The sequence below is a fragment of the Arachis hypogaea genome, chromosome 8 (genome assembly GCF_003086295.3).
Source record: "Arachis hypogaea cultivar Tifrunner chromosome 8, arahy.Tifrunner.gnm2.J5K5, whole genome shotgun sequence".
NCBI classification, from domain to species: Eukaryota; Viridiplantae; Streptophyta; class Magnoliopsida; order Fabales; family Fabaceae; genus Arachis; species Arachis hypogaea.
In genome coordinates this window covers 33,409,272-33,468,779 of record NC_092043.1, presented here as the reverse complement: position 1 = coordinate 33,468,779, position 59,508 = coordinate 33,409,272, and the positions used below count along the sequence as shown (strand labels likewise).

Sequence of the window (59,508 nt, the reverse complement as noted above, 5' to 3'; positions counted from 1 at the left end):
ATATAAACAGTAAAATGACATTGTTTAATCGTGCTATGTCATCTTTTTGGTAACGGAAATTGATGGAGGTCAACTTGAGTCACGACTAAAAATTTTAAAATATAATTTGAGCTAATTGAAAATTAAAAGACTAAATTAAGTCAAAATCAAATTTCAAAAACTATTTTAAGTATTAACCTGTACTTATAGAAATCGATTTAAGAATTACGTACATAAAACATAATAATAATTACATTAATAAGTAAATTAAGGTAATATCTACTCACATAAAAATATTATATATATATGATGAAGATACTAATTAAAAATTATTAAATAATTTAATATGTTTAACAAATTTACAAATTTAATATAATATGTATTAACGTCTTAAATATTATATTTACATGAAGATATTGTTATGTTAGTAGCATTTATTTGGTTAATGATATTGCTAGTTGCATGAGGCGTGCTACTTCTACTTTGCTCTCTCCCCAGCTTATTATGCCCCTTATTAGTTACAACACAAAGGAAAATGTGTCTTTGTCTTGTTGTCTACTACTCTATCTTTATAATTTTATTATTATTGCCTTCGTTCTGAAAACGTGGGATATGCTACAAGTTAACACATCCATGCATATCTTTCCTACTTTTCTTGCTACGTTTGTATCATTATGTATTAGTTGCATTTTGCAAGGATCATAATGCTAGCTAGCTAGACAGGTGAACACACTTTGAATTTGTTGATTGGGTCGGATAAAGTTGGGTTCTTTACCTTTTTTTGGTCAGGCCAGAATATATTATTGTTAAAAAAAATTATTTTTAGTAATTATTTATTTTGTTTTTAGCGACAATAAAAATCACCGCTAATATATTTACTAATAATTATATATCAGTCATCTTATATTTTATCGTTAAAAAATTTTAACGACAATTATACATACAATTATCGACAAAAAAAATTTAATGACCGCAAAAAATATATAATTATCATTATAACATATAATACTAATGACAAATATATAATTACTGTAAAAATATAAGCTAAATAAAATATATAATAACCATTATATTATTGTCACTAAAAATAATTTTTGTTGTAGTATATATACATCATCATTATAAATATGCATGTCATACATTTATTTATAGCTACTTAACGTAAATATGATATATTACTAGTTATATCCCCACTCCCAAAATAATTTTGACCTTACTCCCAAATCTGAAATCCCTATTCCCTAACCTTATTCCTTCTCTCCCTATTCAATTTTTGTTTCTGCTCTCCAGTCCAGCGTCATTGTCGTCGGCTTGCCGCCCACCTCCCGAACCGCCCCGCGTCAATATCGCGGTGTCACCAACATAGCTGGCTTGTTGTCTCCTAACCTGCTCTACTCGCCTGTTCCTTGTTTCTGCATTCCACTTTGTCTCTCGTCAGTCGTCACTATGTCATCGTCTCTAAGTTGACTCTGATGCTGTCACCACTCCATCATCGTCTCTCGCAGTCTCGTAGTCTCGCCATTCGCCCACGGCCCACTCCATCATCCACAACAAGAAAAATGCTGAATACCATTGGATTTAGTGTCGGACATTATCAGCGGATTTACCGGCGGATTTGACAATAAATTTGTCGAATAAAAAGATTACCGTTGGATTCGATTTTTCAACGATAAATTTGCCGGTAATAATTGGAAAGAAAAAAAATGGTGCAATCATTACCGTCATATTTATCGATGGATTTGGTAATCCAATTAGTGCAACGCTGCGTTTGGTCATTCGCAAAGCATTACCGTAAGATTTATCAGCCAGTAAAATCGACGGTAATCTTGCCCTAAATTCGAACCGCGAACCCTCTTCCCCCCACTTTCAATCTACTCCTCCCCCCTCTCTCTCTCTCTCTCCCACAAAGCACCTCCAACAACATTCAAAAACTGCATGGACTCCTTGCGTCAAGTTGGTTGCTCTATCACCACCGATTTCGTGGCTCCCACCACTGTTGCTACCGCCACTGCTACACCGCTATCGCCGCTGCTCCTTGTGTCCCGGAGATGCCTCTTTCCTCCCTCCAGGTATGTTGTCATCGCCCTTCTTTCTATTAATTTTTAATTTATTTAAAAAAATCCTAATAATGCAGTCCTGCTGCTTGGTCACCGTCGCCACCATTTTGTTGTCTCTGCTGCCACCACTTTGTCGTCTCTGCTGCCACCACTTTGTCGGAGATGTCTCCTTCCTCCCTCCACGTTATGTTGTTCTCCTCCTTCTTCCTATTATATTTTTTTCATATTTAGTTTATGTATTAGTTTAGATTTAGAATTTTTTAATTATATTTTGATTTAGATTTTTTTTATTCTGTTTATTTTGATGATTCTGCATATGAAATTTTGTTTATAATTCTAATGTTGAATTTTGTTTTTATGATTTTGTGTTTATTATTATGATTTTATGTTTATTATTCTCATATCATGAAGAATAAAAGTGATTGTTTCTGTATTGTTAAGGGTTTATTACTTGAGTTTGCATTAAAAATGTTGCTGATGTATTGAATGTTTGAAAAGTACAAGTTATTTTTGGGGGTTTTTAGAATTTTGACTAGGGTCGAGGTTGGTGTGGTTGGTTTCTTTGTATAATTGAATTTTCAATTTGAAAATTATCAGGATCATATTAGGAAGAATTAGAAATGCCATTAGTTATTAGTATTCCTTTACTTTTTTAAAACCTAGGTGGTGCTTTTTGGTTATTGTTGTTTCTGTTTAGCTTCAGTTTAGGATTGATGATGTATATGCTATCATTTGAAGTAGTTCATGTTCAAGTGTTTTTCTAAATTGTTCAAATTTTCTTTGGCATTTCATGCTATCATTTTAAAGTGGTTCATGTCCAAATATTTTCTGAGATAAATTATATAAGACTGTACTATTCTATACACGATAACAACCAACGGTAATAAATCATGTAAATTCAAAGGGGCAGGGTGTTCTTCATAAGAAGACTGATTCCATTATATTGACCTCTTTCTCAACTTGAATTCTAAATTCAAAAACTTTGTATTGCTTTGCAAGTTTATATATAAGTTCTAAGTAGTTATCACTGGACTTTTTGAAGTAAGTTTTGAATGTGATTTATTTGAGATGATTTGATATGAGGCTGCAATTCAGAGGACTGATGAAGATGATATATATTATTCTCAAGTATAGCATACAATGCAAACATTGCTACCCAAAGTCATATTTGTTAGTTTTTTGAATCCAAATCTTAGTATGTGTTTCATGAATATATTTCATTACGAAGTCATGTCTAACATATATGAAATTGATAATTTCATTATTTTCTATTATACTGCTACTAAATAATGTTATGTGGTTAGAAGCTATAGATACTAGGAAGCTAGATTGAATTCATTTGTGACTGAGCACAAACCAAAAAGGTTCCTAAACTGAGGTTTTTGCAAAAAAGTGGTTTCTAAACCGATAAAATACAGAGCAATATCAATATCCTACTTACTACAGGTAATATGTATGAATTACGTTTGTATTTTATCATTAAACATTTACCCTTAAGTTTCGAAGTCAGCTTTTAATATGTATGAATTATATATTAATTTTTAAATAAGGTTTTTACAAAAATTAAAATTTAAGTGGACCGTCAGATTAACCATCAGTTAGATCCACCGATAGTTATTAATTTAATTATTAATTAATAATATATTACCATTTGATTTATCAGGAGAAAAATCTGTCAATAAATAATTACAAGCGAGGTTTATACCGTTAGAGTAACAGTAAACATATCACCGGCAGATTTTTTTGTAAATCTGACGTACTCAACGTTTTTCTTGTAGTGATCGTCTTTTGCCACTCTGTCTGTCCATCATTGACTCATCGCCGCACCATTTTGTCGTCATTTCTACGTCTCTAACACTCTCATCTCTCCAGTTTCCAGTCGCTTTAAGTACCATCGCACCGGCCGCACGCACCTGGTCAGTCTCCAACTTCTCCTTCTCGAGTAGTTGGTACATTCACAGATTCACGAATGATTAATTTGCTTGCTTCATTACTTTGATTTGGTATTTTGTTTAGTAAAATTTGATTTTATCTCATTTAGGAATAAGAATTTGATTTTGATAAAGATTGTGTGAAACTGTGAATTGTAATTTACGTTTGAATAATTGAATATGTCAAATTGTGAATTTGCTGCTATTTAAATAATTGGATGATTTATGTTTATGTATATTGACGTATAATTGAATTAGGATATTGCATTTTGTTACTATTGAAAATTAATTTAAATGATTTTGACAATGAATTTTTTTATTAGAAGATGCTATAAAATGAGGTACAACGTTGTGGGGTAGTTGTTTTTGAGATTCACTGCAATTAATTGGTGGCTCACGCCTTAGTGCCTCACTGTCACTACAGTTATGTTGTGCAACATCTACATTCTTGGATTTCTTTTGACTATAAACATTTTTCATTTGATATTATATTATTTTGTGTTTTTTTATTGAGTTATCTCAAATATTACAAAGGAACGATTAAGACATTATAAATGTTATGACGTTGGTTAAAGTGTCTAAGTAACGATTGCAAAATATAAGAGATGATAGTTGGTCTCTTTTACTTGATGAAGTCTTATTGTTTTGTGACAAATATAATATTACTGTTCCAAAAATAGATGATATATTTGTGTCACAAGGAAGACGAAGACGCAAAGGTAAAAAAAAAATTCAAATTTGCATCATTTTCAAGTTGAGATATTCTATCAAGTAGTTGATTGACAACTTCAAAAACTCAGTAATCGTTTTACAAGAGATGAATAATGAATTGTTTCTTTGTATAGCTTGTCTGAATCCAAGACACTCAATTTTTGCATTTGATAAGGAGAAGTTGATCCAGTTAGTTCAATTCTATCTATTAGAATTTTCTTGCACTTTACTTTTGCCACTTGATAGTCAACTTGAGAACTTCATATTAGATGTATGTTCTTATGATCAATTCTTAAACTTAACTAGGATTGGTACTATTTTTCAGAATTTGGTTGAGACTCGAAAAAATATTATTTATCCATTAGTATTTTTTCTTTTGAAGTTAGCTTTAATTTTATCCATAATAACTGTATCAGTTGAAAAAACTTTCTCTAATATGAATATTATAAAGAATCGGCTTCGTAATCGTATGGGAGATAAAGTTTTTAATAAAAAAAGAGATATTTAATTATATTAACAATAAAAAGATTATTCAATTTTTTTAAAATATGAAATCCAAAAAAATAATATTTTAAATTATTCGTTATTATTTTAAATTATTATTTTATTATTTTAATTTATTAATTAAATCATTTAAAAAATAATTATATTTTATAATATTATAGTATAATTATAAAAAATATTATTAAATTATATATATTTTGTCTTCACTAATAAATTTTTTTTTTTCGCTGGTTAAGACAGAAAAATTTAAAAACTTTTTTATATATAATTTGTGCACGCTTGTTAATTTTGAGTAGGGCTGTACACAAATTGGATCGGATCGGATATAGTCTAAAATTCTATTCGATCCGCACTGCACTAATCGGATCGGATACGATATCCGCATTTTTTAGGTCAGATCTGATCTGATCCGATATGCAAGTATGCGGATCGGATCGGATCGGATATCGGGTATATCTGCATAATTAAAAAACTATTTTAAGATTCTATTTGGCTGTTTTTACAAAAAAATATCCAGAGAATTCATTTTTTATCTGTTTAAGCCTATTTACTCCTAAAATATTATCAATAATAGTTCTCTTGAATAACAAAAATAAAATAATAACACAAGATTTAAGTTTAATTATTCTAAGTTGAAGTACAATATAAAAAATTAAAAACAAAATAGCATAAAATTTATAAAATAACACACTAAAATTCATATCACATTAGGATTTACTTTCTTAAATTATGCTGTTTATATGTGATGTGCCGATATGCGGATTTGCAGATTGGATCCGCGGATATTACTTCCGAATCCGCAATCCGATCCTACCATAGTGCGGATCGGATCCGACCCGATGGCTATGCGGATTGGATAATATCTACAAAATTCGGATCGGATGCGGATAAATACCGCGGATATGCGAATATTATTCGATTCATGTGCAACCCTAATTTTGAGGGTAATTTGATAATATTTTAAATTTCGATAACAAAATGACTCGTGTATAATTTAGGAGGCTAAGATGAAAATTTGCTCTCTACGATTGCTTCATATAGCATAGGTCGATAAGCTAAGAATCCCTGATTAAATTGGTCGATGTTCATGTGTGACTTATAACAAAATACTCACTACAACAATTCCGGTAGATAGCGGTGAAAATTTTGCGGCGGTTTTATAAAATTGCCGAAAAATGGCAACCTGCGGCACATATGGCGGCGGTTATTGATCAGGGCTGCAATCAGACCACATTTAGCGGCGGTTTTTCATGAACCGCCGCTATATTTCAATAAGGCTTGCATTTAACGGCGTCTTTTCGAAAACCGCCGCTATATGTACTGTCGGTGAGGATTGTTTTACATTTTGTAGCAGTTTTGTTTAAACCGTCGCAAAATGCGTATTACCACATATTGCAATATTTTCTTTAGTAATAATCATCTGAGTATAATCTAAGTTAAGTAAACACTACTATCTTAAGCTACATATGTTTAAATCATTGTTAGTTAAACTCGTAACACTTTTTCTACATTCGTTTTACGTAAATAAAAAAATCACAAGTTAAATAAGCTATATATGTTAACTCATGTGAACAAATTTACCAATAAATTTTTCTTGTTTACTTTATTGGCATTTAAATTTGCATTCAAATATGAATGTAAAAGAAGAAAATAAAATCATATTCTAAACTAATTAAAAATCAAACATTTTCTAAAAATAATAATTATAAATATTTTCTATAAAATATTAAAAATAATAATTATAAATATTTTCTACAAGTCATTAAAAATTCAAAATGTTATAATTTTACAAAAATTATAATTTTAAATTATCTTTTTTTATTTTAATGATTTGTTGGGCATTTATTAAAATAAAAAATTTAAATTTTTTTAATAACAATCTTAACATGTATTCTTAGATATAAGAATTCATAATAACTAAATTTAAAATAAATTAATATTTTATCAAAATTAAATACTAAATAGAATAAAAATATTTTTATATGAAAACCAATCAATTATCTACATATTATCGTGGTTAATAGATTCAATAATGTTAACTGACCAACAAAATACAATATTTTTGACAAATATTTTACTAATTTTAAATATTAAAGACTAAATTCTAAATCTTAATAAATATTTTTAGAAAATATTTTATTTTTAATAATTTATAAAAAATATTTATAGTTATTGTTTTTTTATTTATGATTGAATATACTCTTTATTGAATTCATTATGGATATTATTAGATGTACTCTTTATTGTACTCTTTATATACACTTGGATCATATATAAATAGACGTAAATTACTTACTATGGTCCAAAATTAATTCGAAGCAGACTCATTCGAATTACTAGAGACGACCTAGCGTGCATAATTCGAATCTCCCTGGTTCGAACTACCCTAAGACTACATGCAAGCATAATTCAAATTGGACAAATTCCAATTACAAGCATTACTACTAATTCAAATAGGACTAATTCAAAGTAGTATTGGTTTGAACGTGCTTTTGGGAGATCCTGATAATATTTTTCAATTTGGTAGAATTGTGTAATTTGGTCCTCCATTTGATTTAATTGTGTATTTTACCCAATATATAAGGTGCCTATAATAACAATGATCAGATATATAAAGTATACAACAAAAATCTGTGTGGCAATTAAATGTGTTCATATGATATATATAATTATTAGTGCTATATACATCGAAGAGACATTTGGCGGCGGTTCGCAAAACAAATGCTGTATTCGTTTATTTGTTATTTAGCGGCGGTTTGTAACCGCCGCAAATTTGATAGATGTTTAGCGGCGGTTATTCCAGCGGTTGACTAAAACCGCCGCTATCCGTTTTGCCGCGCCCTATCTTCCAGCGTTTCATGACATCGCCGCGAAATGTTTTGCGGTGGTTCAAAACCGCCGCTAAATGGCTCCAGGAACCGCCGCTAAATGGCGTTTTTGTGTAGTGACTCAAAGGCTTAATAAGTTTGTTCTAAGGTAGCACTTATCTTGAGGATAATGCTGAATTATTAGACAAAGGCTAGCATGTAGCTATGGTTCTTCTAGGTAAAAATATTATATGCATAAAAATAGAATAAATATGGGAATCAATTTTTGATTATTTACAGTAGAAAAGGTTTAATTAGTTGTTTTATTACAAAATTACCTTTTTATTAATCCTAATTTTTGTGAAAGATTTAGGTTCTAAGATTAAGATTTAGAGTTGTTGATACAAATTTAAATTCGACTAAAATTTTGATATGTCTATCTAAATACAGAATAAAAAAGAAAAGTCATTTTAACAAAAACATGCTATGTTGAGCGTCAAGCTTTGTTTTTCATTTTTCCTTTTATTTTAAGTATTTTAGCATTTTTCATTTCTTTCTTTCAATTTTATTTTGAGTTTGTTTTGTTCAATTTTCATCCACGTTCGTCCTAAACATTTGTTTGCACTATTTTATTTATTAATAATGCAAGAATTCATATTTTTGTTCAATTACTTGTGAAATTAATTTCGACACTTAAGTGTTTAATTATGCTATTCTTAACAGAATTGTATTTACTTCTCAAGCTTGTTTGACATTTTGTGTTAAAATTGAACCAAAATAAAAAATACAAAAATTAAAAGATTAGTTAGTTGATATTAAATTAGACTTTTTTTAATTAAACTCACAAGAATAATATAGCTAGATTTTATAGAAAATTACATTCTAGAATAGTCTAGACAAACAAGTTGAGTCATAAATCGTGAGGTTATTTCGCTTATTCTCCTTTCTAATTAGTAGTCTTGTTGGGCTTGAATCTTCCTCTTTACTTTTATCTTGTTTGTCCTTTTGGTCTTCTTTAATTTAGCTTATTATGTACCAAAAAATAGTTTTGAAGGGACTCATCCTCTTGTTATAAACCGTCTTTCTGCTTTATTCGATGGTGTTATAAACCGTCTTTGTTAGCATTATCTTTTAATTGTAAAAAGCATAGCTTTTCTGATCTCTATAAATTTTTCTCTGATTGCAAAGTGCAACAGCACCTAAAAGTGAAGTAATAAGGACTTTTTTTTTTCCACAAATAAATTAATCATGCCCCCAAATTATAAATTATATAAAAAAAATTGTACACTAAAATAAATTACTAAATTAATCAGTATATGATATTTGAATATATATTACATGTGTTGTTTTTATATTTTTAATACATATTTCATATTCAGTGCTGATATAGTGTCTATTTTTTGTTACGGAAACTTATATATTAAGATGTTCAATTATAAAAGGGAAAGTATGAGGAGCCAATGAAATATTTATACAATGTGTACAATGGAAATTTATAGAATATTAGAGATATAATTATTAGTGTTACATTTTTCCATCAGTCGAAGCTTTTGGGATGAGTGGTATCATGACATTTCATAACTCAATAGCCATTGTACACATTGTACAAATAGTCCATTATCTCCCTAGCGGGATCCATTATAAAAAGCGAGATTTTTCGCGTCCTAAAAGCAGAAAGAATATTTTAGATGTCGATGCACAATTATTAGGAGATATATCTTAAATTTCAAATCAAATTCAAGTACGTACGTTATTATCAATTTTATTTGTGGTATTAGTGTTATATACAAAAATATAAAATGTTAAAAATAATGTGTTAGATGGACTATTAATTGTATCAGAAAACTCTCCCAGTAATGGCAATAAGTATGCATGAACTTGGGTCAAAAAAGAAGTTCAACGAAAAAGTTAGGTGCTTTGAATTGGTCAATCGCAAAATGGCTGGCATTGGTTCCTCCAAGTATCCAATCACAAAAAATAAAACAAACTTTAATATAATAAGTTAAGAAGTAGCAATATATAGGATCAATTTCTTACAGTACATGCATGTGGGTAAAGAATTTATAAGAAGCAATGGAAGCAAATGCAAGTTTATGTGTGTGGCAAAGGTTCCACGTATTTCACTTTCGGTGCAACAATGGCGAAGAATTCAACTTTCAAGCATCAAAAAACCACTTGTCTTTGCAAAGTCAACACCATAACCTTGTATTTTTCACAATAAGTCGGTGAAAATCGGCACGTGTCGGTGCTCCACCATAAACCCTCATCATTTTGTTCTCCTAATATAGTAATATTAATTATTTATTTTATTGGTCAAAGTCCTATGACATATTGATATTTTAAAAGTTTGTCAACCATGCCTTCAGAAATATCTAAGAAATAGGACACATGCCTTATAGAGTGAATTTCATTTCATTTCTCAGCCCGAGCTTTTTTCCTTTGATTTAGATCTAGTTCATTGGATTAAGAATTTAATTTTGATATTTTAAATAATTTTATATTAATAAAAATAATTATTTTTTAAATTAATTACGTAAATAATTATTTAAAAAAATAATTATAATTATATAATTATATAAAATATTTATTATTCTCGGTACATTAAAATTAAACTCATCGTGTAAATGCTTCTATATATATCACACATGTATGTTTATTAATTACCGTGTATTTTGTTACATGTACTATCTATATATGTTACTGAATTTTCAGATTTTCGCAAACGTTTCATAGGAACAAATTATGGCAACAAATTAAAAGTTGCAATAAAACAAATGTTGGTGAGTGGAAAGAGCATTAAGTAGCGCTCACCAAAGGAGCAATTAACAAGAGGCATATGTATTATTTGATTGACACGTGGCTTCAGTTCCTACATCGTGGGTTCGAATATATCTTTCTATGGAAGAATTGATCGAAGAAGATATGTTATTTCATATATATAAATAACTTTGACCGAAGAAATTAAGCAACGAAAACCAGGTCACCTACTACATACCCTTCTTCTAAACCCTAATTTTTTGGAACAGAAACTTATATCCATCATCCATATGCATGAGGAACGTGTTGTGGTATAAATTTGGCCACTTATTCTGACATATGGCTACGTCTAAATGAGAGAACATGCGTTGCCTCCATGTCAAACCATTATCTTCTCTTCTTTTAATTTTATCTTTTTTAATTTTTTGGTAACCCTTGGATATAATTGATTGAATGATTAACAATGAAAATAAATGAACAAAAAATATAAGTTGCTGTTTTTCAAATAAAAAATAGAATGCTAGTGTAAAATAGTGTGCAAACATTTTTAATTTGATGGTATGGCAACACATTTTTCAATTTTTAATAAGAAGTTCGACTTACGGAGAGAAGCTCTAAAAGTGTATGGTCTGCGCATAAGTCATAGCAAAATAGAATATATGGAATGTAAGTTCGGTTTAAGAAGGGAAAATCCTAATATAAAGGTGAAGACTGGAGAAAACATTCTACGAAAAGTTAAAAATTTTAAGTATTTTGGGTACATCATACAGGACAATGGAGAGATTGAATAGGACGTAAATCATAGGATCCAAATAGGTTGGTCAAAATGGCGGAGTGCATTTGGTTTTATATGCGACAAAAAAGTGCCTTTAAAACTTAAAGGTAAATTTTATCGCACTATTATAAGACCGGCTATGCTTTATAGTACGGAGCGTTGGGCAGCCAAAGGAGAGTACGAACATAAGTTGAGTGTGGTAGAAATGAAAATGTTGTGATGAATGAGTGGTCATATGCGATTGAATAAAATAAGGAACGAATATATAAGGGAGAGAGTTGGTGTAGCACCTATTGTGGAAAAGATAGTAAAATCGTGTCTCAGGTGGTTTGGACATATGAGAAGAAGATCGATAGAACACCCAATCAGGAGGGTGGATGAGATGGAAAATGGATAAGGTGAAAGGCAGAAGATAACCTAAGAAGACCATCTATAGGGTGGTCAAACGAAATCTACATGTAAATTCTCTGTAGACATGATATATGACAGAATTCAATGATATCATTTAATTCATGTAGCCGATCACACCTAGTGAGACAATACTTTGTTGTTGTTGTTATTGTTTGTATGGCAACACATTGTTGAATATCGATCTAAATAATGTTTTTAGTACATTGACAATATATAAAAAATTATATATAACTTTTATTTTATTTTTTAAATTATTTAAATCATCATAACTACTGACTACTTCAAATGAATACGAAAAAATATTAAAAAATATTAATATTTATTACAAATATTTGCGATAAAAAATAATACTTTACCTTTGAAATTAAATAATGGAGAAAGAAATTGTTGAAAAAAATTCTGAATATAAAGTACTATTATCTTTATAATGTTAATTGGGATATTTTAATTTGATAATAAAATAATGTTTGACCTAGCTTTGTTAATTAAAAATACATATTTTTAAAAAGATAATAAATGGAAATTTCTCGGATTCTCATCAACTCTTCAGAAGTTAAAACTCAACAAAGCTTCCAACAATTTTGGTAATGAACTTAAAAATGAATCGGCAATACTAACTTCTTCTTCTTCTTCATTTATACATACACATGCATATATGCATTAACAAACAAGAACTTCAGAGAAAAGTGTAATAATAACTAATAAGTAGTTGCTCCTCTAAAATAGATAAAGGGCAATTCAATACACAAACATTTCACATAAATAATAATGGAGGGTCTGAGGAAAAATCGCAATAAATTAAATAATGTAATATATGCAACTTAACTTCATATTATATTATTGACTATTTCTATGTCTTGAATCTATAATATTAATATCACACGGAGACAATTCAATCATTGTTGCTTCAATTTTTTTTCCTTCTAAAATATATATTCTCTCAAATTTTATTTACCATCAAGATATATATCATAGCTTCGAAGCTCCATATGGCAAGTTTCAATGTGCAATATAAAAAACACCAAGCTAAAGGGTGGACTTTGATTCATATATTGGTGGTCACATCCTATTTGTTCTTGATTTTCAATCCACTCAAAAAGTCAAAGTCATCGTTATTTAGTGGCAAAATAATACCATGAAAAAAAATGTTCGGGTCAACTCCCTCGTTGATATAAAGATATTGGAAGTGCTCCCAATAACATGGCGCACATTGAAAATAATAATAAAAAAGTCAATAGTTTAATTTTCTGTGTCCAACCTTGTAAAATTACGTACATCTATTATATATTGAGTTATTTTGTTATATATATATTATATGTAATCAAAGTACAAGTCCTACATTAATTTTAATTAATATCACATTTTTTAAATTATCCATCTACTTCAAATGTCGGCTTCTTTATTTCATTCAGCTTTCTAATTTATATATTATGATAATTATATATATATATATATGATTAGTAATAAAAAAATCTTAGTGGCAGGCACTCGTAGACAAAGACCAATAATGCCATTTTGAACAATTGTTCTATGCAAACTCGGAACAATAACATAGTTTTTTTCCAAAAGGAAATTAAATATGATCACATTTGGACCAATGTGGCTTAAGCGCATGTGTTTTAATTTATTGTCATGTCAAGGTAGTTGCTATTACTAATCAACAACTCTGTTAGTGATTAACTTAATCTTGCATGACTAATCAACAACTCTTATTAATGATTAACCTAATCAATGCGCCCAATGAATTAAACAATGGGAATAAAGCATGAGAATCTGGTTATTTAGCATGTGTTGAGCTACCATTGGAACAAAGTAAACATAGCTATAATCGAAGAACAATCTTAGTGTAAAATAGTGCAATATCACTATGATTGGATGAAGCATATGTTATAAAATAATTGTCTCTCAACAATAATTGCTAACCCATTTACGTATAATGGTTATCAATACTGCTTTAGTTTCCACTCTAGCTTAATGTGTATATTAACAAAAATAATTAGATAATTCTTCATGGTGGTCCACTAATTACAAGGATTATGATTGAATATATGAATGAAAATATCTTGTCAAGCTAAGTCTTACCAAACCACTTTGCTTCTGTTAAAGTTTGGCGTGCATAAATATCTTCAATAATAATATTATCTTCGTAGTTTCTATATATGCAAAGTTTTTAATTAATTTGTTTAGTTAAATCAAGCTTCTTATTATTAAAAAAATCATTTATTACGATTAGCAAAGATACAATTTTATTTTTCTATAATTTTTAGAATATGTTAGACTTAATAATTTTTTTTTCTCCTAATTATTTTTCTAATATTTAAGAGAGTAAAAATTTAAATAAATATTTAAGAGAGTACTCTTTTAAAACATAAAAAAATAAAAACTTTTTTATTTAAAAGTTAGGAGGATATATAATTACGAGAATAATTCTCAATCATTTTTAATAAATTGATATGTATGTTAAAATAAAAGTATCGTATTTGAATATATAGCTGGTATCAATCAAATAAAACCAACAACAAAAATTATAACGATTAGTAAAGAACTAAAGATGCATTTTATTTTTTATAATTTTTAGAATAGATTAGACTTGTTAAAAAATTGAGATGTTAAAATAAAAGCATTATATTTGAATAGCTGATAAAACCAACAATCTTATGTTAAAATAACAATTAAAAAAATCCACAACAACAAATATGGCAGATGTGCCTGATAAGAACTAATATGATGGTGACCCTGTGTAATAAATAATAGTTCACAGATGGATTAAATAATTCTTAACTTGTTATAATCGAGTGTTAGCTGGAAATTACTATTACTAATGATGATAGACATATATATGCATGGGATAGGATGTGCTTCTAGATATTCTGACTTTTTCTGTTACCTAAATATGAAAAGAAACATTGACTTCGCTCCTTTCCATTTCGGAGGGAGACAAATTTTAGTGTATGCTACTGGGATATATAATATGCTTTCAATTAAAAAGTCAATTTTGTTAACGAAAAGAAAAAAAAAAACTATTTTTTAAGCTGATATTAGAAACAATTTTTTTATTTTTATAAATTTTAAATCCTAAAACTTTAAATTTTTATTCTTCTGCTTCCATCTCCCATTGTCCATGCTTTCTTTTTCTTCGAAATCATGCTGCACTACCAAGTAGCTAGTAGGAGCTGCATATTTGCAAATAGTATAGGATATTTTTGTAAGCCCAATAAGATACCTATTTGTTTTGTTTGCAATGTTATAAGTTGGGCCTACCCGTCTTTTTTTTCTTTTTAGATGAAGTCGCATGAGGAAAAATAAGCACCCTATCCGAAAAAGAAAGAACCCGTCCAAAAAAAAGAAAAAGAAAGAAAAAGCAAAAAGTAACCATTTATTGTTTTGTCACAAAAAAATATCGAATAAAGTATCGTTTTTGTCTCAACATTTGGGTAAGTTTTATTTGTGTTTCTAATGTTTAAATTGTCCTATTTGTATTCCTAACGTTTATAAAAGTGATTTAATGTTATCCTACTATCAATTATACTAACAAATCAGATTATATTTTTCAATTATTTTCACTTGGATGTATTCATTCTCAATTAGGTCTCACTTGAATATGTTCGATTTTAATATTATACCCACTATTTGTGTTTAGATTCAATTATGTCCCTAGAAAAGTGAATTATGTAAATATTGTAGAAATTAGTTTCAACTTTTGATGAGCTATTTTTCGGAATGGATTATCGATTCTAGATTTTTAAAACTTAAACTAAAGCGTTCATGATGTGTAATTGATGGTAGGATACAAATAGGACGATGTAAACATTAGGGACACCTTGCGACAAAAACAATACTTTACCCAAAAATATATATTGTTTATAAGCAAAAAAGAAAATATTATTTACTTAGACCCACTAGTCAAATTAGTTAGTTTCCTTTCTTTTTGTGTTGGGCTTAGGTCCCATTACTTTACCAAAAAAAAATCAAGAATAAATTATTGTTTTTATTGTAAAACTTCAGATGAATAAACAAAACTAATTTTGTCCTACCAAAAATAGTATTGTATGACAAAATATTCAAATATACTAAAATATTAATTTCAACTAATTTTATAAACGATTTCAATGTTACCTGCTACGCATAGATGAACATTAGAAGTTAAAAGCTAAAAAGGATATTTAGTCTTAAATCTAAAGAGAGTCACACAGAGTAGGAGCCTAAATTAATGGATCACTCAAAACTCAAACATGCTATTAATACTTTCAAATGCTCTCTAAGTCTCTATTATCTACTTTTGTAGCTGGACTTTTGCTTTCTTGGCGCTCTCTCTTTAGAGCAGTGAACTTTGCAGCTATGTCATCATACTCCGGCAACTTTGGATGAACATGATTTGGACATGAGTATGTTCTAACCATCTTGTCTTTGACACAACTGCGCCGCCGATCTTGAGGCATCGACACGGCCCTCGAGTAGTTAGCTTCTGTTTCTGTTCTTGTTAAGGAACAAGTAGTATTCCTTGCATTGGAACATTTGGAAGAAGCATAGTTTCCCTTTGAAACAGAGTAATCTGTTTCTATTTCATTGCTTCCAAGAAAATGATGCTTAGTTTCACCACTATAACTCTTTTGATTCGGCCTCGGCCTCTGAGTGATGTTAGTGGTAACTAAATCATCCATGAAGGGTTGGCAATCACAACATTCATCAACCGAAACTTGATGAAAATGTGTAGCTTTGATCCATTTCTTTGGTTTATCATCATCATAATCATAGAGGAGAAATTGACAAGGTTGGTCCAAGCTGCATCCACTCATTCTCATGTTGAAAGATCTTCTCCTTGTGCCATCTTCACTTTGACTCGACTCCGAAATCTTTTCCTTCAATCTCTTCTGAGCATAGCTTGATAGGGAAATTCCATCCGGCGAAGGCTTTTGATCCTTTCTGAGGCGATGAGTGCCGTGTTTATGCGCCGAGGGACTTCTCCATGGCTTATGATAGTATACCATGTATCCAATATCCATTATGCCTATGCTTTCAAAAGATGCTGATCTCCTTCTTGGCCTTTTAACCCTTTTGCTCTTTGTATAGGCCCTTATGCTTGACTTTTCGCTCCACGACTCGTGTCGATCTATGTTGCTTTCATAACAAGTAATTTGAGTTTCTTTTCGTTCTCTCTTGGATTGGCCAGAGGTTCTGAACTTAAATAGTGTTTGGTCCTGGAAAGTACCATCTTTTGATACAGAAAACTCACATTCCTCAATGTCACCACCATAATCCTCAAGCTCAGTAAAGTTCACTGTTTTCTTTTTCAAAGGAGAGTTCAGGATATATGGAGGATACTTCTGAACAGCAGGTACAATTGCAGAAACATCAATTAAGGTAGATTTTGGTGAAGAACAAGAGTCATTTGGTTTGGACATAGATGAATCAACACATGTAAGATCCCTTTCTATCTCTTCAGTCTCTGAAGGATGTACTTGATAACCTTTGTTTTCTTTGACCTGTACAAGAAATATACATAGGATAAATAGGATGCATGGTACTAGTTATCATGTCTAAATTACATGTTATAAAGAGTGACCTGTTCTTGTTGCCAACTGGGGTAGTATTGAATGGCTAAAACCTGTTCTTGTGTGCAGTTTTCCCTTACTATTTCATCAACCATTTTCAACTTGAGATCTTCTGACACTAGATTTCCTGATAGGTTCTCTTTTAACTGTCATTTAATTAGAACTTGCATGAATATTGATCAAAGTAAAAAAGTGCATCAAAATTCCAAGGTTGTGACCCTTTTTTTAATGAAAAGAAGTTCAGTACCTGATTGTTTACAAGATTTCCAAGAAGCAGCTCCATAGCTGTAGTGACAAACTTGTCACCATAACGCTCTCCAAATAGCTTCCTTATGACACAGAGCTCAGGAATCTCCCCACATCTTGCAGAAGCATATATAAGACTAGAAACTGCTTCATTGATATCATTAGGACAGTCCCTAATATTAATTAAATAGTTGAAATTATCAGATTGGAAATTGCATTTTGATTAATTTATATATCCGCTAGAGATTCAAAAATTTAAAAATTGAATCAAATATTAACCAAATATAATAAATATATGATTTAAAAAAAAATTTGTATGTAGGAGTATCAATATGGATTATGGAATTGAGGTTGTAATTAGATAAGAATTCATACCTGTGCCTTCGGATATAGGAGAGTTGAGAAAGAACAAATTCACAGTAATGATCAAGCAATTCATATACAGCAGCTAGCCTTTCATCTTCAATGAGCTGCTCAACCTGTTGTTGCTAAGATATAATTAACATTTAATCATAAATCATAATGATTAGAATAGCAACCACTACTAATAAAGCATAGTTCAACAAACCCGGTTAAGAGCAGTTTCATCATGGCCACAATGTATGAGTTCAGCCACATCTTTTCTCAATTGCCTTGCAATTGCTTCCCTCTTGTTCTTTATCAGCTTCAGCCTGCACCTCCCTCTTTTTATTGTTCTCTTACTATATATATTATTGCAACACAACAATCCCACAAGGAAACATGATCATTCAAATGAAAAGGAAAAAAACATGTTATAGTCAGCAGAAACAAAAGAAAACTTATTACCATTTTGAAGCTTTGGACCAACCAAACCAGATGTCAAACATGTTTAAGACTTGATATCAGTTTCTTGATTCATTTGCAGGTGTTTAATTTGTAGAGAGGAGAGTGGGTTGAAGAAGAAGGCATAAAAAAGAGATTATTGATGAGAAATTGATTAATTAGTGGGACTCATAAGAGAATGTGACAGTTTTGGTCTTACTTGGAAAACAGAGAAAACTGCCCCAATCCACACACATATAAATACACACATGACACGTCAGCACTTTGTGGGGCACTAGTCTCTTGCAATAACAACCACTCTCTGGAAAAAAAATGCCTTGCATTGGGTCCAAACTTATCCATCTTAATTTCATTTTATATGATAAAAAGTACCTAATTAATCATATGTATATATTAAAAGAATTATTTTTATATTTACCACATAAATAATCATTAAAAAATAAATATAATTGATGTTAGAATATAATTAAGACCAATTAATATTATTTAGTATATCTGAATATTTATTATAGGAAATTACTTTTTATTATTACGATTTTCTTAATACTTATAAATACTCTTTTATATTACATTATTTCGATCAATTTAAATAAACTCAATAATCCACAAATTTTTTTTCAATTTAGTCTATCGTTCCTAACACTTGAAAAAAAAAAAAACCAAAGTGAGGCATGCTAGGGCACTGAATCTGAATGCGAGTGTTAGAGATCATTGTACTGAAACTGAACAACCTTAACAAACACGCTAATGTTTTTTTATATTTTTATTCTTAATTTAGTTAGTCAGTTTGCACCACAAAGAGGGTGACTTTTTGTCCACATTCTATGTCTGATATGGCACTTAAATAAGAAACTATTCTAATGCAGTTTCATTTTTAAAAAAAGAAACTAAATTGGACGGGTAAGACTTTTTTTGACGTAATATCATTATTGCTAAAATTAAATACTTGTAGAAATACTTTCTCTAATTAATAATTGTAGAATAATGTGACATATATCTACTTTGTAAAGTGTCTAGTAGAAGTATTGCGTATTGGCCATACCCTTTTGGCGACATATTATTATTTATTAATCACATCATTTAAAGTGTTTGTCTCTTAGTTATTGTACAAGTGAATGCTTAAGAAAAAGTCTAAAAGAGTGAAAATCAAATAATTAGAAATACAAATTAAATATCCTATGAAAGATGCTTCAAGAAATTAAACTAGTAAATTAAAGCAGGTAACCAATTCAACCCACCTCCCTCTGCTTCATTTCGACTCACACGTAATTGTGGGACGCTCAACAACTCATGTTATGGGTCCTTCTTGCTTATTTGTGAGGGCCTCATCATTTACATGCTCAAGCTTATCATATACAAATAATAAAAATTGATTTCAATAATATTAATCTAGCAAGTAAACAAACATAAATAATCACCATTGGATGAATACAATTTTTTTGTGCGATATGGTTTTTATTACGATAAATGCTAAAAGACTAACAAATTTTTTTTTTTAGTTCATAGTTAGTTATTAATATTTAAAAATTTAGTATAAAATTAAATTATTAAACTAAAAAAATTAAATTAATAATTAAAATTAATAAATTTTGATGTCTTTCTAAATTTTTTTTATTACTCTAATTGTTGAATTATCAACATTCAAATTTTATTACCAACCTACTTGAAATTCCGGCTCACAAAACTAAGTGATGATCACTATTTGAAAATTTTCATTATTATCAGACCAAAAAAATATTTACTATTTTAACTGGTATTTGGAGGGAAGAAAAGAAAGAAAAGTAAAGTTCTTAAAGTATATTAATTATTTACAAGTAATTAAACAACTTATATCTTCATTTTATTGATAATATGCTTACTTTTGACAACATATATCTTAATTAAACAATTTATACTATTGAGTGCCATTCAGCGAAAACTAACAATTTCGGGTTCGGAATCGCTTTGACAATTTGTTTAATATTCCTTTAGCAACGAAGGGCGACATGTCCTTTTTATGAAAAAAAAATTATATATATATATATATATATATATATATATATATATATATATATTCTATTTTTTATTGTATTAGATTAAAAATATAAAAACGTACACAAAATAATATATGTAATATTTTCATTTTATAAACCTTAAAACGTAGGAGAGAAAAGAATCTCGCTCGTGGTGCACGAATGATGTTCCAAATATTCATCTTTATCTAATTGTCTTGGATTATTGTTCTGTCTTCTTAAATAATATGTCAATAATATATATTGGATAAGGTATAAGGTTAGATTAAATGGATTGGGTATATTAGTATTTCTTAAATGGATTTATTTTCAAACTGAAAATTAGCAAAAATTTTGATTTAAAAATTTTAAAGTTTTTTATATTATGATTAGCAATTGATTTTGAACATTTTTTAATAGATAAAATGATTTTAAAATTTAATCATATTACATTTTATATTTCACGCATGTATTTTAATTTTTTTTTATTTTACATAAATTTTTAATTTTCGATACCTTGGACAAAGTTAAATTATTTTTCTAATAAATAAATACAAAGTGTTATGATAATTAATTAAGATTGCATCTCTCGTAAATAATTGCTAAAAATTAATACACTTTCTATCGATTTTGTGGGTTGTTTTTTTTTTCTTTTGTTAACTTTGTTTATAAATTACCTTCAGCTAAGTACTAATATAATTGAACCAATTTTTCAAAAAAAATTTCTACATAACTGGAAAATAATAATAATAATAATAATAATTGATAGTTAAATACATCTTTAATAAAAGGTTTCAAAAATTATTTATTCCTTTTAAGTATACTAAATTATACTAATTAAAATTACGACAAAATCATCCGCGTCTGAAACGTATTTTAATGCCCGAAAATTATATCGCCCCCAATTTTTATGAAATACAAGATGCTTACTAAATGATAAAAATACAAAAACAAATTTGGCATTTCAACAACCAAAAAGAAAAATATTCAAGGAATATCCATTCATTCTTTTAGAAATCAAAAAAGTAATTGAAGTTCAATCAGATAGAATAAAAGAATAATAGAAGTCCCATTCTCATATACTCACATGCAATTATTTTTATATAAAATTAATAACTAAAAACGTAAAATAATTTATTATATTTAATTAAATTATCATCTAATAATTATCAACTGTACACAAAAATAATTATTCTACAGTTTTCACCCAATATGAAAGGCATTATAGTTGAGATATAAGTATATAACACATTTCTTTGTTTGATCACAATAACATGTTTCAATTTTAATTTGGTGTTTTGTACTATTAGTAGAAACGCATTTATCAATTCTCATGCATATTCTACTTCATATATACAAATTCTCATCATCTATTAGATATGATTAAACTATTATCTTACAAGAGTAATCATCATCCTATCATAATTCATAAGACAAGTTAAACAAGCTTATTGGTATGATTTAATTCCAGAAATGAGCAGCAAAGGTACATTCTTTGTGAGAGATATTAGGCGTTTTATCTTTCTGGATATTATCAACAACCATTAAACAATTAGCACGAACGCTAACATTCCATAGCTGATGAATATTCCCGCCAATCACAGGGGTTACAGGAATCTTCCAAATCAGCACCAAAGGAATCTTCCCTTCCTTCTGTTGCGCCATAAACTGCTCTTTCTCTTTCGAATCCACTTCCCTCTCCCCCTTCAGCGTCATATTAATCATCACCGTGCTCTTTGCCGCCTGCAAGAAAGATTCAAACTTTCCCGCGCAAAGCTCCCCATCCGAATAGATTATGCTCACCGAGTTATCTTCTCCATACTTGAATCCAATCTTCTTGTTCGGATTCTCGCACCTCACAACCACCGCCATTTCAGTGTAAAGCTTGCTGTCGTTTCGCATTTCGAAAGCCTTCACTTGGAGACTGTCAATGCCGTACACCGGAATCTGAGGGCGGAAAATGAAGTACATGATGGCAACCGCCGCCATAAATATCACACAGAGAAGTAGCATGAAGCAGAGGCACCAGCAAATGCAACTCATGAACCAGCAACAACATCCGCCGTGGTCGCGAGGCGGCGGCGGAGGCGGAGGACTCCTTTTCTTGTCTTTATTATTATCCTCTAAGGACACGTAACTTTTATGAGAGGAATTCATGATTCAATAATGGAATATTATTCAAGCATGCAACACAAGAGTAGGGAATAATAATTTAAAGAAAATAGTTTATACTTTATAGCTTGTTCTACTGCTTAATTTGTTAGGAGGAATAACAGAGAATTAAGTAAGTTGTTAGTAATATTCATGGACGCGATTGGTTTTCATGTTTGTCAAGATGGTTTTCTGGATATTTCGTTTTTGTAATAATTAAGTTCTAAATTTAGGCATTATTAGTTCAGACTTAATTAAGATTGCAATATGGTGCTGCTCGATCACCCAAAAATTGTTAAGATTCCAAACAGCTTCTTAGGTGGATCATATACTCTTTAACTTAACAAGAAACTACACTGCACACCAGAAAATCAGATGACAAATTATAATTGAGTATGCTTTGTTGCAATCTTTGTTTTGAAGTTGGATTTTGAGATAGGACACTAGCGGTGGAGACCTGTGATCGAATTATTCCGGTAGCCGCATTTTCTGTCTAGAGAAATGTTAGGTCACTAATATTTTTTTTAGTTTTTGTCTCATATTTAAACTAACTATGCTACATTTATATTAAAATTAATTATTAAAATTAGTTATTAATATAAAAAATAAATTAAATTATATATATTTAGTGTCAAATTTCATATTCTAGTCTAATTTGTTAATATATATATAGAAAATCAGTTCGGGTAATATTATTAATTATTGAGTAACTATTCTTTTGATTAATTGCATTAGCAATTAAGGATAATTAATTCACTTTTTATTTTTTGATGGATAGAAATAATAAGATACCAAATTTGGGTCTTTAATTTTTGTTGAGTTAAGATTGATTTTGATGATGACAAACATTCCTTGGGTTAAAGCCCAAGTTTGTTTAATGTGTATGCTAAGTGATGCATGCCCATTTACATGTTGCTTTAGCTCAAGTTAATGTTGCTTCAGTAATTTCAAGTGTTACAACTCCAAAGCTTCAGCCCATTACAAGTTAATGAAGAAACTAATCAGAACCTATGAGCCAAGAGAGAGATCCGCAAGTTCATGGTTTGAACAAAAGAAGAAAAAAGGTAATGGGATATTTGGCACTATTATAGGACAGTTGTGGCTCTAGGAAAAGAACAACACACAAGGACAATGCCACTACACAAAAGACATCATCAAATCAAAATGCAGAAGATCATTAGCAAGTTTAGAAGAGCAAAACAAAAACGTAGAGCTATGGACAGCAGTTGGAATGGCTCAAAAATGAAAGTGCTTTGCATGCCAAGGAAGACAGCAGCTCCAAGGACAACAGAGGTTGGTGGATCAGACCTCTAACAAGCAGCGTTAGTGGAGCAGATGAGCAAGGACTGCATGCCCTCAGAGAAAGTCCCAACGGGTAGCTGGGACAAGAAAAAGGAAGAGGCAAGAGCAATCTGATTCGATAAGAGTAGCATCACTTCAACATTTCAAGTCAAGAAAGAGAGATTACACACTCAAAGCACCATCTCTAACACAGAGTTGAAAAATCTCTTTCTTCTACTCAAGCTTAATTCTGATCTTAGTGTTATGACTGTCTTGCGTTATTTTCTGTTTTGAGAAGAGGCTTTTATGTGAGGTTCAAAAGCCAAGAGAGAAAAGGCAAGAGTGATGCAAAATAGCCACTGTTTTTCTGATGTAATTTTGGTGTATGAACTAGGATTAGTTTTCCTTACCAAGTTGGGTTAGCACTTGGTGAGAACTGAATTTGGTAGATTCCCCTTCCAAGTTGGGACAGTACTTTGGGGTTGCTAAACTTTAGTGAAGAAAGCTTAGGGGTAGATACTAGTTGAATTAGGGAGTAATTCATTAGTATTGATGTATGTAACCTGAGAATTATAGTGAAAATTTCACCATGGTTTGTGGTGGAGACTGGATGTAGGATTCATGGCACTGAGAATTCGAACCAGGATACATGCTGGCCTCCTTTCTCTTCTTCTCTGCTCTTTTAATGTTCTGCGTATAAGATAATTTCAAATAATCTCCTGCAACTTAAACTTCCACTGCAACAGAGTTTGAAACTCTAAATTTTAAACCAACTTGATTCAACCCCCCTTCTCAAGTTCATATAGAACCATCAATTTTGATTATCTAAAATAAATGAGTTTAATTTTAATAAATTGATAATATAAAACGTTATATGCAGTTCTACAATTTATATCTGTTTTTTTGAATGACCATTTATATAATTAATATAATGTAAAAAGTAATTATTTTTATTGATATAGCGTTACATAATTAAAAACACTTATAAAACTATTTTTATCAAAATTAAATTCATAATTAATACCCTGGTTTCATTTTTTAAATAATGGATCAAGAATTAAAAATTTTAAATTTAGATCAAGAAAAAATAAGGTGAAGATGGATATAATCGAAGATATTACTGGTATTTAATTAACAAAATTTATATAGTTCTATTCTATTCGTTTGTCACATCTTTATATAAAATGAAAGTTTTTGAATAATGTTATACATTTAAATTTTTTTGGAAATTAAGTTTAATTAAGTTGGTTTATATCTGATAAAAACCAACTCTATTAATTACTAGTATACGTGAACACGCTATTTTTTTATATTTGGCGTTTTTTTTGTGCTTTTTTTTTTGCGTTCTTCTTTATATATTTCTTTGTCATTATTGTTCTTTTATTATTTTACTATTGTTGTTTTGTTTTCTCTTTTTGGTAATTTTTACAGTATTATATATGTTTTTTTTTGTTTATTTTTTTTGTTTTGTTTTTATTCTTGTTATGAAGATAAAACAAAAAAATTATGAAAAGTTAAAAAAATATATGTTTATGATGAAGAAGAAGGGGATCAGAGGAGGAGTTTTGAGTTATACAAAATTTATCAGAAAATAATACCAATTTTTTTTTTACCGTGACAAAAATTTTTTGAGTTACACTTACTGGATTAATAAGCTTTTACCATAAACAAAAATAGGATCAAAATTTCATAATTTTAACATCAAAATTTTGTTATAAAACACATAAATATTTTTTTAATGTTACATTTTTTTTCTTTTTTTCTTTTCTTTTGCTCTTATAAATCTTCTTTTAGGAGTATTACTTCTCATATTAAATTTAAATGAACATGTATTAAAATCTTATTTAGTTAAATGAATACAGATTCACACTTATTGATTGAATTATGGATAAAAACAAAAATAATAACATTGAAATTTGTTTAAAGTGATACCGAAATTTCGATATCAAAACTAAGATAGATATCTATATATTATTGTTAAGAAATTTTGGTGTTATTTTTTTAATTAATTCTGTATAATTCAAAAGTCTTCTTCTTTCACTTTCTTATTTTTTGTTGCTGCTTCTTCTTTTTTTTATTTTTTTATCTTTTTTTATTTTATTTTTTTAGAGAAAAGGACAAAACAATTCTTAATTTTTTGGTTTGCGGACATTTAAGTCTCTGAAAATTTAAAATACATCTAAGTCCCCGACCTCTTCAAAATTTAGACATATCGATCTCTGCTGGGTCTAATTTGTCCAATTTAAAAATTCTCTCACGCGTGCATTGATATCAACCAGGTCAGTATAATGAGAGTCACATTTGATTTTTTCGTTGAGTCTGACAGATCGAAATTAACATGAGGGATCGATATGTCCAGATTTTGAAAAAGTTAGAAACTTAAATATATTTTCAAATTCTCAAAAACTTAAATGTTTGTAAATCAAAACGTCAAAGACCTATTTAATTTATTTGTCCTTTTCTCATTTTTTTATAATTCTTTTTGTTTCACTCTCTAACGATAATGATGACAATGATAATGGAAGAAAAAAAAGAGAAAAAATTTAAATAAAAAAAAGGAGGAAGAGGAGCCGGTGGCAATGGTGGTGACAACAACAATAATAAAAAAAAAGATAAAAAAAAAGAAACAGTGGCGTACAAAAGAGGAAGATAAAAAAAATGTACATGAATATAAAAAATAGTTATACAATTTGGTTGGTCTTAATTAGGTAAATAACTTTATTGTAGAGCATTTTACAAATTTTTATATAAACAAATAGTTTGATACACATGCAAGAGCAGACCTTATATTACATTAGCTTGGAGAATAGCTGTTCGAAAGAGTATAATATAATTATATCAATAGCAAATTTTAAGTCTTTGAATCTATATAATCTTGAAGTCATCTGAAGATAATTTAATAATTATTTTAATTTTTTTAAAAGTTTTATATAAAATGTAAATTAAATATTAATTTTTTTATTCTTTTATATATTTAATATATTAAAAAAATATTTTCCCCTTTCAATTTCTTAACCAATACTTTTATTCCTTATAATTAAATCCGTATATATTCATCAAATTTGATAGGATTTATTTAGAATTTTAGACAAAACCTGATGAATTAATAATTAATTGATAAAATCATATAAGTAGTTAATGAGCTAATTAATCAATGAGAAAACAATATCCCATGCATGGACTATATAATTAAGATCGCGCCTTAAATACATGGCAAGAAGAAGGAGAGTATTAATGGCAGTCACACTCACCATCAGACCCTCGGTACCGAATTTATTTGCCGAACTACATCCTACACACATCAAACATTAACTAACTACTAATTTTTATTTTCATTTTTACCTAAGAAAAATAATCTCATTTTAAAAGAACATTTTTGTCTACTTGTACAATCTTACTTACTATATTATTGCCAAATACCATTTTTTCACGTTTTCGTTAATCTTATACTAATAATATAGAAACGTTATTGTTATTTAATTAGTACCTTTCATCTAGATAAATTAATTTCAAGATCCTCATAGTAAATGAATTAAAAAAATGAATAGCAAGAAGAAGGAAAATTGCAAAGAAATGAATGGAGAGTAGTGTGCAATGAAGGAAGGAAGCGGAGGTTGCATTAATGGTATCTGGCGATAGATACGTGTGCTCGATCGCTCGTATTGAGTAGTAATCACGTAAAACAACCAACTTGCCTTTTAAGTCCTTATTACCCTTCTTCATTCCCATGCATGGAACAATTTATAAACTATGTATAAAAAGTTCGATTTATCTTGTGACTAAGTGTATACATGTATGTGAATAATGTGATCAATATAATCTTCTTCGTCTTATTAGCTTACGCACCCTCTTTCATGTGAACTGCTTCATTAACTATATATCAATATATATACTTGGCCTCTTGGCCCCATCTTCCTTCCATTCCTCTACTTTTAATTTTTGTACCTTAGTTACCTATATTCTCATCTCATATATATTAGGTCCATTTCAGTGCAGTAGTCAGTAGAGTAGTACATATACTCAGAAATGATCATGATCATGACCACCACCATGACAAGGACCTACTTTTGTGCTGCTATATTATTCACCCTTCTAATGCTCATGGCTTATAGTCCCGCTACAATCTTTGCCAGGCACATAACCACCTTTAGTTTGCGTAAGTAACTCCTTCTTCTTACTTTTAATATTTTAATCATTGACTAAATTTATACTAGTCTTACCAAGTAATTAAAGAGAAATAATGTTATATTTGTCTAGAATGTTAAGTTGACTCGTATTAGACGACGTATAATAAGATAGATTTATATAAAAGATAAAACTTAATGTGCTATTTATTTTTTGGTATAATAAGACTGTCCCACGTCTTTAAATGAGGATAAGAAGTAATACTTATAAAGAGTTCCGATATTTAAAATTTTAAGTTAACAAAAATTTAATGCAATTTTATGAGTTATGAATTCTGTAAAGTAGACTTTAGTCATTTTAAGTCTGACTTTGAGCCGTAGTGCACAATATAAGAAATTATCAACATATAAAATTCATCAAATATGAAAAATGAAAAGTGATACTTTAAAAGAAAAATATCTATATTTATTTAAAAAAATATTGTATTTTCAAGAAACTATATATATGATGATTAGGCGGATTAGTCCCGTTTTAATTATCTATACCCAGAAGCGGAGCCTCTTATATATTGAGAGGTAAGGGGCAATAAACCCCCATATTTTTTCTCTTATAAATTTTATATATATAATCTCCATTATAAAATTAAATTTTTAATTCCTTCGTAAGATTTAACCTAACTCAACCCGTTAAAATGGTGAGTTGTGGAAGGTAAAAAGAAGAACTTGATGAAACTTAGAGAAGGGAGAGCGTGTATATATGTTATTCACACCTCAATCACAGTTCATGAGGAAAATGAGAATGCAAAAACTGAACTGTCAAAGTGAGTCCATGTTGCTATAAATAGTTGCTAACTAACTTTCTCTCTTAGGCAAGCTAACTAATTCACTAATGAGTTCTCTAACTAACACTGTACACACAGCACACTTCACTAACTAGACTAACCAATTGGCTGAAGACTGAAGTGTTAAGTCATGTAACACAACCCCTATCTATATCTAGTTAGTTGTTTTAATAGTGATGCATGAACCTTAATGAAAAAATCTTGGCCATTTCTGAATTATTGTGAAATATTTAATTTGTATACTTTGTTTTGAGACATAGAATTATTGATTTTGTTGTAAATCAGGTGGGGATGAGCATCAAGTTGCTGTAGTGGGAAACACAAAAGATGGAAGCAATGTGGGGAAAGAGAGGTTGTTTAGGGGACCGGACACTCTACAAGTGGCCGGTTCAAGGTTACCGGATTGCTCGCGAGCCTGTGGATCTTGCTCTCCATGCCGGTTGGTGATGGTGAGCTTTGTTTGTTCATCCCTTCAAGAGGCAGAGACATGCCCTATAGCTTACAAGTGCATGTGCCATAACAAGTCCTACCCTGTCCCTTGATTAATATAATATAATAGAATAGAATTCAACTCATCAATTCCAATTTCAAAACCCGTGTAACATATAATAATAGATTTCTTTTTATGCTTCTCCATTTCTAAATTACTCTTTTCTCTTCATATTTTGTTGTTAAATATGTTTAACAGAGTGCTTGAGTGCAATATATGACATGGTTTTTTTGTAATGGTGGGGGAAATAATATTTTCCAGTACTACTTGTTGAGAGTTGATGTTTAATGTTTCTGATTGCATTTGTTTAAAATATTTATTATATATGTTAAGCCTTTAAGCTAATAACGTCAGCGTTTGTAGTCCAACGGTTAGGATAATTGCCTTCCAAGCAATAGACCCGGGTTCGACTCCCGGCAAACGCATTTGTTATTTTAACCCGCCATGCTCTCTCAGTCCTACCTTTCGGCTGGTTGGTGACGCACACATGGGTTAATGGTTCTGTTTAAGCATCGTATCTGGGCCCATCTTTTATAGTCATACAATAAGTTCATAGCCCATTCAGCAGAATTGTTCCAAAAATATAACATTTTGAGACTAGTAATTTTAGTTAATATTTGGCTAATAAATTCAAAACAATGTAGGTGTTCCTATCAATGTGAGGATATATATTTTTTTAAGGTATTTTCTAACTCTATTAGTCAATGACTAATTTGTTACGGATTAGAATTTTATTATAGATTAGTAATCTAATTACTAAACTAACTTAATTTGATTTAATATAAATTATTATTAATTAAATATTAATTTAAAATAATATTTATTAATTATATAACATTATTTATTTCAAAAAGAATTCTTTGACAAGAAGAGAGGAAAAAAAACAAAACAGAAAAGAAAATAGGCAGGTGGTGTTATCTCCCTCGTTGACTAATCAACTCAAGAATAGTCAAATGTTTATCATTGATTAATCTTATGTTGACAGTGATGCTTATAAATACTAACAAGTCATGAAAAACTGGGGTCACAAATTCCAGGGTAGGAGGGAGCCTAGCTACTAAACTAGGATCAGATATTGTGTACAGTGTACATGAGACGCTCACTAAAAATTAAAAATGAAGACGCTATATATTTGCGAACCACTTGATAATAAATATCGATTATTGGTAGAAGGGCATGAATTTACTTCACCGTCAAAAAGCGATTTTACTATGCCTTCCTCTTACTAATTGTATTAGCATTTACACGTACATCGTTTATACCGTACTTTGAGATTTTTTTTTTTTTTTCGTGTCTGAAGCTGCTATTGATTTGTACTTATGCTAGTATAATCATTCTAGCATCACTTCCAGCTTATTTTTAAGGTGAACTTTAATTTATTAATATAACGTTGCAATATGTATGTTTAATTTGGTAATACAAATTTATTTTCATATATAGGATCTTTAACTAAACTTGTGCTTATTTTGAGTATTGAAAAATAGATGATTAAAGACAGCCGAATTAAAGATAATAAAATTAAATCATTTTTGGATGTGGCTTAACAACTAGAAATGTAAGAAATGTCAAAAAAATTTTTATAAAACATAATTTATTTAATCTTTGTAATTGTTAGTAAATTGGCTTACAATTTGATTGATTAGTTCCTATTAAGCTTGATTATAATTATTTATAATTTAATTGGACAATAAGTGAAAAATGCTTAACTTTGAATTTGATTATGCGAAAGTTTAGATTAGAATCATTAGTTTTTGCTTCTCTATCTTACCAAGTTGTTTCTTGTTCGTGTTAGTTTTGAGGCTATTAATATATTTTATATTATAAAATTATTATATTTATCATTTGAGCTCACTTGATTGTTTTCTTGTGCTACATAGTTGTATCTTATAATCAAGCGCAGTTTGAATATATGCAGTGCTTTAATAAGTTTGAGAGCTACTGAATTGTAGTGGTCTAAGTTTGGGACTCACAAGTCTTAATCTCACAATGCAAGAATTATAATTTTTCATCGGAGTAAAGTATTGTTTTTATCTCCAACGTTTGGGGTAAGTCCTATTTGTATCCTTAACGTTTAAATCGTCCTATTTGTATCCCTAACGTTTATAAAAGTGATTCATTGTTATCCTACTATCAATTATAATAACAAATCAGATTATATTTTTCAATTATTCTAACTTGAATTTATTCATTTTCAATTGGGTCTCACTTGGATGTGTTCGATTTTAATATTATACCCACTATTTGTGTTTAGATTCAATTATATATATTCCTAAAAAAGTGAATTATGTAAATGTTACAGGAATTAGTTTCAACTTTTGATGAGCTATTTTTCGGAGTGGATCATCGATTCTATCCCAAACATTTGTATTCTAACTTCAAGAAGAGATTTTTAAAACGTAAACTAAAGCGTTCATGATGTGTAATTGACGGCAGGATAACATTGAATCACTTTTACAAACGTTAGGGATACAAATAGGACGATCTAAACGTTAGGAACACAAATAAGATTTACCCCAAACGTTGGAGATAAAATATTAATTGTGTATGAAGACCGGGCCATCGGGCCGAGTTCGGGTGACCCGAGCTATGGGCCGGACCCGACCCGAAATAATGACCGGGTCTATCTTTGAGACCCTTACCCAATCCTAGACCCGATAAAATCACACTAAATTAGCCCCTAAAGTGTTCGGGGCCGGGCCGGGTCTTCGGGTCGGGCCGGACCATGTACACCCCTACTAGAAGTGCACCTTTATATTTTCCATACAGGTGTGTGCCATCAACATGCACCAGTGGCTTGCAGTGTCTGAATGCTACAATACACGAATAGAAGCTCCAAAAAACGCGGTGCAAAACTCTTACACCTTGAACTTCCTCACTCTCACGGTAAACGGGTAGCATTTTAATTTGAACACGAGACCGTGGCATCTTCACTGTCATTACTTTCAACCATACTGGAAGAGTCTGGTAAAAAACTTTCCAATCACCAAAAACTTTTACGACAGCTTTCTGCTTTGCCAACCAAGCCTTGCGGTAACTCACAGTGTAGTTGAACCTGCCTTGAACTTCTGCAATAACAGACTTCACCTTTATCGAGGGGTCTGCTTCGACCAACGGTCTAATGGCATCTGCAATTGTGTCTGAGTCCAACTTGGCATGATCTTGTGAAATCGTGCCCATGGTGCATGTGTGCTTGCCATGTATCTCCTGATATCCCAACAAGCTTTTTTTCGAATCAAGCTAACTCGGATAAGCCAGTCGCACCCTGCACCATACCCCTTGCATTTCGCATAGAATGTCTGCGGCTCAGACTCATACACAAGTGTAATCAACTCCTCTAGAGATGGTGTAGCTTTTGATTGCAGATATCACCGACTCTCTCGAACCAAATTCCATTCCGACACTGAACTCGCCATCTTCCGCCGCAATGTTGCCTTCACCTACGACATGCGCACCACCATCAGTCAGACAAGGCAAATAAATTAAGCACTATAGAAAACTTGAGTTAATAATCATAACATACCTGTATTCGCATACTCAGGAAATTTCGGGGCATGCATGGCTTCGAGATCTAGAGTCCGCATAAAAGACGGAATACCAAACGGGTGTTGGCTTACAATGGCATTCGCCTCATTCTGCACCGCCAGATTGCCTGCCAAGTCTCCATAATCGTTTTCGTCATCGACTTCATAGTTAGCTTCGAATTCCTCTTCGCTGTCATTATTATCTTCTTCCTAATCTATATCCCCGAGCTCATCAACATTGACCTCGTCGCCGACCGTACCCATCCCCGGCTACTGTTCAAACTCAACGTACAGCTCTATCACCGGCACGTGAAATCGGGTTTATCGATAAATATAGAACATCTGCTGCATACTTGCTTCGTCAGTGATAGACATTATTTGAAACTGTATCAGCCCACCAAATACTTGGACAGGATTCCTGTACAAAATGTTGCTCATCCTTTTCGAAATGTGACTTTGTATGTTCACACAAAGACCATTTCGCAACTCTACAAAACTCGTGCCGTACGGAATAGCTAATGAAAATGGACATTCACAAACAAAAGTTACTCCTTCGTGTGTATTCGGTATAATCTCACCATTATAATACACTCGTATATTTGTAATATCCTCCATATTCTCACTTTTTTTACTCTTCTAAAAACCAAAAAATTTCACAAACATCATATACATGAAAGAAAAAGGAATGGGAGTACAAGTGAAGAAGAGAAGTAAGGTGCGAGTTGGAATTAGTTGTGTTAGATATTTATATCCAAGGCTCTTTATTAAAATATTATTTCGCATACAAAACGTAAGCTGCGTTTTGTACATTTCAAAAAAAATTAGACCCAACTAAAACGCAATCTACGTTTCTTCTTCTTCCAAAAAAATTGGAATAGTTACTTTTTAAAAAATAAATTAATAAATCTTTTTTGACAAACGTAATCTACGTTCTTGCTTTTCTCATAAATAAAAAAAAAATCAAATGCAAAACAAAAGTTATGTTTTGTTTAATTTGAAACAAAAAAAACGAAATGCTGATAAATGAAAAACGAAAGCTGCCTTTTTCCCCTGACACCCATAGCAGTGAACATTTTTGCTATGCCTCTATTTAATGGTGTTATACCGTGAGCTTCTCCATTTGCAAGAAAATAAACCGCATTCAACACTCGTCAACCAACCTCACAAACCACTACTGCATGCCAATTCCCACGTACCTATCTCATCACATCCAATGCATGCAGTTGTATCGAAACTAGTACTTATGCTCTTCCAATTTGTCACACAAAAATGAATGCGACCCATATTGTGATGATGCAATGCACAGAAAACTTTGGTTAATAATAAAAATTCTTTCATTATTTTTTTTTCCAACATGCTGATTTCGATATTCAAATCCATACGCATAGTATTGAGTATTGACACAATATAATGTTAGGGTTAGAAGTTGGAATCATTTCTGTTAATAATGATAGGAATAATGTAGAACAAATTTTCTAAAATTAATAAATTGACAAAAATTTAAAATAAAAAATAATTAATATTGAATTTACAACTTCTATATTTATAACTTCTATTATATGATATAATAGAAATTAGAGGACTAATAAAATTTATTTTTTTTATTAATAATTAGTTAATAATAGTAAAAATATGAGTTAAAAATATATTTAGAATATTATACTAGAATTAGATTAACTAAAAATACTGATTAATAACAATAAATACTCTTAAATATTTGGTACAAATCCAAATGATATATATCACACATTTTCAACCAATTGAATATTGGGGTAATATATTTGGATCGGATCATAGAAGTGTAATTGGGGCAGAAAAAATAACAAAAAAAAGGAATTTCAAAAAGCGAAAGGTGCTGATAGACGGTTACAGTTTCGGTTAGTTGGGTAGCGTTTATTTATTTTTGGAAGTAGGACACAAATACATGAATAACACATGTTTAAAAATTGTTTGAAAGCAGAGATATAGACACTGAACACATGGTTTTCGAGACAGTTTTTTATATTCTTGTGTCCACTCTTTTACGAAAAACAATGATAGACACGGAATTTGGACACGGACTTTTTGTACTTTCTTTTTCCTGTTTTTTCTCTATCTCTTTCTTTTTCAGGTACTCTCTCTCTTGAAGAATTTTTTATTGGAGTGAATAATTCTTTCCTTATTATCGTTTTTACTTCAATAACATTTTAATCTTATATTATATTATTTGATTTGTAATAAAAATAATGAATCTTAAAACTTTTAAAAGATAAATATTATTAAAAGTAAAATTGATTTTTTAAAATACTAAAAAATAATTTATAAGTTGTAATTGATTTTATATAATTTAAAAAAATCAATTTTTTGAAAAAAAATTAATTTTTAAATTAAAAAAATTAATTTTTTAAATAAAAATAGGTTTTTATGTGTAAAAAATAATTTTTTATATAAAAATGATTTTTTTAATTAATTTTTTATTTAAAATTAATTTAACTTATTAATCTAAATAAATTTTTTTTATAATATTTGTTGGTATTGTTCCATTAATTGATTTGGTTAGTGTTACTTTTTCTCACGTGATTTTTTCTGTATAAGTATTATTATCATGCTTGACATGCATGTAATGGAAATTTCTTGCCGCATTAAAAATATGTATAGTATATACTGTATACTTTACTACTTTAGCCTACGTAACTTTTAGAAGCTTGTTTTTCTTGATTATTCCATGTAGGTTTTATTACTCTGATCTTTTGCATTTCCTAATTAGGTATATTAAATTATTTTTTTACTTTAGTTTATGACAAAAAAATCTCACAAGTCTACAAATTCAACCTAACAGAATTTATAAATTCAGTTTTAATTCTAACTTTTGTTATCTTATCTTATCTTTATGTTATCATCTTATCTTATTTTTATTTTTCTTTTTAATAAATAATACTCTATATATATTTAGTTTTACTCTTAGAATTCAATCAATTAAAAAATACATACCAAAGTATTTTTTCTCTTTGCGTACTCTTTGCAACACAAAGATGGATCCAAATAAGAAATCAGAAGAAGCAGCAGTAACTTCAGAAATGGATAAGGGCAAAATGGCAGCATCATCAGAAGAACCAGCACCAACTTTAGACATGGATATATCAGAAGAAGAAGAATCATCGGAAGAAGAACCAGCATCATCAGAAGAAGAAACCGTGAATGCTGCGGAAATCGAGGCCAGATTAATTGCTGAATCAGTGTTCCAAGAAAAGGTGGCCGAACTAGCAGCCATACGTATGCAAGCACGAAATCTTGCTGAACAATCCCGAATAGGCTTAAAGGTTCTCACAGAGTTGCGGGATAAAAGTTAGTTTTCCAGATAATTAACCAACTACTCATTAATAAAAAACAAAGTTTAATTTCCATAACCATAATACTTTTTGAATAGTAATTAACCATTAATTGTTCTTGTTCTCTTCATCATGTGGCAGCTATGGGTGAGGCAATCAAACTCAACCGGCCTCCTTTGAAGAATGATAAAGATAAAGATAAAGATAAAGATAAATAGATTTGTTTGTACTAATAAGGCTTCTACATACTTGATGAATTCTCTACAATTTTGATATAGTACTTGGTCTACACAATTTTTCACGGAATATCTGTCAGAAGGCTGAAGGAAAATAATATGTCACTGAATTACAGTTTTTACCTGTATTTGCTAGCTATGATGATCATGAGATGAACACGATATATAATAGTTAATGAATAAATAGTTCCATATGCATATTGGATTTCAATATTTCCAGTGTAAATGAAACTTGATGGATGGAATAATGTTGTAATCGTACTCTTTTATAGTTTTAGTTGATGAAGTCTTTAGCATGTCATTTGTTGTTCTACCTGCTGGGGCATCATTTACATATACATAGTTATTATGATTGACTACATACAGAGGTTTGGGTAGTTAAAATACATATCCGAAAAGTTGAACAAAGTTTAAGGACTTAGTAAAAATTAAACATGAATGTCCAATGATGCAAGTATTTAAAGAAGTTGAGGGAAAAAAACTGGTTCTGTCTCTCAGATAATCCGTCCACACCAAAATAAAAAGATGTAAAAAATAAAACGAAATACAAAGAGTAATTATTTCAAGTTCTAGTAACTTTATCCTCAGGCTTATTTCGGCAGTCTAACTAAAATAACAGTTGAAGCTTATTCATTCGAAATGTCCTGGTCCTACCCGGACCATGTTGATTTGAATGCATGTATAATAAATTGCAGTGAAACCTTTTAATGTCCTCCCTATTTTTAAGCCTTAAACTATGTGTTGATCTTTTTCTTTCTTGTTATATTGTTTTAATTTGTTGCTTAATATTCTCTTATTTGAGATTTTACAAAGAAAAATAATAGGTTGATAAACTACCTTATATATGACATTGCAGGTTCTGGAGTTTCTTTAAAAGAGTTGAGTATAGGGTTTAGCTTGTTCTTTAAAGAAGCTTTTGAAAGGGTAAAATATAAGAATTGTTAATATGATTAATTTTTGCTGATGCTTTGGCTAAATATGCAGCATCTAATTGCATACAGCAATTAAAATGGAATGAGCTTTGGATCAGTGGTAAAACTTGGAACAAAATTTTGAGGAACCAAAAATTTAATATAAAAATTTAATAATAATATTTATATTAAAATAAAATTTATAAATAAAATTATTTTTTAGTGACTTAAAATCTTCAATAATTAAATCAGAATTAAACTTTTCAGTAATTTATAATATTTATTAAATTTTTTGTATTAATTTATACAAATATAATAATATCAATACTTATTGAATATTTTAATATTTTTTTATCATATAAAAAATAAATTAAATAAACAGTAAAATATAAAATAATATTAAATTAAATAAATAAAAAATACTTATTTTTTATATTTTTAGTTTTTTTTAGATAACTTTTTGTGTTGTGAATGCCAACAAATACCTATTCAATTGAGTTCAAATTCAACATATTTTTAATATTTAAAATTAAAAATTATTGTGTAATAAAAATAAGAGATGAAGATTGAATTTAAGTGTTTTAAAGCATAATAAAATATTTGAGTCAACTGAATTATTTTTTATTTTTTTTTAAATATTACTAATTTTTTTATAAAAAATTTGGTAATTTTCATTATCTCAACTAATTAGCTCTATCCTTGTAAAAAAAATTTAATAGTGTTGTTACAACCAGACATAGTACCTCATGTTTGGTGTATTTTTTTTTTCTTCTTATACTTTGGCACTGAAAAAAATTATATATCATTTCCTTTATTTATATTTTATAGCTAGTTGCTCGATCTACTCTTTTAGAAGCATGTATGTTTCCTTCTTCATTCAAGACAACATAGGTTTAGTTTAGTAATCAATTTATTTTTACCCCTTCTTATGTTGATTATTATAAAATTACATATAGGTATATAACATTGTTTTTCATATTCAATTTATCAGGTCATATCTTCTTTTAAAAGATAAAATAAAATCATATCTTTTAATTTATTGTTAATCTTTATCTTATATCTATTTTAAACTTAATTAATCATATCTCACATTTTATATATAAATATAACAAGAAGAAGAATCTAATTTTCATGTATTTGTTTTTAGTTATATATTATCACATTATTAAAAATAACTATTTGTTTACATTGAATTCTTTTAGTTTTTTTTACATAAATTCTCAAAAAGATCGAAGAAAAATAATTACAACAAAAACATACAAAAATATGTTTGGTACATTCTCTTTTTAACATTTAAAATACAAATTCAAAGATTTTTAAAATCAAATTATTTAAAACTAAAAAATTAGAGAATCAAAATTATAATCTAAATAAAATTCGAAATAATCAATTACGGATTTTAATGCATTTTTCTTTTATTTAGAACGCAACGACAGATATATCGTTTTCAGTTTAATTAATCTAATTCAAAAATATCACTTTTTTGTTACCTAATTTCAAATAACATATTTTAGAAAATCTATTTTATTTTTAATTTATTGATAATATTTTTTTTTGTAAATTTAATTCACTGAAACCAACTTGAGTTAAACAAAAGGAATAAAAAAATATTTATTAGGCAATAAATTAAAAAATAATAATATATTAAGACGGTTATAGTTTCGGTTAGATAATTAGTTAGTTATTTATTTATTGTCAATATGGCTGAACACTGCGCTTTGCACTATTGACATCAACAGTAAATAGTAGAATACACATTCATTGCCTCCCTATACTTCTTCATAATCTAATCGTAAGTAAGTTCATCACTCATCATACATATCATCCATTCAAATATTCAATAGTAAATAAAGTCGAGGAAATTAATGGATAAGCAAGCAATCTTAAATAAAGTGGGGAGCTAGAGGGTTCTACATGTTTTGATAGATGATATTTATTTTCCTTTTTGTCCGTACGTTGTTTTTTCTAGCTAGGTCTGATCTTGAATATAGCTCGATGGTTCATGTTGTTTGTGATGCTCAAGGGTAAATACGGTAATCCAGGTTTCTTGGAAGATGACTTTGTTGGTTGTGTGAGAAACATGTGTATCTATCTCTTCAACGACGATGTTATAGCCATGCAAGTGAGACCCTTGACCAGTGGATTTCCTATTTTATCCCTGATATGATGCCGCTTAAGTCAAGTGGCCTATCCACTTTGTCAGTGGATCTTGAAATTTGATTAGATGCCCGATAATGAAGTTCGTCGCACATAATTTCATTTCCTCTCTCCCATGTTTATATGAATTGACCACCCCGAAGAAGTATAGATATTTTGAAATTTCCAGGGTTTTCCGTGCACTTTTGTAGTATAAAGTATGAATTAATACTAAGAGATTTAATTATAAGTTTGTGTGATAAAGATACTAAAATAATTCAGAATTTGTTCAAGACAAAAGGTCCACTATTAAAATGATCTCTTACGATAAATTTTGATTTCTTAAAGAAGTTGGACATTAAGAAAAAAATCAATTCTATTTTATCTAAATAAACAATTAATTTTAGATATTTTTCTCTTATGTTTAAAAGGAAGATCTTAATAAATTTTTGAGATAAAAAGAATAATATCTATAAAAAAAATAGAACTATTCTAATAAAAATAGTTAACTGTTCTATTATAAATATATTAAAACTCACAGATATAACTCACGTTCTACTCTATTAAAAACTTATTTAAAATTATTGCTAACTTAAGTATTAAAATCTCTTATAAATATCACCTTTTATTTTCTCACAAAAAATTCGGATAGATGATATTTCAGCACTAAAAAAATTAGAGTCATTACAAAGAATCTAAACCTCACGTTCAAACTTAAATCGACGTTTCAAATAACCTTTGAAATAGAACTCATAGTTATTTTTTTAATAATTGATGCCTTTGTGTATATAAATTATGTATAGTGATATAAATGAAATTTTATTATATGATTAGTTGATGATGAAAATAGTATTCCCACCACTTTATTAGCTAGTAGGAGTATTTGGAAAATTAAAACAAGATAAAAGTTAATATATCTCCCAATCTATATATATATATATATATATATATATTTGAAAATCCTAAATCATAATTTTATGGCGTGAGAGAATTAAAGGATTAGAATTTAGAATTTTTAAAATTAATATATATATATATATATAATAAGAGTATTTTAGTTTTTTTTTATAATAAAAGTATTGTATTTATTTTTTATAAAACATAACATTAATTTAGACTAATTCAAAATTTGACTCATTATTTTTTTTGTCAAATTAATTTGAATAGCCTAATTTTAACAAAAATAATACAGTTTAATCGATTATATATATTAAATTTTATTTACTAAAAAATATTTTTAAAAAAAGACGTTTTAAATATTTTTATCTAAGTACTTCCTATATTATAATATATGGCATAATATCACGAATCACTAATCGATCTATTATCATACCATTACATATATGATCAATTTATGAAGTGATACGTATTATTAACGATGTACATTTTTAAAATACATCAATATGTCATTAATAAAAAAAAACAAAAATTAATATAATATATTTTTATTAATCTAAAAAATATAATTAATATAATTAAAATTTTGGCACACAACATCAATCTTACCTTAAGGCTTATAGGGCTTAACTCAAATTAAATAGATAACTATTCTAAAAATAATAGCAAAAAATGTACATAAAAGCTACATGAGATTTTAGTGTTAATTAGTGAAGGAAAGAAGTTCAGTCGAAAGAGAGGGAACTAATTAAGGTTATAATAAGATGTGGCCATGATCTTATTCCTAGTCCTGCCCAGGGGTGAATGTGAAGTGAAGAGCATGATTCATATATCTTATCCTCTCATACAGAGTCGACACGTAGGATTCTATTTGCAACTTGACAACGCATGCTTGCGTGGATCTTAGGATGAAAATCATCATTTTATTTATTTAATTTAATATTTATGCATGTACATTAGTACGTTACAGCTGTATTGCAACTACCTGCGCCGCTATCTTCCTAATGCTATTGGTCTCAACTTGTCATATAGATAGACACATAATCAGATTTTTTTTTAAATTTAAAAATTAATTTTATGGACCGCACTAATGATAAAAATCAATTCATATCATCAATTGTGTTGTGATATGCTATGTTCCATTTCGTGCATTACCTGAATACCTGTTCGTACCTTATTTTAAAATAATATAATAATATATGCAAAGGTGTAAGTGTGAGTAATTAAGTGTAAGAGAATATATGGCACTTTCTAGCACCTGCTTGCGGCATCTCAATGGTTCACAAGGTTCGGCATGGCACCTACTAGACAAGTCTTCAAGCCCAGATCTCCATCATTATCTAATTCCGGTAAGCTATTATTGTTTATTCTTGATAAATTATTATTACACCATGTTGGTATAATTTTCTATGGCTAATAAAAAAAAAAGAAAAAAAAAGAGTTCCATTTCATGTTTCCTTGCAATTGTTGGTGTTCTAACATGGTGTATCCATTATTCTTTAGTATGGCTGAGGGGGTAATCTGTGATCTCCGGCTTGTGAACTAAGATGATGAATATAATTAACAGCAAGTTACCAGTCATAAGTTCTGCTAATTAAGGTAATTAGTGAAGCTTTCCAGTAGGTTAATTATTTAGCTCATTCATGCTTTGTTTTCTTTAATTTGCTTTCTCTTCTTTGTTAAGTTGAAGTGTAAGTGTGTATAACATTATGATTATTGTTGAACTACTTGATAATATCTCTTTATTTTTATGTGATTTATTTTCTCCCCGTTATTTTATGTTTCTTGGTAATAAACAAACTCATAATAATAAAAGAATAATATTATCGATTTAAAAGCTACAAAATTTACTCTCACTTGTGATATTATACCATATTCGTGTTCTTTTGCGAATCTTAATTAGCTTCAGCACCTGAGAAAGCCTTTTCAATTTTCAATCTGATTTGGTTTCTTCCTTGTTTTTTCGTTTTTTCAAAGAAGAAAAACAAGGGAAAGAACATGTATGGCCTGCCTCTCTATATATTTTTTACCATTTTTTCGTTTCTTTTTTTTTTATTTCGATATGACGCTGATTTATGTGTGTGAAACGGTCCAAAGTCCCAAAAAAGAATAGACAATATGTATATACACACCATGATGTACTGATTCACAAAAGCTAACCAACTTAGATTAGTTTAGTGAGTAATTCATTAGTTAGTTTAAATAAGTGTTAGATATTTGAATCTTGCCTTGTATATGAATAACTCATTTTAATCATTAAATGGAGTTTAGATCTACGATAAATTAGTTTTTTATATGTCTCGGTTTGGAAAATACGTGAGAGAAAAAAAAAAAAACTTTATAGCTTATAATAGCAAAACTTATAACTTGAAATGAGCCACTTTCTTAACCTTTTGATTCTTTTTTGTTATATACAGATTTTATAATCTAATTGTTTAATACTTTAATTTTCTGCTTATTTTATCAAGTCTGATGAATGCTGAAAGTGATATTCCTTTTTTCTTTTTTTTTTTTGGGTAATAAGTATGTTGATATTTTCGACTTGCTGAAAACTCTTATAGTCACCCCCAAAAAAAAAAATCTCATTTCTTCCATTTCGAATATAACAGTTTTTGTATTGCTTGAATTTTGGTCATGACTAATGTTATTTTGTGTACCAAAGCAGGTCCTAAGGCCCGGTTACTGTGCCGTCTGAAAATGCTTCCTCAGAATGGATTGGGTATCATTGCAACCACACAAATGGGCTCAATTGGGCTCGTCTGGGCTTAGAATGGGCTGAGAGGATCCAGACCCAACTTCTTTTAGGTACGGTTTTTATTTATTTATTTATTTATTTTCAATTTTTGTCTTGTTGTTTTCTTTGGGGAGAACGAACACGCGTTAGATAGAAGCAGAACGAAAGTTAGTTTGTTAGATATGAAATTATGAGTTTGGATTGTGTCACTTTCCACTGAGTTCAATAATATCACAAGAAATTGTGGCTCAAATTCAAGAGCATTAAAGCTGCTTTTCATTATTGATGTTGTACCAAACAAACCAACAAAACAAATAAGACATGTGTTAGGTTCAGATACTTAAGGATTCAGGAACACACATGACGATTAATGTGTAATTTTGTATAGAAATAACATGAGCTGATTTTTAGAGTAAACGTTATTAACAAATGTGAATACTCACATGCATTTATGTTAATATGAAATTGATAATTAAAAACCGTTAGATAATTTGAGAAGTTTAATTAAATTATTATTTATTAATTTTCAATTATCAATTTCGTATGAAAACAATGGCATGTGAATTTTTATCAATAACTAAACAGATTCCAAAAGAACAAAAATCCTTTTGTAGCCTCTTATAAGGTTATAATATCCAACAAAGATTACTTTGTTAAATGTCCAATAAACTTTTAAGAGTCATTTGGAAAAAGTTTTAATATTTTACTGATAATGACAACTTAAAGTATGAATAGTTGTGAATTGTGACTGTTTGATAGGACCATATAAGACACAATAATAGAAGCCATTGATCCAAAAGTTTTTTTAAAAAAAATACTTTCATTCATAAAAATAATCAACGATAGAGAAAATTTTAAATTTAAATCTAGAAGAGAAAATGAATATTCTATATGTTGAAGTATATTCAATTACAAAAGAATATTAATAAATAAAAACAGAGACAAATTTGATGAGTCTCTTTTGTTTATAAATTTATTTACACCCAATGTGTTGTAACATAATGTTTTATTTTTTCCTCCAAATAGATTTAAACACATTTTTTCTAATCTGAGCATATTTTTATGGAGAATTTTTTTTTTCAATATATCTTTCTCTTAGATCTATGTCAATATATCCAAAATATTCATAAAAAAGAACAAGTACTCCACAAAAGAGAAGAAACAAACTACAAAGAGAATTACTAAGATCTAAATTTCAGAAAACCAAAAACCAATAACCAGAAAAGGAAGAAAAAGTAAAGTAGGATGAAAGAAAAAGAGAAAGCTAGAGTGTGTGAGAAAAGAGGAGGAGAAAAAAAAGGAAGTGAAAAAGAGAGAAAGAGGTCACCGTTGTCTTGTAAGGATAAACCTAAACAACAATTATCTAGCACGTGCTATAAGAAATTACTAGAATAGCGACCGATTTTAATTATTAACAAAATTGGTTGCTAATGACGATTAGTTTGGTGACCAATATAGGATTTATAGTACCAAAAGAAGTTGGTCGCTAATTTCGTTCAGCAACCAATTTTAACGACTAACAAAATCGGTCACTAATAGTAATCAATTTGGCAACTGATAGGTCTTCTCTATGACCTGAATAAAGTTGGTTGCTAAAATCAGTTTCTTAACCGTGAGCAACCGAAATTGGTTGCTATTTCTAATTTAGCGATCACCAAAATCAGTCGCTCAGTCGTTATTTCTGTAATTTCTTGTAGTGACAGCTTCGACTTTTTCTTGACACTTGGAGAAAAAAAAAGGTTGGAATTTTTAAAACACATTTATTTCCAAAATTTGGTCTGAAAGTAATAATTTTTAAAACGCATTTATTTTCAAAGTTTGATCCAAAAGTGATTGGTTACTCAGTTTTCACCATTAGCGTTTATTACTAGAAGAGGTATTTGTATTAAAAGTATTTTATTTTATTTTTGGTAAATTAAAAAAATTATATGTTTTGTACTTTTAAAAGTTAAGAGTGTTTTTGAAAATATTTATAAGATATCTTTTAAAATTAGTTTGTATATTTTAAAATTAAAAAGTCTGATATAATTTTATATATTAATATATATTTATATTTACTCTTAATTTTATCTCTGTTGAAATCATTTTAAATGTTAAAAAATATTTTATCAATGATGATTTTTGTAATTATGCTTATTAAAAAATATTTTTTATCGATTAAAGTTGCTATAATTTTTTAATAGTTATTTCTAAAAAATAAATTTTAATAAATTATTTTTAAAAAATAAAGATTTTACTAAATCGAAATTTTAGTTTGTTTCAAAAACACATATGCATGTTAGATGTAAAATATTGACTACCTTTCTTGTTTTAAGTGATTTTTCATATCAATCTATACTTTTAAATTGATTCTGGGAGAAGTACAAATATTTTAGATGATGCATGTTTGATAGATGTTTCATTTGCAGAGACCATAATTATGGCTTCTAGAACTGAAATTTCTTATTTTATATGTTAAAATAATAAAAAAGTATAGATAGATAATGAAAATATTAAATAATATGAACAATAGATATATTGGATGTTCATTTCATTAGGTGTACGGATGGTTATTCTAATATTAAAATTAAAGTGGATAATTTGGAGGTGTAGTGTGATTTTATTTAATTGGTGGTTGTTCATGTTGTTCAAAAAAATCATTGATTAGCTACTATAACCCTAAAATAATTATTAAAGAAGTTATCAAATGTTAAATCACTTCAAAATCAACTCTATTTGAATTAACAGAATTAAAATTAATGATGAAAAATTAGAAATCAAGCACCAAATTAGCCGATGAAACTTCCCAAAAAAAAAAAAAGAAAACTTCCCTTGTTCCACCTCATATTACAAGTTCCAAATGATTGAATAGAACATCTTAAGGAAAGAAAAAAGAAAAGAAGAAGAGGGAAAGAGAGAGAGAACCCAAATTTTGTTCTATTTAGTGGTCCATGGTTGCATCTAGTTAAATTACTATATGGTCCTTTTGTTCTTTTCAGAAAATAAATATTATCACTTCTATTTTAATAATGTCGTTACTCTTTTTTTTATATAAATTTATATAAAAATACAATGACTTTTTTTTTCCTTACATTCAATTAGTAATGATATCATCATCAATTTTATATGGAAATCATGAAAGGAAAGATGAAATTAAATAGTACCATGTCACAGAAACAAACGAAGTAGAATAGTCCAAGCTAGCTATTAGCCAATGGGGGTTAGACATTATTGTTGCATGGTGACATACCCATTTTTGTTGGCATTGGATGTGCCCATCACTTTCCACTTATTATTTTTCTTTTTATTTATTTTTTTAAAATTTCTAATGTATCTAATATCAATCAGATGGTGAATCATTTTGATTTCCACCCATTTTAACAAGTAAAAATATTTTATTCAAGCATCAAATTAAAACTCTATTCAATATAAGAATACTTTGTGTATATCAAAAATCAATTACTGAATTATAAATAAATATATTATTTTATATTTTAACATATATTTTACATGACTGATTGTTACGAAATCATAAATGCATACTTGATTTCAATAATATATAATATGCCAAGAAGTGTGGTTCAAATTCATGAAAGCTTCCCTTCATATATATACATTATTCACATCTCTCCTATCTTTATCAAAAAAAAAAAAGAAAATTATTCACATGCCCTATTGTAGTAGTAGTAGTAGCAGCATGAGTTGTTGCAAAATTATTAACATGCAAAGCAAGCAGTAATTAAATTAAAGGTGTTTCCCATCTCCACCACACAAATGTTCTTGTAACACTTGATCATATCTGCTCAATAATGCAGGTGTGGGATCTCTGGTGCTGTGACATTCAACCAATCAGAGAATGCAACGTTCCAAAACATCAATTCAGCTTCACATGTCTTGGTGCTACCTCATCACCTTTATTTATTGCCCACTTATTTCCCTCTAACCAATCCAACACCAACACCAAGAACCAGTGTGTTAGTGTAGTAGTAACTATAGTTGCTTGCTCTGAGATTTGAGAACTGAGAAGGAAGCTGAAATAGCAGCTATTTTGGTTTAGGCCCTTGTGTTTTTTCTTTTTGCAGAAACACATACATACATGGAGACTGTTATTTCCAACCAATCCCCACCAACTATCCTCAAGGTATCTATATACAGAGTCAGAGCCCCATCAACATATACTTCACTAACTTCCAATACATTATTATATATTCTGCTTATCAATTAATTTTATATGGTTTTATGTTTTTGCAGAGAATAGCTTTAATTTTATGATAATATTTATGATCTGTTTTAAGACATATGGATTTAATTTCTAATAATTGAGACATTAAAATATGATATGATATTCCAAACTACTCTTGGAATTCAATTATAAGTCACTTGTACATAAAATTGGTACCAAATTTGTCAGTAACAACTCTTTTGGGGAGTTCTACTATTTGAAGTTGAAATTAAGTTTTTTTGTCTATATAAAGCACTCTGAGGAAAAGACTAATAGCATGTTTTGAAAGCCAAAAATGATTTATTATTATTATTTTTAAAAGATAGAGCCATTTTGATACACATAAAGGAGCCATGTTGTTTTCCTATATCCTAGTTGACAAGTTTTGATAGATTTCATGAAATTTTTCTCTTTTTTTTTATAATAAATTTTGAATAATCATCATATATACCATCCTCTTCTGGTGCTGTTAAATTATATAATTACTCATCATATTCCAGTAAGATTTTGTGGCCACTGGATGGACTAAAATATTTACAGTGATACTACTACCATGCCTTCTCTGTTCGACTTCACTAGCTAGTAGCTACTTTTTCATGTTATTATTACTCAACGTTTGTAAATAATTGTAATGCAAACAGCGTTTCATTGAACTGTAAATTATATTTAATTGATTGTTTTGGGGGCCTAAAGGGTTAAAGTTCTTATTTCTTAGTTGATGTATGTAGTTAGTTATAATAATTTTGACAGCTTTATATTATGTAACTCTGTTAACTAACTTTTAGTTTATGTGAAAACCGCTCTGACATTTGGTTTATTCATCATTTCTTGGAATATACGTTTAGAATTTTTTGGTTTTACTTGCTTTGAATCTGATGTGGAATTACTGTATTGAGAGGATTAAAGTTTTGTTTTCTAAAACCAACCAAAAGAGTAGTGGTGTTATGGTTTTCCGATTTTAAGGATTTTATGAAAATATTGTGTTTGACCCTAGTAGGAATAATAATAATTTTGCTTCTTAAAAATGTTGATAGTAATATAACTCATGAATTTGATGTTTCAACAAAATAAGATTTTTTTTCCCTTTGGACATTTACACCTGTTTAATTAGTAATTCATATATTGTTACTCATAATATAAATACTTCAAGGGTTATATTTTTTTATAATAAAAAAAAGTATTTTTCAACACAGCATGGTTTTGCTCTTAAAAAAGGTAGCCATACACAAGAATTTTTTTTTTATATATTGTTTACATCTTTTTATTTTGATATAAAAATGATAATTAAAAATTAAAAGAAGATAAAAAAATGTTTTTTTATATTATAAAAATAATATATTTAATAGTATATTGAAATGCAGTACAAATATAATTTCTGGCATAGACCATCATTTAAACAGTTTGGCCTACTATTGAAAAGTGTGATTTATGGTTAAAAAGTCATTCTTTTAAGTAAAAGCCACACTTTCCACAGGTAGCTTTTAGAGCTTATTATAGTTTTCAATTGGATTTGAATATAGGATGCTATAGTTATCACTTGTATTTTTTTGCTTTAATTTTTTCTTTTATGTTCACCTGTGTACCATAATGATATGTTAGGGAGAATAAAACTTGTGGTTATTTAATCGTTTTACATAAAAAAAATATTATAATACATCTGAACATAAACATTCACATGTAATTATTTTTATATAAAATTAATAGTAAAAATCATTAAATAAAAATTTAATTAAATATATTAAATTATCTAACAATTTTTAAATGAGTTTTTACCTATAATAAATATATCATCTTATTGTAAAACCTCCTTTATGAAATTAAATGCCATTTTCCCTCTTAACAAAGGATAGTTGGAGAGAAAGGCAAAGGCGGCAAACTAGATACACAGCAAAATTAAAGATAGAACATAGAACATTAATTCGTAACACGGAAACAAACTAAGTTTGAGTCCCTTAATGCTGTGCTTGATGATATGGTGGACACTAGACATTGGAAAATACTATTTTCATCCTCTCATTTATGGTGTATTATATATAGAACTACGTTAGGGGACCAGCAATTTTTGTGATTGTTAGCTATCAACTAGCCATCAATGATGATTTGATAGTATGAGATTGGTGTGAGATTTTATCTAATGGCTCACTTTCTTCTGCTGATTACATGCTGGCCAAAATTCAATAAAACTGCTGGCCCCTAGACTTTTCCTTATATATAAGCTAATTATCGTCGAAGGTGAACTTAGATATAAATTATTGGCATTACTCTGTTTTTCTGGTGTCGTTTTTCCTGCTGAGTTATACTTAATTACTAATAAGTTTCACAAACTCTCTTTAATTTGAAGTCTAGACAGGTTTTTTTTTAAGGTTAGTATGATGTCTACGAATTGATGTTTAAATTTTGCTTAATTTATTTTTTATATAACAAATTTTAAATTTTTTAAAATTATTTATTTTTATAATTTTAAAATTAAGTATTAATTTTTTATTTTTTATAGTAAGTTGGACACTACTTTTTAGACACGGTAGCAATTACCTTCTTTTAATATCTCTTTGTCTATAAAAATTGATTAATCGACTTACAATTTTTTCCCCCTCAACTTATACAATCATCTAATCATGGATTACTGCATCAGCGAAAGTAAATAATTTTCAAACTTACTACTTAAAAGTTTATCTAAATATATGAATTTAACTGGAAGACTTTGTAAAGTTGTCGCTGTTTATTTCAAGTGTCATCGTCCGTAGCATAAGAATAGAAATTAAGGCATGCATGCAAGTGTGCATTATTTACGTAACAAGAATGTTAAGTTGAAGGTGATGTTGAAATTACAGAGTGTGAAGGACAAAGAGGAGGAGGAATCATTGCTTGGACAAGCGGAGATATGGAAGTACATGACATGCTTTACCGACTCCTTTGCCCTAAAATGCGCCGTTGAACTCCGCATCGCCGACATCATAGACCGCTACGGCAAGCCCATCTCCCTCTCCAAGATCATCGACAACATCGAGGACGCCCCGTCCCCGGATGCCTCTCTCCTCCTCCGCATCATGAGAGTCCTTGTCCGCAAGAAGATCTTCTCTGCTAACAAGTCCGACAACGGAGAGATCCTCTACGGCCTCACGCGCGCTTCCAAGTGGATCCTGCAAGACACCAAGATGACCCTCGCACCAATGTTGCTCTTAGAGAACCACCCTCTTCACCTCAACCCTGCACACTTCATCAGTGATATCATCAGGGAAGGAACTGACAAGGGAACTGCCTTCTTCAGGTGAGGGATCCAAAACTTTTTTCGTTATTTTTGTCAAATCATTTAACGACTCTCAACTATCAACTTCACATGAGATTAAGACTCTCAACTATCAATTTCACATGAAGTTAACTGCACCTAAATTTCTATCTTTTTATCTATTAGCTACGGTTTTGCTCAATTGTGAACGTGGCTAATAGAAAACATCTACAATGAAAATTTTAATTACTAATGTTTTCTGAATCTGTGATTGTAAAAGGTGCCATGGACACGAGCAGTTCGACTTGACGGGATTGGACCCAGAGTACAACAAGTTGTTCAACGAAGGTATGGTGTGCACGGCAAGGACGGTGATAAAGGCTGTAATCGAAGGGTACAAAGAAGGATTCAACAAGATTGAGTCACTAGTTGATGTGGGTGGTGGACTTGGTGGTTCACTCTCTGAAATTGTGAGGGCTTATCCTCACATCAAGGGTATCAACTTCGACTTGCCGCATGTTGTTGCCACCGCCCCTCAGTACGACGGGATCACTCACGTTGGAGGTGACATGTTCGTCTCTGTTCCCAAAGCCGATGCCATTTACATGAAGGTATATAGATATATATGTGGTTACTATTTTCATGTGAAAATGATAACTGAGAATATGTATTTTGGAAACAGTGGATTCTGCATGATTGGAGTGACCAACACTGCATAAAGATCTTGAAGAACTGTAGGAAGGCAATACCAGAGAACGGGAAGGTGATAATCGTGGACCATGTTCTGCAGCCAGAAGGAAACGATCTATTCGACGACACCGGCTTCGCTTTCGATATGATGCTTCTTGCACACAATGCCGGAGGAAAGGAAAGGACTGAGGAGAATTGGAAATGGCTGTTTGCTGAAACTGGATTCCCTCGTTACAACATCATCAAGATCAAGGCCCTTCCATCCATCATTGAGGCCTTCCCAAATTAATCATGGTTGCTTGTTTGTGTGCTACTTACTATCTTTTCATTTGGTGTGGTTTTGATTAACGGCAATGAGCTTTGCAGTTTGCACTATGTTATTATTATCTGTGCAATGCAACTCTGTTATCTTGTATCACAAGTTTGAATAAGAACACATCCATCCACTTTTGCTTGAGCTTGGATTTTATGGACTGATTGATCATCATCAGATCCATTAAGTTAGCCAGCTTTGTGGGGTGTGAATTTATGTGAAGAATCTATTGCTGTTATTTAATGAATAACAATTAATTGGTGTGCAACTTTTTCTTTTATCTCTTGTTTATGTCAGAGTAATTCTGTGCTACTAATGTTGAAGTCTACAAGAAAAACTTCAAATATGAGCATATTGGCCTTTTAAATGACTCAATAATGAGCTAAGATAAAATTGGGACCAAAATGACATATAAATAAATTGTATTTTGTCACCTGTCTAAGTTAATATGATAAATCTCACAAAAGCTCCATTTGTTTATGAGAATAAGATATAAGATTATGTTTAGTTGTTATCTCAACATAAATGAGACATAGATATAAATATAAGAAGACACTAATTTCATATTTTGTTTAGTAAGTTAGACATAACCAAAAATTATAAAAAAAATTAATGTCTCAAGTTAAAAATTAGTATCTCAACATTTTATAGAAATATAAAATATATGTTTTTAATGGATGTTTGTGTATAACCGTGTTTGTCTCGATAAACAAACACCATATATGTATTCTTGTGTATTCTCCTATTGATAGACATGTATATAAAAAACAAACGCTACCAAAAACAAATTATAAAAATCTAATTTATTCTTTTTTTATTTAAAAAATTTGAGACGAAAAATATAATAAAATATATAATTATAAAAAAGTAACAATAAAAATGAAAGAAAAATTTAGTATCTTTGTGTCATACTGATTAGGATGAAGACAAAATACATTAATTTAATGTCTCTCGATACATTACCTCCTCTATCAAACATTGATTGTGTACTAAAAATATAAACCTTTTTTGTACATAATTAATTTTTATAATGACCTACAAACATAGTTAAAAAAGAGTTAAGTTCCTCCTAAAGGTATTGGGTTAAAAGGATGAAACCCAAAAGAACACCTTGAGGAGTTGAATTTCTCTTCGGTGGAAACTATATTGGTGAAAGTTGATTGGTTGAATTTGGAGTGTAAATGTGTCGTCTAGTAAAAAGAAAATCAAACTAGATGTCCCTTCACTAATGTCAGGAGCTTTGATAAGACTTGAGGTAACACGAATACCTAAAGATATTTTGGAGAAAGCAGTAAACCAAATATCATATTAAAAACTATTGGATAATAGATTTCCTCTTCATCATGGTTTTACACTATAATAAGGACGTCAAGTCACCTCTGTAAAATACTCTCATTTTTCACTTTCACTTTGATCATCTTCTTCTTCACAGACCTTCAACCAAACATCATCTTCACTTTCATCCTAACCTTCTTACAAGCCTTTCTTATTTCTGAAGCTGGGAAGCTAAAAAATTCATCTTTTTCTCTCCCAAAATTTCCTTTCATTATTTTTCATTTCATTCACCACCTTTACCAGTAAAAACTGGCGTTCTGGTGTTCCACTAAAACACTCGACAACCATTAATCAACCCCTGTCCACTTTAAACAAAGCTTATTCATCCTCTTATGACATTAGTGGAGGTCTCAACACTTGTTCTCCACCTCTATTTCTCATCATTAGTTTTCGTATTGCTTATTTGCCATTAATAGAAGTATATTTTCTCACAAGTTTACTTACCTCAAATCTTTCATCTTAACTACTATTTTTCACTTAATCTATTTTTCACGAAACCCACCCGAATCATCTGGCGACTCCACTGGGGAAGAACACTTCGACGTGATGGCTATAGATCAAACGAGGTATAGAACTCCCTCACCACCTCCATTCGCGAATCCGGAGAATATGGAGAAAGACGAGAACACCCCAGTTACTCGTAGGGAGTTGGCACGTATTCTAAAATGCAAGGGATCGTGAAGCTGAGTTACAAGAGTTGGAAGAAAAAAGAGAAGTTGTGGGAAGCAAGATGGAAGAATATTACCAAAAGATCAGCATTAGCTTATGACAAGCACATTCGGTCCAGGGTGTTCTTAGAGGGAGATCTGGTACTAAAATTCAATAGACGCAGTAATGAGGAAGATGTCTTTGCCAAAATGGGCTCCCAAATGGGAGGGTCCTTACATCATTTCTGAAGTACACCCCAACGGATACTGCATCCTGCTGGACCCAGATCATGGAACAACCACCGGTCCATCAATTTCAAGTACGTTAAGAGGTACTATGCCTAATTTCAATTTTAGGAGTTAGAATTTCAATTCCAAAAGGCTTCTTTATCAAGAGCTAATGTTTATGTTATATTATTCTACAAGCACCCTGTAATGCATGAAAAAAAATTGCATTAACAATCATACACTCAAAAGATGTGAATGATGCATTTTAAGAAATTTGCAGTACAAAATGGTTCCAAAATAATGAAGTGTCCCACCCTCCAAGCTCCTAAGAAAGAGTAGAGCATAAATAGGGCAAGAAAGTTATGGATACCTTCCTTTTTTGGCCTAAAAAAGGGGCAGAAGAAAGATAGCAGTGGATAATCCTGCTTTTCTTAAAATCACACCCTCCTCCTGCACATAATAATAATAATAATAATAATAATAATAATAATAATAAAATTATTTTTGTATCTATTTATGGTTAGAGATGAACATTGCTCATGATGTTTAACTCAATTTCTTTTTATTTTGTGATGCTATTGAAAACATATACAAATGAGAACATATACAAACGAGGATATAACATCCAAGTTGTAAGGTGAAAGATCTTTATCAAAGAATCCCTACAGCTAATTCCAAAATTAGCAATCCAATATACATGGGGTTGAGAGGGGTTAAGACAAAAACAAAAAAAGAAGAAAAAGGATCTTACCAAGTAAAAAGACAGAGTAAAAAGAACAGAGCGAAGTTGAATGTGGGAGTGTCCTTTGCCCTAAGAAAAACTCCCAATTGATGAAGAAGACAGAGGATTTGGATGGTGGTGGTGATAGTAGCGAGCGCTATGTAAAAAATGCCCTAGCAAAAATGATAAGGAACACCCTCTCCCCTACCCTTACAGGTGTTCTCTCCTTGTGTATCTCTCCAAATTTAGGTACTCAAATTTAAATTGTGTTCAATTGAAAGGATAAGAGTTTCTCCCTTCTTATTTCCTCAATATATATATATATATATTAAATTATTATATTAAATCAAATCATCCCTCTTTCTTCATTTTAAAAAAAATATATATATATATAATAATAATAATATTATGTACATATATACACTACTTTTAAAAATAAATACATACGTACATACAAATAAATTATAAATATATTTATTTATTAATCTTATTTATCTATTTATTTATTTTATTAATATTTAAAATATTTGTACAAAAAAAATTTTTTATTTATTTTTTATGAGTACATAATTATATTCATATTATACAGAAATATTTATATTTGAATATCATAATATTTACAAATATATATCTCATTATGACAAAATAAATAAATAAAAGAGGGAAGATTTGATTCTTTAGAGTTATAATATGTTAACAAAAAAAATTTTAATTATTCTTATTCTATTGAGTACAAAAAAGTTCAATGTAGCTTGAGGGAATACTTTGTACCCTCAAAGACTGCATCGGGACTTATGATTGTGTACTAAAAATATAAACATTTTTTGTACATAATTAATTTTTATAATGAGTTACAAATATGGTCAAAAAAGAGTTAAGTTCCTCCTAAAGTATTAGGCTAAAACGATGGAACCCAAAAGAATACTTTGAGGAGTTGAATTTCTCTTCGGTGGAAACTATATTAGTGGAAGTGGATTGGTTGGATTTAGAGTGTAAAGGTGTCATCTAGTTAAAAGAAAATCAAACTAGATGTCACTTCACTAATGTCACATGTCAGGAGCTTTAACCTGCGGGAAATCAACTTCCTACCTTTTCAGTTGATAAGACTTGAGGTGACACGAATACCTAAAGATATTTTGGAGAAAGCAGTAAACCAAATATCATATTAAAAACCATTGGACAATAGATTTTCTCTTTATCATGGTTTTATACTATAAAAAGGACCTCAAGTCACCTCTGTAAAGCACTCTCATTTTTCACTTTTACTTTGATCATCTTCTTCTTCACAGACCTTCTAACTAGACATCACCTTCACTTTCACCATGACCTTCTTGCAAGTAAAAACTGGTGTTCGGGTGTTCCACCAAAATACTCGACAATCATTAACCAACCCCTGTCCACCTTAAACAAAGCTCATTCATCCTCTTGTGACATTAGTGGAGGTCTCAACACTTGTTCTCCACTTCTATTTCTCATCGTTAGTTCTCTTATTGCTTATTTACCATTAATAGAAGTATTTTTCCTCACAAATTTACTTACCCTTAATCTCTCATCTTAACTAGTATTTTTCATTTAATCTATTTTTCACTAAACCCACCCGAATCAAACATGATTTTATATTTCTATGTCCTTTAAGGAGAAACGGAACACCAATGCCGGTGCGAACACAAAATCTGAGAAGCACGAGACATTGTCGGGAAGCAGATGAAGAATGGTTACAGAGGAGAGTGAGAATGAGAGGCAGTTACAGAGACTCGGAAGGATCTGGGTGAACAACTCCAGCAAAAAAGTTAAAATTTCACGTTTTAGTTTAGCTATTTTTTCTTCTTCTAAACATAAACGTGATTCTACTCTCCTACCGAAGTTTAGCCAAAGCTAAAAATTATAGTTTTTGCGTTTACATTTTTATGTTAGATTAAAATTTATTTTCTATTTACCAATTTTGTCCTTTATTATTTATATGATTAATTTTATTATTTTTTATAATATTTTTTCTCTAGTACTCTCTCATGGATATTATTATTTTTTTATAGAATTTTTATTATTTTTTGTTTATACAAATTTTTTACCTGTTATTTTTTTTATATGGAATAATAATAATAAAATTATAGTGTACTAAAAAAGAATACTAAGAGTACTAAAAATATCTATATAAAAACATTATAAAAAAAATTTAGATTTATTTCCATGACTATCAAGATAAATATTTAATTTTTATTATTTTTAGTACTCACTCTTATAATTGTAATTCTCGTGTACTATATTTTAGTGTAATTTTTTTATAATGTAAATTATTATTTTATTAAAAAAGACAAATTAAATAAAAATTAATCACAAGTAATAATAAAATCATAAACGTTAGATTCCAAAATAATATTAAGAATAAGATTATTGAGAGTACTAGAATAAGAGTATGATGTAAAAGAATACTAAATTAACATTTTGATGTTAATACTTAAAATTTAAGAAAAATATAATATATATATATATATAATTTATATTTTTTAATTTTAATTAAAAATATATTTTACTAATTTTGATATGTTATTTTTATTTTAGTAAATAAATATTAATTCTATTAAATAATTAATTAATAAGATCTATTCAAATATCTAAAATTAAAATGATAGAATAATATAAGAAAATTATTTAAGTAGATGTCTATTTTAGTAATATTTTATCTAGAAGTGATTTTGAGTAGTGTAATCCAAACAACATTTATTTTCCTATAATTCATTTTGATATAAAAATTGTCAAACATAAATCACTTTAACAAAAACTTATTTTTTTATCAAAATCAAGTTTGCAAAATCAATTTTATATAAACTTTCATTTACAAATTGTAATCGATACAAACACTTAGTTTAATTAGGCTCCACCTAAATTTGTGGGTTAAACGATTGGTCCATTTAAACGCGCTTTATTTATGAGTTATAACTTTTTCAGTTTGAATTATTTATGATCAGTTAAATGGGTTATTTTTTTATTTTTTAACAAAAAATATTATTTTTGGATCAAAATTTTAAACAAATAATTTTTTTAGTTGATAGATTAGATTTTTGAGTCAGAACAAGCAAAAATATTAGCAAAAAGTATTAATTCTTTTTGAAGAATTCAACACAAATTTTAACGGGCTGTCATTTAACTAACAAACTAATATATTTTGCTTGAAATTTAAACAAATTTAATTTTAAATATTAGATAAATGAAATGTTTAGATAAATTTAATTATTTTAACGATTCTACTAATACGATATTAACTCGTTATCCATGAATTTATTGTACAATGATACTTTATCTCAATTAACACAAAAAAAGTGACATGAAATTTTATGCTTTAACTCAATCAATTCCGTTAAAAAATTAAGAAAGGGTCTAGTCAATTCCTGCCAACTCCTCTTGAACTAGACTCTAAAACTCATTTGACCATACAAACATTATCCAAAATTAACCCTAAGTGAACAAAATTAATCCTAACTAAACCTCATTTAAATAAGAACACATCCATCCACTTTTGCTTGAGGTTGGATTTTATGGACTGATTGATCATCATAAGATCCATTAAGTCAGCTAGCTTTTTGGGGGTGTGAATGAGTAAAGTATCGTTTTTGTCTTCAACATTTGGGGTAAGTCCTATTTGTGTCTCTAACGTTTAAATCGTCTTATTTGCATTTCTAATGTTTATAAAAGTGATTCAATGTTATCCTGCCGTCAATTATACTAACAGATCAGATTGTATTTTTCAATTATTCTCACTTGAATGTATTCATTCTCAATTCCGTCTCACTTGGATGTGTTTGATTTCAATATTGTACCCACTATTTATGTTCAGGTTCAATTATGTCTCTAAAAATGTGAATTATGTAAATGTTACAGGGATTAATTTTAACTTTTGATGAGCTATTATCCGAAGTGGATCATTGGTTGGTTCTGTCCCAGACATTTGTATTATAACTTCAAGAAGAGATTTTTAGAACTCCAACTAAAGCTCATGATGTGTAATTGACGACAGGATAATATTGAATCACTTTTACAAACGTTAGGGATACAAATAGGATGATTTAAACGTTAGAGACACAAATAGAACTTATCTCCAACGTTGAAGACAAAAACGATGCTTTACTCGAGTGTGAATCTATGTGAAGAATCTATTGCTGTTAATTAATGAATAACAATTAATGATTGGTGTGCAACTTTTTTCTTTTATCTCCTATTATGTTTATGTTAGAGAAATTATGTGCTACTAAGGTTAAAGTCTACAAGAAAAACTTCAAATATGAGCAAATTGGTCTTTTAAATGAATAAATGACTCAATAGTGAGCTAAGATGGAAATGGGACTAAAATGACATATAAATAAAATAAAAGTATAAATAGACAATGAAAATATTAAACAAAGTGAATAATGAATATATTAGATGTTCAATTTAATAGGTGTGTAGATGGTTATTCTAATATTAAGATTTAAGTGGGTAATTTGAGAGTGTAATATATTTTTACTTTATTGAGCCAATTTTAGAGTTCATTATTCACATTGTTTACAAAAGTCATTGTCTACCTAGCAAAATCCATAAATAAATTATATTTTACTGCTTGATATTATTATCTAAGTTAATATGACAAGTGTCACTAACGAAGACATAGGATTGTCAAACGGATCAGTTTAGTTTGATTAGATTCCACCTAAGTTTGTGAGTTAAGGGATTAGTCCATTTAAACTCGTTTTATTTGTAAATTATAACTTTTTCTAGTTTGAATTATTTATGAAAATAGGTTATTTTTTTATTTTATTTTTTAAAAAATATTTTGACTAAAAACATTATTTTCAGATAAAAAAATTAAAACAAATAATTTTTTTGTTAATGGATTAAATTTTTGAATCCGAACAAGCAAAACTATTGGCAAAAATGTTAATTCTTTTTAAAAAATACAACACAAATTTTAACAAACTGTCCGTTTAGCCAACAAATTAATTGGTTTCACTTAAAATTTA

At 29.2% G+C, this 59,508-nt stretch overlaps 4 protein-coding genes and 1 non-coding gene across 7 annotated transcripts; 3 read left to right on the top strand and 2 right to left on the bottom strand.

Moving 5' to 3' along the window:
* Window positions 1-15,998: 15,998 nt before the first annotated feature.
* LOC112707105 (uncharacterized) lies at window positions 15,999-18,746 on the bottom strand. 2 transcript variants are annotated; one of them, XM_025758688.3, is made up of 6 exons: window positions 18,538-18,746; window positions 18,299-18,431; window positions 18,106-18,218; window positions 17,732-17,903; window positions 17,496-17,630; window positions 15,999-17,415 (listed from the first exon to the last, which is right to left on the bottom strand). In XM_025758688.3, exons 1-6 carry the CDS (start codon window positions 18,576-18,578, stop codon window positions 16,180-16,182), a joined length of 1,830 nt encoding a protein of 609 aa, XP_025614473.1. In that variant the 5' UTR covers window positions 18,579-18,746; the 3' UTR covers window positions 15,999-16,179. The 2 variants fall into 2 exon arrangements, with proteins under 2 accessions (XP_025614473.1, XP_025614474.1); XM_025758689.3 differs by having other exon boundaries at window positions 18,106-18,209.
* A 3,240-nt stretch (window positions 18,747-21,986) lies between these two features.
* LOC112705276 (NDR1/HIN1-like protein 6) lies at window positions 21,987-22,682 on the bottom strand. Its single transcript, XM_025756112.1, has one exon. The coding sequence runs from the start codon at window positions 22,680-22,682 to the stop codon at window positions 21,987-21,989; it is 696 nt and encodes a 231-aa protein (XP_025611897.1).
* Window positions 22,683-29,766: 7,084 nt separating this feature from the next.
* Window positions 29,767-29,838, top strand: TRNAG-UCC (transfer RNA glycine (anticodon UCC)). Its single transcript has one exon. It is a non-coding gene; the product is annotated as a tRNA-Gly (tRNA).
* A 5,955-nt stretch (window positions 29,839-35,793) lies between these two features.
* Window positions 35,794-36,779, top strand: LOC140174600 (uncharacterized). The gene is made up of 2 exons (XM_072200097.1): window positions 35,794-36,258; window positions 36,384-36,779. Exons 1-2 carry the CDS (start codon window positions 35,946-35,948, stop codon window positions 36,458-36,460), a joined length of 390 nt encoding a protein of 129 aa, XP_072056198.1. The 5' UTR covers window positions 35,794-35,945; the 3' UTR covers window positions 36,461-36,779.
* A 4,352-nt stretch (window positions 36,780-41,131) lies between these two features.
* On the top strand, window positions 41,132-51,854 carry LOC112707104 ((R,S)-reticuline 7-O-methyltransferase). Of its 2 annotated transcripts, none has more exons than XM_025758687.3 (7): window positions 41,132-41,771; window positions 41,926-42,021; window positions 43,088-43,227; window positions 46,951-47,276; window positions 50,189-50,625; window positions 50,864-51,194; window positions 51,266-51,854. In XM_025758687.3, the coding sequence occupies exons 4-7, from the start codon at window positions 47,232-47,234 to the stop codon at window positions 51,560-51,562; spliced, it is 1,110 nt and encodes a 369-aa protein (XP_025614472.1). In that variant the 5' UTR covers window positions 41,132-41,771; window positions 41,926-42,021; window positions 43,088-43,227; window positions 46,951-47,231; the 3' UTR covers window positions 51,563-51,854. The 2 variants fall into 2 exon arrangements, with proteins under 2 accessions (XP_025614472.1, XP_072057251.1); XM_072201150.1 differs by having other exon boundaries at window positions 41,376-41,771; window positions 43,085-43,227.
* The last annotated feature ends 7,654 nt before the right edge of the window (window positions 51,855-59,508 follow it).

Coding starts and splice junctions, on each gene's coding strand:
- LOC112707105 (XM_025758688.3), bottom strand. CDS start 18,578: ATGTTTGACATCTGGTTTGGTTGGTCCAAAGCTTCAAAATG. Junction 18,432..18,537: donor TGGTCCAAAGCTTCAAAATG/GTAATAAGTTTT, acceptor TAATATATATAG/TAAGAGAACAATAAAAAGAG. Junction 17,904..18,105: donor TCCTATATCCGAAGGCACAG/GTATGAATTCTT, acceptor AATTAATATTAG/GGACTGTCCTAATGATATCA.
- LOC140174600 (XM_072200097.1), top strand. CDS start 35,946: ATGGATCCAAATAAGAAATCAGAAGAAGCAGCAGTAACTTCAGAAATG. Junction 36,259..36,383: donor CACAGAGTTGCGGGATAAAA/GTTAGTTTTCCA, acceptor ATCATGTGGCAG/CTATGGGTGAGGCAATCAAA.
- LOC112707104 (XM_025758687.3), top strand. CDS start 47,232: ATGGAGACTGTTATTTCCAACCAATCCCCACCAACTATCCTCAAG. Junction 47,277..50,188: donor CCCCACCAACTATCCTCAAG/GTATCTATATAC, acceptor TTGAAATTACAG/AGTGTGAAGGACAAAGAGGA. Junction 50,626..50,863: donor AAGGGAACTGCCTTCTTCAG/GTGAGGGATCCA, acceptor TGATTGTAAAAG/GTGCCATGGACACGAGCAGT.
- LOC112705276 (XM_025756112.1), bottom strand. CDS start 22,682: ATGAATTCCTCTCATAAAAGTTACGTGTCCTTAGAGGATAATAATAAA.